Source organism: Bactrocera oleae, chromosome 2, assembly GCF_042242935.1.
Source record: "Bactrocera oleae isolate idBacOlea1 chromosome 2, idBacOlea1, whole genome shotgun sequence".
In the NCBI taxonomy this organism is placed as follows: domain Eukaryota; kingdom Metazoa; phylum Arthropoda; class Insecta; order Diptera; family Tephritidae; genus Bactrocera; species Bactrocera oleae.
The window spans coordinates 14,638,116-14,710,204 of record NC_091536.1 but is presented as its reverse complement, the minus strand read 5'-3'; the positions used below and the strand labels follow the sequence as shown (position 1 = coordinate 14,710,204).

Below are 72,089 nucleotides of genomic sequence, written 5' to 3'. Positions count from 1 at the left end.
AAAATAAATTGTAAAAAAGCGCTAGCGAAAGCATCAGGGTACAAAGCATTTTTACTCGCTTGTTATGTTGGTTTTAAGGTGAAACTTTTTTGTTTTTGTTGTTTTGACTATTTTTACCGTTAACTCAGCACTTGCTGCAGAGTGAAAACTCTGCTGCGCGCGCATAAACAGCATGACCGGTAGCGGTGCAAAGTTTACAGAAAACTTTTTCAATTCTTTTCTGCCGTTCTTTTCTTATTTCCTACATGCGCCGAAGCTGCATGTAAAAAATGCTTTTGTTTCAGTTATTTTCAATCATAAAATATTCACTACCCATTTTAGGGAGACTTGTAAAAGTGCAAGCAGAATACAGCTTCGTAACGTTGCACGAATAATGTAAATATTCATGGAAGAGCGAAGTTGTAAGAATGCAGCAGTATACACTGCCAGCACAAAGTTGTGAGCACAACGTGAATTGACCTTAAATGCATTTACAGGTATACAAGAAGCAATGTAAAAGATTATAAAATGCAAATAAAGAGATAAATTGTAAAAAACAAACAAAAAAAATTATATATACATTTATGAAAAGTACTAAGTAACGATACATCACCAAAATTGTAATATGCTTTTAGGCGTTTCAACACGGAAAAGCAGAATCGAACAAGCACATAAGTAGGAAATCACTTTTTTATCTGATCTTTATAGAACAAAGAGATAATATTATGTATTTGAGTGTCGCTAACGATCCACTTGCCTGGTTCTTAACCATCGATTTGAGGAAAAATAACATAATTAATCAAACACCCAATTTGCGATACCAGATATCATTCGACGCTTACCTGTTACTTACAGCAATAAAATGTACCAACTACAAACCGATGCAGTTTCGGATCATAGTTCCCAGTTTGTATTCATGCTCTTCTTCGTATAACTAACAGTCAAATTTAAAAGTTTCTATAGATTGGAGCTTATTACCTGTAACGAACTGTATTTAATAATACAACTGAAATTTCTAGTTGACTAGACAAGTTTTAGAGTGGAAGGGCTTTCTTTCTGCTTTAACGACTTTGAAAAACAAAAATCATTGCTTTTATTACCTAATCAGATTTTTGGCCTTAGCGATAACTTTTTAATACATACTGTTAGTAACATTAGAAAACTGGTATGTGTTCCTCTTAATAATATCAACTATAAAATAATTTAAATATAATATCTTAAAATTTAAAAGAATATTACTTTTTGACAACTGCGCCGTCTGTAGTATGAATATTTAATGATTAAAATAGTTAAATAATTATAATATGTGGAAAATACTCGGCCAAAGTTTATATAAAGTTCTTTAAATCATTTTTTATTGTTTATAATATTACATTTTGTATGTCTAGTTTCATCTTAAGCATATATTATTTAGTATTCCAAATATTATCACTTTCTGGGACGACTACTTCGCCCCAACTTAGTTTCTTAGGTAAAACTTCATCCGGCGCATTCGGCAAGTCTATTGTCCAAAATTCGTAGTTAAAAAATTCGGAAAGATACATATCCTTTGGCGACATGTAATGAAAGGCCATAGGATATTTCGCAAGACATTCTCTGCACTAAACAAAAAACAAAAGTATAGCATTAAAATATTATAAAATCACACACAATAAAATGAGGTAAGTTGTCTTACCGATCGTGGATTATAGAAACTGTAATTGAAATACCAAAATGGTTCATTTAACAGCTCAGGCATAAGTATCATAAACGGCTCGAATAAATAAAAACGTGCTTCGCCATGTATATCGCGCGAATCGCCAGCAACCACATCTACCGCACGAAAACATTCACCTATAGCCACATCATCAGGATTATAACGATCATTAATATCACAACCACTTTTATTAACAATGGCCGATTCGACAAAAAGTCGCACTGCTTCCCGACTTGAAACAAAGCCACTACCACCAGACATATAAACCTAAAATTATATGATAAATTATTTAATTTAATAAATAAATAAAGTTAATAACGTATTCTACATAAAGGATGATTGACAAGCTTATCAATTTCATACATATCAGTCTTAGAAAACTAAAAGCTAAACAAATTTACCAAAATAGTCTATATGTGCTCTTCCACATTAGTAAATTATATCCAACTATTCTATCTATCAGTTATGTACTATCAATACGAAACCAAAACTAAAAATTTAATATACTCCTCTATCAGGCAGACTAAAGAGATTTTAACGCTTATATAAGAAAGCGAAAATGGTATTGAACACATAAGTTTTGGATTTTGCTGTTACTTTGAAAAATTAAATTGAAATCGATCACTTGCATTAATATGTCATATGTGGAATAGACTATGGATCCACACATTCATCCCGAAATCCAATCGACCATCATCCGAGTAAATCCAGATCTGGAATCCAATACCTTTTTTCTGGATAATGCTAACTGGAAAGGAATTCTACGGCAATATAGAGATAGTCGGTGAGGACTACTTTATGGTTTAGGTACGATGATACAAGTATATAATATGTAGATATCGTTTTATAGATGGGACTGTTGAAAGTAGATTAAGAGGTTCCCTTTACTTAAAATTAGCTTTTTAATATATTTGATAAATCGTTCAGCATAAATCAAATATTAATTTTAAAAGTTGTAATAAAAATAATATAAAGTAGCTGCTCAGCCTCTTTTCTCTTATCATTTGAACTACCCTAACATTACCTTGTCTTTTCGTCCGCCATATAATAAGTTATATCCAAAGTAAATCGGCATTTCCGGGCTATACGCATATAGAAAATAGCGCATATTTTCAATGTAAGCATAACTGTAGATAAGAGAATAATGAAAAGAGATGACTATAATGATATAGATGTGTAAACTAACGGTAAAAGTAAAGGCAAGATCACGATTCTAAAACAAATTTTGTGCAAAATCTAAAAACATTAGAAACTAGTAGACAACATTGAGACACTCCAAAATGACAATTTAAACATTTTAAGAACAGAATTTTTCTACACAAATTAAGCAGTGAACGAACGTTAATTATTCTTGTCTCACTCACTCACATATGTATGTTCGTTGCCGAAAAAAGAATTATTAATTACTCACGCATCATCATCAGCCTTAAAGAACCAATCTGTCTCATTAGCATACTTTACGTAAATTCGTTCAAATGCTATTCTCATTTTGGGCCATAAGACCTCGTATTTATCTTCCACTTCGTTTATGACTACAGTCTCCCCCAACTCTTCGTCATCCTCCGAGGTAACGAACAAAAGCCGATTGCAATGTTTTCCCCACGTACGTCGTATGTGTATTGCTTTGGTTTTGTGATTCTTCGGCGTGGTCATGACCCAGCAAAGGATACGTACTTCTTCATATAACAGCTCCGCTAAGTTGGTATTATTTTGTGTGGCATTTTCTGGCAATGTGTTTACTTTTTCATCGTGTAGCCAACGAAGTTGTTTTAGACATGTGCTACTATGTCTATAACTCAAAAATGCCGCTATTAATGCAATTTCTATACTCACAAAAGCGAGACGTCGGTAAAAACTTAGACATTTTTTTGGTTCAATTTTTTCTACGTTTGCTGTTTGCTCTGACATTTTTGCTTGGCGTTTCAAAATAAACTAAAATTGTTGCCGCGTGTTTTTGGTGCGATCATTGTCGAAGCCATTAACTAAATTGTTTGTTGGCACGGCTTGTTACTTTCAGCGCGATAAAAATATGTTATTGTTTTACATTAAAACTTTTGATAGTACATATGTACATATGTATATTTTTACTTTTGTACCTATTAATAATCAGCGTTCATTTGATGAAGTGCAAGTCTAAGTAAGTTCACATCTCGATCGCTATCTCCAACAAAGTTCTAAGTGTTAAACACCGGCTTATGTTAGAAATAATTTTATAGACTGGGTGTTATACTTAACCACAGAGATAGCATAAATTTTAGTGTAATAGCCGGTAATATATGATAATGTTTCGTCCCGAATTACGGTATCACAGTTATTTACGACTCCAAAGGAAATTTTGCAAAGTGTAAAGATCCCAAAACAGGGTAGCTGAACAGAACAGAACTATTTTACAATATACAACACATTGCCAGATTCTAGTAATGAAGGCTAAAAACTATAACAATTTTAAGTCATCATTTAGTATTAAAATATTAATTTTTCATACAGTTTCAGTAGCATTTCTAATCGGTAGTATCTCATTTTATTTTTAGATTCGTAACTAATGGCAAGACGAGTAACTTCATTTTTCATATCTTTAACATAAGAAATTTCCTGACCTTGTTAGAATCTTGCTTCATTCATACAATTTTACGGTATCCAAGATATAATATTCGAAGCATATATATCTGTAATTATAGTATTGGTGTCAGTTACCACTTTTGGTAATTTTAGATAACACTGAAACACAGCACGAAGCTTGCTCATAACGGCATGATAGAAATAATATATACGAACATTATAACGAATTTGTCTTGCTACATTTCTTTGTCTGTCTGTCACTTGAATGTATACACAAATACATATATTAATACAATATTTTTCATAAATAATAAATAGACTTATCTTCAGTTAACGACGCCTCTTTTTCAATATATTCATACTAATTAAATCTAAAAAAATATAAATTCAGTTTTAGTTTTTATTATACAAAAAATATTTTTGTTTAATTTTTTGAGTATAAATAAGTTAATCTTAACTTTGCATTCTATATAGCTTACCTAAAAAGACACCAACTGATATTTTGATTAAATCAATACATTAGCTTTCACATAGTTAAGTGAAAAGAGTAAAGTTGGCTGTGTTTCCACAGTTCACCATTTAGTATCGTTTAATAAAACAATACAAACACAGGCATTTTCAAGCATCGAATTACCAATTGAGTGAGTAGGAATGCAAAAATATTAGAATTTATTTTATAAAGAACCGCCCTAATGTACATTCGACGCATACGATATACTACAATATAAACATAGCACAACACTCGACTTTCAAATAAATTTGTTGCTTCACAGCATAACATACAAAAACACTAAACATAACAAAATTTCGAAAATACATAAACAGCATTCAATGTGCACGGAGTATAAAAAACTTTTGTACTGAAATGTACAGCCTTTTAATCACTTATCTTACCAATTGTTCAAACATTACTGCTCAGAAAAAGCGGGCATGCTTTAAGAAGGCATCAACGAAGCAAGAATTGAAAAAGTGGATCTTTGTAGTACTAGTAGAATTTTAGGAGTCTGCTTTCTTATATATTTCGTGGACTTAAATAATAGTGATCCAATATTTATAAATTCAAATTTTAAAACTATCAGAAGCAAAATAAATGGCTACATGTAAATGACAAGTGTTCTGTCATTACAATTCCACTGAGTCTTACAATTCATAGTTAATTACCCTCACTCTACCAACTGAAGCAAACAACTTTCAGAACTTGAGGATTTTATTCCATTCAAAAATTTTTAACTGGACACGCTATGATTTAACACACTGAAACATATCGGCATTAAATGCTTTCTTTTAAAAGTACTTTGTACGAATTCCCAATGAAAGCACGTAAAATATAGTGTTGGGAATGAGTATCGCACAACAGCTGGAAGCACATAAATTAAATCATCCATCCACTACTTTTTCACTTTTTGGGTCATATTAATGTGAGTTCGAATAATGTTCGGTTTCGCTTGAATGTAGAATTCCTTACTTGCCAAATATTGAAGCTTTCGAAGAAATCATATCTATAGGCACACGTCACTCTTTGTAACTTATCTAGCAAACAACGAAAATAATGAATATACAAAAGAATGCTATACAAAGATTAATACACCATCAGAAGATGATGCCCACAAAGTGCTATTTAGTTAAAAGTTGAAAATGTCAGTTCAACAGCGAATATTTCAGTATCGTCGCATATTTTTGATATTGGCGGTAGCCTCCATAGTTTTAATATATTTGGAATATTAAAGTAATGTATTAAATTCAGAAAAAATTACTTGGCAAAATATTAACGAATCCAATGGAGCAAAAAACAGCTTAGTTGACCGAATCGCAGATGAAGTGCGCATCCTCTGTTCGGTAATGATCAACCCCGTCCATTATAAAACTAAAGCCATACACGTGCTTTGCACCTGGGGCAGGCATTGTAATCGTTTAATATTCGTAACCTGCAATGAAACTGCAGAATTGGGTGAAACATTTGTTCTACAAAATTTCCCCGATACCCATAATGTATTATGGGTGAAAACAAGAATAGCCTTTAAGCATGTTTACGAAAAATATGCTAATGAGATGGATTGGTTTATGAATGCAGATGACGACACGTAAGTTTTTACTATACACGCATCGATTTAAATTGATTACCTTCCACTTGATTGTTTCGATAACTGCTTAAGAAATTGGAATCGTGCCTTTGGTTGCAAGTCAACACAAAGCCCATTCCAAATTGTTATTTTTGAAGCATGTAACACTTGTAACATCCAGCCGGTACCATAGTATTTACTTTCAAAGTAATGCAGTTTAAATTTCTATAGATTCAGACAGGAAGGCATAATCAGCGTCCCTAGATTTTAATTATTTGAACCAGAAGCATTTTAATTTTCATCGACTCATCTCATGGCCTTTGTTATTGGTTCCAAGATAGAAAAACTGCTAAGAGTTCGAAATGAGACTTGCTAACAGTAATATTAAGTGCTCAACAATTTATTACACAATGTTTCCCTTGGCTGACCAAGCTGCCTCTATGGTATATACAAAATTGCATTAAATTTATTAGGTGATTAAAATGATTTTCTCAAGCTAAAGCTTATAAATAGTTAGAAACACTCTTTGTGTTGCCTCCGAAGGCATATTACATTGCTGTCGGATAAATGCAAGCTGACTGTTAGTCTATTTCTCTCTCTGTATTAAATTCGTTTTTTCGAAGCATAATATAACCAGCACCGCCGGTCATGTAGGTGCGGGTTATGTCTTAAGTCGCGAAGCCCTGCATCGTTTTATTAATGCAGCAATGCCAAATAGTGATTTATGTCCACCGGAAGATGATGTTATAGCCGAAAACTGGGCGATCGGTATGTGTTTACGCTCTGTGGGTGTGTTGCCTGGAGATTCACGTGATGCACACAATGAGCTGCGTTTCATACCTTTTGAACCACATACTCTCTTAATTGGAAATTATATTGATGATATATTATGGTATTTCACATATGGAATCTTGTATGGAAAATTGCATCTTAATAATTTTTCTTCAGATAGTGTTTTCCTTAAATTATTTAAAACTCTAAATATACTTTTTTTTCAGTGTCAAAATTGTTTATCAAAACACGCCATCTCCTTTCACTATATGCCACCGAAGAGTATGTATTTATCTTAACTATTATATACACCGCAGGAAAAGAAAGAAGATGAAGTAAAAATACCTGCTCCATTTAATGCATGGGATATAACTGTGAATTAACAAATGGAGAAAACTTGATTACAACCTAAATCAACCTAAATCTTTATAATTTCCATTAATCAAAATCGTGTATGTTGATCAACGAAATATATTATGAACAAATGTTTGCAGTGAAATGACACATGGCAAGGAAAATGAAAGACTGTACAGGGTTAAGACATCATTATTATAGAATTATGGTAATATGATCACAACTCACAAGATATTCGCCTGTATTCACAATTTGTGTCTCATTTTGTTATTGTGACTGGTTGTGAAACCTTTTATAAAACGTCTCAGTCTTTTAGCAAAGCAGTGCAGAAGTCGTTCTCTTCCCAATCACATTTCAAATTCTCGTATATTGTTGCCTTTGCACCCATATCTACCACCAACATCACTAGTATACAATACGATCGCAATTGAACCTTTTTTATACTCTTACAACATGTTGCTACAGAGTTTAATAGTTTTGTTCACCTAATACTAATCGAGATAAATATGGAGTTATATTGTATATACCACATATAAATGATCAGGATGACGAGACGAGTTGAATTTCGATTCACTGTCTGCCTGTCCGATAACTTCAGTAAAACTTGTGATGTTTTGATGAACTTGGTATACATGTTCCCTGGCAACCGTATCAAAAGTGCGATAAGTCTACAATTAAATTCGTCAGACACATAAAACTTTACAAACGAATGGTACGAAAGGGCTTTATAGGAACCAGTGTCAAATTTGGGCGATGGGCGTGGCAACTCCCACATTTATGTGAAAACCTACTCAAGTCAGAGAACATTGTTAAAATAAAGTTTTCTCTACACCTGAAGAAATTTTCCTGGCTTTTTTCCTGGCAAGTTGCAAGAATATGAAATGTTCGGTTACACCCGAACTTAACGCTTCCCTACTAGTTCTGTCTTTGCGTGCTTACAAAATGAAGGAGATCAACATGATTGCTTTTATGTGCATACATACCATAAACATTTACCAGTTAACAATTCTAAAACTTATTAGCATAGACACACACCACCAAAAGCAAAAAGCTCGGTAAGGCATCAAACTAATAGTACTGATATTTAAAGCATGTGCATGATAAGCTCTCAAAAAAGTTTCCCTTTAAAAATTAAGTTAAATTTATATTTTTGAGTGCGATTTATATTTTTATTCACAGTTTAATTTCAGTTATGCTTTAACTTTATCTTTTCACGTTCTCCCGAAAGCATTCGCCTCACATTTCTATATATTAACCATACTGGGGTTAATAAAACTAACATCACGCCACCAACCAATACCAATAATGTATCCAAACTATGGTACTGTATAAAATTCAATTCTTGGGCGGCAACACGCATATGCGGCGCACCCCCATGACGTAACACGTACTCCGTCCAAAAGATTGCTTTGTCCAGCGGTTTCATTGGCTGATCATGATAATGCTGCGACATTTGTTGGATTTTTTGCGTATATTTTGGATTGTCCAGTACTTCAACGATGGCACTTCGCAACTCATCGTAAGTGAAAGATTTATAATTAACGGAAACGCCAATACCGGCACGTTTAATACGTTCCATATTGAGAAATTGATCGAAGAATACGGGCATGCAAACCAATGGCTTTGCATGATGAATCGCCTCCGTTGTGCTGAGCAAACCAGCGTGAGAAATAAATAATTTCACATTGGGCTGCGCCAGTATGTCGGACTGTGGAAACCATTTGTTAATATAGACATTTGGCGGTTTATTCGTTAACTCGGTAGCTTCGAATTTCCAAAGTATACTGTACGGTAGCGAGGCAAAAACGCGCATAAGTGTCTCAAGTTTCTCCTTTGACAAATTTTTACTCTTCACATTCGAGCCCAAAGAGAAGTAGATAGCGCCCTGTTTAGCATCTCTGATGAAGTTTTCTATAACGGTAGGTAGTTTATTGGCTCGCTGACTTATATGCATACCGGCAACTTCAATAGCATTCGGTACATAGGGGCGCGGAAAACTTATCGAAAAGTGCTGATTCAAGAGCACTAATGAGAAATTCTTGCGTACCGTATATATATCAGCGGTGGAATTGGGGAAATATTGCTTGTATATGGCAGCTTGGTTGGGCAAATAAAAGAGATGCATGTGCAATTGATGCAACAAATGGTGCCACACATTTTGTAAACGCTGCCAAAAAGTCATGCGATCGCTTAGTTGAGAGAGTGGTAATGGTACATACGATATGGGTGAAGTATTACCCACTAATTCGTCGATTGTCGGATCTGAACCGTATGTAGATATCCCAATAAGTGAGGCATTGTAATGATGCGCAAATGCATAGATAGCATCCATTTGCAATGCTTCTACAATTATAAGATCGAAATGCTCATTAGATTGTAATAATTCTTGAACCTTTGAACTTCTTAGCACCGACAAAGTGCCACCGGTGAAGAAATCATAATAGAGATTTAACTCTTGCCATTTATTGCGATCCTCTGTAATTACATCCACGATGGTTTCTGTAAGCGTTACATTAAAAAAATAATTTAGTGAATTAAAAAATACATAAGGTATATTATAACTCAAAATTTTATATAAAATGTACCTTCGTAGCCATGCAGTACTTCCTCTATCGATATATCGCGAAAATTGCGGAGCGGTTTTTTCTGTGGAAAAGCTGAGATAACAGTGACTTCATGCCCGCGTGCCGCTAAAGCTTTTAAATAAGCTTGCACGCAAATATACTGCGAAGGGCCAGGAAACGGAAATATCGCTAAAATATTGGCAGCATTTGTCTGCTGCAAAGCAATCAAGCTAAAATAAGCCGAAAGTAGCAAGCTGACGAAGAAGCGGGGCAGCATCTTTCACCAAAGTCTGTCGGCATAAAAAACTGTAATACAATTTTATATCTTAAGTTTTTTTTTTTTAAAACTGTTTTATATGCTATTGGTAAGAATGATTTAACCTCAAATTCAAATGTTTTCTTTATAAACTTAAAATAAAAGGAATTTCTTGTGATTGTATTAGTCTAGAATTTAGAAAAGGTTAGGTTAGATTAAAGTTCGATCCTAAGAAGGATTACACGTGGACAGCCTAAACGCCGGTACATAGTGGTACCTAAAGCTCCTATATGCTGGATCAAAAGACCCTTACATGTCGACAAAGCGCTTTGTGCCTATAAAAAACTTGTTGAGACGTCCAATATCTGTTTCGGTCAAGTCTTTTGTTCTTCTGGTCCGCCGAAAGTGAGATTGCCGAGATGTTTCAGTCTCATCCAGGATGTTTCCACCTCACCCTCCTCCATACAACTTTGACAACTAGCATCGGGTAGTATTCTAAGCCGTACCACACTCTGAGAACTCCTACCATAGCGGCGAGATGAACTTTGTTCAAGGCGAGAACTTCCCCCGACCTCCTGCGATCCACTCTGGGCCAGAAGAAACTCGCAGGCGCACAGGTGCCCCCCTGGCAAGCTCATCGGCTTTGCAGTTGCACACGATTCCGCTTTGACCATGGACCCAAATAAGCTTAATATTGAAGTAGCCTGATGCTGTTTCTGGTGAAGACATATCCTCCTTGACTATTTTTGATTGCACGGTTCGCGTACTCAGAGCTAGTATTGCCGCTCTACCACCATTGCCACCTTGATAGCAGCCATTTAGAATAGAATTTAGAATAGTGCCAGTGCTTTATACCTTCACTTGAGGTGAATCTTTTTATTGAGTGTTCGACGTAATTGTCGAATGCCTGACTACAAGTTTTAATACACACAGTGAATTAGCAAATTTTATAGCCAAATTGCCTTCGAAAAACCCTCAAATAAAAGCGCTGTTTGGAATAAAAAAAAAACTGCTATATCTCTTTTTATAGCACATCGCGTTATTTCGACTAAAACAATTGTACAATCAATAAGTTTACTGTCCAAATTTTTAGTTCTCAACATAAAATTGTAATTACTTTATAGACTTTATTCGTTTTACACTATAACCACATGTCCATTTTTTTTATTTTATTTTGTATAAAATTCAGGTTACAGGTAATCCGACCGCATTACGGTGACTAAACGAAATAGACCAACTGTGGAATATATATAAGCACATTTTTAACAGGAAATCAGATTCTGTATACAAACACATTTATTTATGAATTACTAGTATTTACCTCTTTATTGTAATTTTCAACTCAGAAAGCTGTTGGAAAAACAATTTCTAACACGCTATGATGGATCCTAACGCTGTTCGTCATAAATGCTTGCTTATTGTCTGGCAGACATATGTACATATGTATGTCATATTTTAACCTTAAGATGAGCCCATTAGATTTTTTAATTTAATAGCTTTATTTGTATGGTCTTTATTCAAATTCATTACAATATTTTCTATATATTTTTTAGATATTGAAACTTCATTGACTGTTAATTTTAGTAAAATTTATTTATTTTATAAACTTTAATGCAACAGTACAAGAAAAATTCGTTATATGTATATTAAACTAACTCCATTTAAAAATGCCTTCAGATATAAGCATTTTTTAGAGGAGTTGCAACTTGTTTTTATTTTTGCCAACGCTGTTCGTCTTGTTAAGCTAGAAGCTATTTCAGCAGAACGTGTGCTCGCACGGGTTCCGTTTTTAAGATTTTTATTACAATGTGCGTACCCTTATAATCCGTTGCATGTTTAGTATACTACTAGTACTGCTTATAATATATAATATTGGCTCAGTACTTGGCATTGCATGTGAAATTTCATAATCGGCTTTGCATGTAAGCTAATACAATTTGTGAAGATTTTAAAAATTTGATGAGGTCGCATGTGAGATAATTTCAAAGTAATTAACAGAAACTCAACAAAATAAGCTGTTAGTTATTACATATAATAATACTTGTAAGATATTCAAATAAAGTATGGTAAATAGTTGAACATTGGTATACAGTCAAAGTGAGAAGGAATATATACCTCTTACTCTCATATGTGGTTATTGAACCATATATACTCGAAGTAGCTAAAAAAAAATGAGGAAATTTTGAAAATACAAGAACTGCGAGAACACCAAACAGCGCTACACCTGTATCTAAGCTATGCAGCTGTACAAAATTTAGAACTTTCGGAGTGGACGCATCTTTATTTATATTTTTTACAGTGAAATGTTCACGCAATATTGAATGTATGCTGTCCTACTAATGCATACAGTTGTCTCAATCTCGCAATATGTCACATGATAAAGATGGAAATTGCAATTTTCGAAACAACAGATGATTTGGGATGATCTTCACGAAATTCGCCTTGCAGTGACTTACGACCTCAATTTAACTCAACATACCATCGATAAACACTGATCCTTGATGGAGCTACATCGCCAAAAATTGGATTAAGTTTATCGATGCACTATTGCTGAGTTAATCTACGTCGAAAGTGTTCGCGTTATTGAGAGACTAGCACACTTATATATGTATTGTATAAATATACTTTATGAAACAAAAAGTGCCGATTCATAATCACTATTGTCTATCAGATAATTCCTACTCACATACATGTATCCTTTCATCCAGCAACATTATTTAAGCAAAATAATCTAATATAATGTTTTAGCATTTGCAGTACGGCTTAATTGACATAATTTGTATTTACTTATATATTTTGCCATTAAATACAATCATAGCTAACCGAAAGCTTTACGGTAAAGCTGAATTAATTGCGAGATAGTTATGAATGTGTGTAATACAAAGCGCGTTCGAAACTTATTGTATACACATGACACTAAATATATATATTCACCTATACATATATAAAGAGTACTATTGTTTTGGGGAAATTAATTTGAGTAATTTGCTGTTGAGATTAACAATAATAGTTATACCCAGTGATAAAATTTTGTAGAGGAAGAATTGTCAAGTGGCTACATAACATAAGTTAAAAAAAGAAAACCAAGCAATACTCCGTCATCTGCAAATCGGAACGCCGGAACATGAATCAATGTTTATTTTTTTGTTTTTTGCTTTCATAATGCTATTGGCGCTGCAATACCAGTCAATAATGTGCATAGAGGCCTGGAAATTTAAAAGAGCGACAGTTTTCATGTCAATATTGTTCAAGCCGTATCCATATTTTGCTTAAGAAGTACAGTAATCATGTTATGAGCCTTTGAGACGAGCTATGAACTAACTCGGCGTTGAAATTTCACACCGTTTAAAGTATTTTTGTGGAGTGCAGTGAAATGCCAATGTTGTTCAAATTATTTTCAATTATCGATTAAGAACTATTTATAATATAAAAACCTAAAACAATCACGAAGGCAAACCTAATCATCGAAGCAGACATTAAAAATATAAATTCTGTTTTGTGGTGGTCGAGTATAACTATGAGCTGATCACCTCAGCATTTTATTGTCTTCCACTTATTTCGATATTTGTTACTCCTATACTATATTTCTTAAAAGTCGTAAGACGATGATACGATATGACCTAGATGATACGATATGACTTAGGGGAGGGCACAATAGACCATAGGTCGCGGTTCATACCTCAATATTAATCTAATCTAAGACGATCTATGAAGGCACTAAGAACTTTATAATTGAAATAAATATATCACATGCAATTTGTGTAATTTGTGACGAATTTTCTATAAATTTCAGATGCACGCGATCCTATGGTACAATGGTACTACGGTTTATGCTGCAATTTATTTTTGTCTTTATTTTATTATCGATATTTTATTTTATTTGCCGATTTTATTTGTTGATTTTTATTTTACTTCGTTCGCTGCCACATGATAACTGCTCACGTTTGTCACTCGAAATTGCGTCGATTTTCATTGTTGATCAGCTTTTGTAGAGACATAAAATACAATTTGTCTATAAAGCATAAAATTGATTATACCACGCTTGAACGACTAACAGTTATCATTCAGCAAGTGTATTGAGTATAGATGTGATAGAAAAAGCTGGTATTCAACAACGGCACAAACTTAATTAAAACTTAATTAATTTTCTATTTTGGGCCGCACACGCACACAAAGCTATAAACAGATATAGACTAATGGAATTCTATACTTATGCTATGTATTTGAAAGTGCTTGATTTGAACTTTTTGCTAGGCTGAAATTGATCAAATTGCTTGCTACGAATTCACCAAATAATGGTACGGGGTTAAAACACGTGATGTAAATCAATGTAGATGAAATATTCTCTTAATTCGCTATACTAATCGTATTATCAAAAGAACGTCATCGATTCTGAGCCTAAGTCTTTCAGAACTTGGATGTTACTAATACGTACAAATCAGTCTTTCGCAGAATTTTTCTCTGAATTACACCAAATTTTGTGACGACATTTTTTACTATCCGCATTCCATCAATATAATAACACATGTCTAATATACTTATAACAGGTAACATGAAACGATGTTGGTTGCGCTGAATAGCAGGTGTAACTTATAGTGGTCCTATGTCGAATTTTAAAAAGTATTTATTGCCGCGAAATATGATGAAAAATCATCCTACGAAGTGTATTCAAAATTGTTGTTCCCAGTTAGTACGCAGCTCAACACTGTGAACTATGGAATTGTTTTCAATTAGTTTATGCAATAATGTATTTAAGAACGTCTCTATAATCTGAGAATAAGGTATTTTTAATATCAAATATAAAGTCTTATGAGTTTTTAAAAACACAGAAACGGACTTTCACGGTCACGAACATATTATAGTTCCGTTAGGACGTGCATTTTCCTTTTAGATTTTCAAAATTAAAAACATTCGAAACACTCTAGTTCTAGGTTATATTATACTCATATACAAGTACTTACTGGTTATTAGATTAACGTGTGCCAGCTGTTACTTTCTTACTCTTAATATTTAATTAGTCATGCTTTACTTTTCTCTTTTGACCAATCAACTTCTCAGTTATAAGATTCAATAAACGGCAGCTTGTCCATAGCATAAATACCAATGCCAGTAGCGGCAAGCCGAACAGCACAGCGATGGCATCCAAGTTATGATATTCAATGAAATTCAAATCCTGTGCGGCCACACGCATATGCGATGCGCCCTTATGACGTAGCACATATTCCGTCCAATAGATGGCCTTCTCCAACGGCTTCAGCGGCTGATCGTGGTAACGGTGGGAAAGCTCGTGCGCGCGCTGTGAGTACTTGGGATTATTCAACACCTCCAGTATGGTATCCTTTAATACGTTAGTGTTTAAACTCTTTAAGTCCACACCTAAACCAAAACCTTTCGCTTCCGCTCGCGCCACATTTATATGTTGATCGTAGAATATCGGTATACCCACAATTGGCTTAGCGTAATGGATCGCTTCGATCGTACTCAATAGCCCACCATGTGTTATGAAGACTTTTACATTGGGATGCGATAAAATATCTGCTTGTGGAAACCATTTATTAATGTAAACATTTTTTGGTTTCCCCTGTAGTTCCGGTACTTCAAATTTCCAGAGTATATTATAGGGTAATGAGGCGAAGACGTTCAAAATAATAGCAAGTTTTTCTTTAGACAAATTTTTACTATGCAAATTTGAGCCCAAAGAAAAAAATATCGCACCATTTGGATTGGCGTTAATGAATGCTTCCATATCAGCTGGTAGGACGCTCGATTTGTGGTCTATATGCCAGCCAGCCACTTCGATGGCGTTGCTCACGTACGGACGTGGTATGCTCAGCGAAAAATGTTGATTCAATAGCAGCAATGAGAAATTGTTTCGTACTGCCATAAAATCAGCAGTAGGATTGCTCACATACTCTTTATATATTTCATATTGTAAGGGTATTATAACGAAATGATTATGTACCCACTCGACAACATGTGTATATAAACTATCAAGACGTTGAAAAAAGCTCATATGATCACTGTAGGTACTTAAAATTGACGGCACATAAGAGAGGGGTGAGGTATTGCCAACTAATTCGTCAATGCGCATATCAGTGCCAAAGCTCGATACACCGATGAGCGATGCATTAAAATGGTGTGACAACGCATACAGCGCATCTTGTTGCAACACCTCCACAATGAGTAGATCAAATTTGACGCCATTTTCCAGCCATTTCTGCACTTCCGGGTGTTCTAATACCTTTCGGGTGGGCATAGTTAAGAATTCTATGCCCCAGTTTAACTCTTCCCATTTACTGATTGTGGGCATAATACTATCCACGGCGAAGTCTATGAAAGAAATAAAATATATATTAATATGTATGCAAACAATTATTTCTTTCGAAATGAGGTAGGTAATCGAAATAGTCCTTTACCATAAATAGCGAGCGTTATAACATGATGTTGACCGGGTTTTTTTTCATGCAAAGTTTGGTGACTCGTTAATTTCGAAAAATGGCCGCGAAGATCATGCGAAGCTCGAGGAGCTCAAAGACAACATTTAGCGCACTATAATCGAAATTCTAGCCGAAATGTTGCGCCGGTTCATCGAAAATTGACGTAAAACGAAGCCATGGTGGCCATTTGGCCGACATTTTGTTCAAATCGTAAATGGCATTAAATTATCTGCATAACAAAGAGAACAGAACTTATCTAACATCGTTCTTGTTGGTAGAGCCTGTATATAAGTAATAGATAGCGTAGAAGGGATCGTACAACTTAATGTTCTTTCATATACAATAAGAAATTTTCGCTAGAATACCAAAAATTCCTTCAAGCTCAGAGCACAACTTCGCTCGATGAAAGAAAAACATTTCTTTGGAATGGAATTTAAACTCAAGAGCCAAAGAGTGATAATCACATATCTAGCCCGACTCTATTTTTGACACCAGCTGACTATGTTTATGAAGCGACAAATTGTTTCATTCTTTCAATTATTTCATTCATGTATTCTATTTATATATTTTCATTTTTTTCTAAGAAAAAGTAACCACATTTTCAAAAATTGTGCAAACAAACTCTGGAGTGAGTAAAAAATACAATTTAAATATTTTTAAAGCATAAAGCCGAGAGTATAAAAGAAACAATTCATATACATCTTATAATTAGATACAAAGGATAAAATATCAATTTTAATAACAAATGCTCGACAACAGTTCAGTTCATACAAGCTAGTATTCATCGCAAGATTCCGCCGCAAATTATCTCGAGCTCGACGAAACAGAAACTTTAAAACAACAGCTCATTTGTGTAACGTATTTCTTTCTATCAGGTTGCTTCATATCCAACTGTGTCGCTCTTGTGAAAATATGTACATATGTATAAAAGATTTACTCACCTTCAAAAAGTGTTTTTTCGTATATAATTGGCACGTCGCGGAAATTCTGCACTGGTTTCTTCTGTGGGAATGCCGAAATCGTAGTAACTTCATGACCTCTTGCAGCCAATGCTTTTAGATAATTTTCCACGCAAATATATTGTGAACGCCCACTATAGGGGAATATGGCTAAAATCTTTGCACCATGTAAACTTTCAAAGTAGCACAATTGTGTGCAGAGTAAAAATACTATTTTTAGTTGCGACAAACATTTCATTTTAGTGCGCTTCTGAAACATTTTAATAAATTGTATAATTTTAAGCAAATGTGCCACCGCTATTATTGCGAAACGACTAAATTTTGACATAAGCAAACAAGTTTACATATTAAATTTTTGCTCTATCTATCGCTCAAACTAGCTCTCATAACTAGTTTCTACTCATGTCCAATATGAATTGCAATTGCATTTTTTAATGGTAATAATGACATTAGAGCAATTTTTCGATTCAGCCGCTCTGAGTTTAGTAAATTTCGACGCTTTTACACGATTCACAAACAAAAATACCAAGTACTTTACACACAACTACTTGAAATGAGAGAGCGAATGTTTTGTTGACGAGTAATATATCATTAATTACGAATACATTAAGTAAAGATCACAGTCATCTATATTTAGCTCTAATATGCTATATATTTTTGTATGCTGTGTATTTAAATGTATATATGATATAAAGTAATCAAAAACAAGAAGACACGTTAACTTCCTTCACAACTACAAAGTTTTCTTACAAGAACTTGAATCCGATCAAATGAAAGAGTTTTCCATACAAGCACTTGATTCCGATCGTTCAGTTAATAAGGCAGCTATATGGTTTAGTGATCCCATCTAAACAATTTCTTCGGAAATTACATTGTTGCCTTAGGAAATAACTCATGCCAAATTTCGTGAAGATATTATGTCAAATAAAAAAGTTTCACATACAAGCACTTGAATCCGATAGTTCAGTTTGTATGGCAGCTAAATGCTATGGTGGTCCGATAACGCCTGTTCCGACAGATGAGCAACTTCTTATAATATATTATATTATATTTAGATATTTATATTATAGAGTATCAAACGTTTCCTACTGCGTGTTACATACATCATGCCAAAATTTATATACCCTGTTCGGTGCATAATAAGTAAAAAATCTTGAAATCAAAACTTTAGATTCTTTGTATGAACGCTCATTAAGTTTGTTTATTTACGGACTAGTGTTCATCATGCCAATTAAATACGAACAAACATGATAGCAAAAGCTTCGTCTGACTGAGAGCACTTAAATCTAAATTAAATAAATAATACTCAAATAAACTAACACTTAAGTGTTAAGTTATTATTTTCACAGAGCATTGTAGAAAGCTGAAAGAGATACACTTACATTATAGCTCAATCAATTACGCTCATCATGCTGATCATTATCGCATGCCCTATACATGAATATAAATATCTAGTAAACAATTGAATGAAATTAGATTAATTTTAAAATAAAGTAAAAGTCATGACGATCTCTCATAAGGTGATGTTCTCCAAGTCTGGAGATAACTTTAGCGCCGCGCATCTAACTAAGCAGCTTGAAAAGTTAATGATAACGGTTTTATTATCAAATGTAAACCCTTTTTAATTTTATATGTCTGATAATGAGTCTGTCTATAAAAACAGCTTTTGCTGTCTACAAATAAATTGTGAAGAATGTTTATTGCGTTTAATGTTTCTGATACAGTTATACTTTTGCCGTAAATACTTGCACCATTTTATTATTTGTTATATTTCTATAGGTATAATTTATTTATCGGAATTTTTTTTTAAATTTAAATTTAAATTAAATTTAAAATTACGTTCCTTTTCGATGTGACTTTCAAGGCAACTGCAAATTTGTCGTAAGCATTCTTTTTACTTGTACTATAATTATAACTTCTCAAAGTGCAAGCTATTCTTAAACCTGAATTATATAGTCATGCTTCCTCTTAAAAATAGGCTTTGAAATAACAGCACTTAACCTAAGTGTCTAGATACTTCTATAAAACAAATGATCAATCATGTTTTCGCTTCTTATTCGCATTACCGTTGCTACTAAATATTGTCGCCAGAACCTTAAAAACACCATGGATTATGAATATAGCCAACAACAATGGTATTCCGAACAACACAGCCATAGTATCTACACTATGGCGCTGTAAGAAATTCAAGTGACGAGCGGCTACACGCATTTGTGGCGCACCCTTGTGCCTCAACACATACTCAGTCCAATAGATTGCTGCATCGAGCGGTTTCATAGGTCGATCATGGAAACTAGCAGAGATCTCTCGCGCTTTTTCGGTATACGTGGGATTGTTCAACACCTCTAGAATGGCATTGCGTAACTCGGTGCTGGTGAAATTTCGAAAGTTTATAGCAACACCGAAACCTTTACTTACTGCTTTTTCAACATTCAAATGTTGATCGTAAAAGACTGGCGTACCCACAACCGGTTTAGCATGATGAACCGCTTCTATCAGACTGTGCATACCGCCATGTGTAACGAACAGTTTCACTTTAGGATGAGCAAGTATGTCCGATTGTGGAAACCATTTATTGATGAAGACATTCTTTGGTTTACCAGCTAGATCCGTCTTCTCAAATTTCCACAACACGTTCACTGGTAAGGAGGCAAATGCGTTCATTAGCTCTTGCAATTTATGTTTCGGCAAAAATGCGCTTTTTACGTTCGACCCTAATGAGAAGTAAATAGCCCCTCTAGACGAAGCATTGATAAAATCTTCCATATCCGTTGGTATTTTCTTCGGTTTGTGATCAATATGCATACCAGCTACTTCGATTGCATTCGGCACCAATGGACGCGGCCAACTGAATGAGTAATGTTGATTGAGCAGCAAAAGTGAAAAGTCTCTACGCACGTCTGTTAAGCGCAATGTCGCATTAGGAAAATACTTTTCATAGTACCGCTGTTGTTCCGGTATTAAAACTAAATGAGTATAGAGAAGCTCCATAGTGTTGGAATATAAATTATCTAAGCGTTCCCAGAAATTCATACGATCCAAGTTTATGCCGGTAGGCGTTGGTACATATGCTACCGGCGAAACATTGTCCACCAACTGGTCGATAATAATATCTGCGCCAAATGTGGAGACACCAATCATAGGCGCTTTGAAGTGTTGACCTAATGCGTAAAGTGCCTCCTGATAGAACACTTCGATAATGATGAGATCGAATTGTTCGTCAGAGCGCAATAATTGTTGGAACTCCTCAGTTTCCCATACCAACAAGGAAGTCATTGTTGTATAGTCCCTAACAGATTGCAGCAGGTCCAATTTGTCACCAGACATTTCCTCTATCGCGCTGATTACTGCCTCTAAAATTATTTGAATTGAAACTTTTGCTTTATTTATCGTCAAAGTTTACACTAACCATCATGGTGAGATTGCTCTATATGTATTGTTATATCACGAAAGTTTTTTAAAAGTGTTTTTTGCGGAAACGCCGAAACCGAAGTGATTTCATGTCCACGCACCGCCAGTGTCTGCAAATACGATTGCACACATATATATTGGGAGGGACCCGAGAAAGGAAATACAGCGAGTATTTTTGCGGATTCCACATAATTTGTGGCACACGCTAACATCCACAAAGCAACCACTATGGGTTTCAGTGCAAACATTTTCAAAATTATTTCACAAATGTGCATAGCTATGCACTACAATGCTTTAAATTCAACTAAACTAACAATTTGTGAGAAGCTTGACTTTTATACCTACTTATTAAGAGAGCAGAAAGCTCTCTCTCTCTCTAGTAGTCTGAACAAGCCTATGAGCCACACTAACATGAAAGTACAAGTATATTAATAAATCTCTATAACCGCCACTATAATTCTTATACAAAACTAAGCTTTTGAAGGAGCCTTCGGAGATTTTTTAATTTATTTTCCTAGTTTATATGTATACACCTAATATCTATTGTACTTGGTGTTTAAAAATCGAGCGGTGAGTCAAACAGGTGCATATAACAGAAGTGCGAATTTTAATCGTGAATGAGACACCATCCACTTTATATAGCTACCTCTAAGTAAATAGCAGTTTTTTTTACAATAAAGAAGTGCTACTATCATACAGATTTTGAGGAATTACAAGGAGCGTTCCAAAGTAAAAAGGACTTAAAAAAAAAATAATGGTTTTATTAGCAAAATCAATTAATTTTATTCAAAATAGTCTCCTTCTGCTTTATACACAATACAGCTTTTTGCATGGTCCAAAAGCATGTCGAACGAGTGCCCGGTATAGCCGCCAGTATGCCGGTGCAAGCCTTTTGAATGGCATCCACGTCTGCATAACGTTTTCCTTTCATCGGCAAATGCATTTTTCCGAAAAGGTATATATCGCACGGTGCCCTATCAGGTGAATACGGGGAGTGGTTAATTGTTAAAATGTGATTTTTGGTCAAATATTCGGCCCCAAGCGTCGATCGATGAGATGGCGCATTATCGTGCAACAAACGCCAACTTCTGCATTAACGTTTTGGTCGGGTGGAACAAATTCTTTGTGGACAATACCCTTGGGATCATAAAAACAAATCAGCATTGTCTTCACTTTTGACTTCTCCAGGCGCGATTTTTGGCACACATGTTCATCGTCATTTATGTCCTCACGAACACTTTGAAAACGTTGAAACCACTCGTGCACTCTGCTACGGGATAGACAGTCATCGCCATAAACTTGTTTCATCAATTGAAACGTTTTGGTAAAATTTTTACCAATTTTAAAACAAAATTTAATGTTGGCTCTTTGTTCGAAGCTCATTTTCGCACCGATGACAAAAACATACTGACACTTAAAACGCAATAACTTCACTTCCAATAGATGAAACGTCATGAAATTTTTACTGGAAGTCGATAAAGGATAGCAGATTTTAACGCACTTTTTCATTGTTTACTTTGGAACGCACCTTGTACAACGTATGACTATGGAAATAATACCACAGCTATGAAAATTACAAAAATATATACATAGGTATATCTTAAAATTACTACATTTTGCGCGACTTAGTTAGATTAGACTATTATACGATTATATATTTACTTATCTGTCTTATACATAATTAACAGCTGTGTAGATATTGTCTCTAATGCTTTTATACGATTTAAATGTTATCAGCACTCAGGTTATCATAATTTTAACATTTTTGCAAGATTTTGCAGCATATTTCATAGTCAACAAGAACATAATAATGTGATAGTGTAAGGCTTAGAAACTATTTCGGTATTTCGCCGACACTCTAATAAGAGCTGTTTCCAAGCGACTTATTCAGAAATTAATTTACGATGCCGAGCCTGATTAAAATATAGCCATTTAGATTGCAGGTCTCTGCTATTATAGCTTTAAACGGGTTATTAAGTTTGCCACGAAGAACCCCCTAAGAAATGTATATATTATATAAATGATCAGCGTGACGTGCTGAGTCGATTTACCCATGTTCGTCTGTCTATATACACTTTTCTGCCCAAGAAGCTGCTCATTTGTCGAAATCGCCGTTATCGATTCACTAAACATATAGCTACCATACTTAACGATCGAAATCAAGTGCTTGTATGGAAAGTTTTTTTATTTGTCGAGATATCTTCGAGAAATTTACATTTGCTATTGCCCAAGGCAGTCGTTTCGTTTGGATGAGATGTGCTCAACAAATTTGTAAAGCATAATTGAAGCCTTAAAATTTAATGTATAGAAGCCCAGACATTGTTAGTAATCGATGAAACGACTCTTTGGAGATTCGAGAGATAAAATTTCCATATTAACATCTAGCGACTGTCGTAAAAAGAGTAATGGACAGCAAAATGAAAGCAATCTTCAATTCATTTTTCAAACAATCTCATTCAAGACGCCTCGGCGATTAGGCAGCAGTCAAATTAAGATTTGAGTGAGTGAAACGAGTGAGGGACTACTCTTTTTAATATAAGTAATGCAATTTTTATACCGTCGAAGTGGTCGTAATATAGAATGTATAATTAATCAAAACCACAGCACTTTAAGTATATTAATTATAATTATTTATTTATTTATGTACATGGTATTGAAAGTGTATTTCAAAATGTATAGTATATTACTGAACATTATCTATGTATATATGTACATTAACTAAATTTGCTCTATGAATGCTACCAGCAATTCATAGTTATTAGCCCTTATCTGTTATTAAAATACAAGAAAAACTATTCTAAAACGATTGCTCAACACCATATAATGCAACTCAGCTGTTTACTCGTTCTTTCGTTTAATGTTCACATGATCTTTACTTAGGAATATTACCAATAAAAATTTATATATACGATGAGTTATGAATATAGCCAACAACAATGGTATTCCGAACAACACAGCCATAGTATCTACACTATGGTGCTGTAAGAAATTCAAGTGACGAGCGGCTACATGCATTTGTGGCGCACCCTTGTGCCTCAACACATACTCAGTCCAATAGATTGCTGCATCGAGCGGTTCCATAGGTCGATCATGGAAACTAGCAGAGATCTCTCGCGCTTTTTCGGTATACGTGGGATTGTTCAACACCTCTAGAATGGCATTGCGTAACTCGGTGCTGGTGAAATTTCGAAAGTTTATAGCAACACCGAAACCTTTACTTACTGCTTTTTCAACATTCAAATGTTGATCGTAAAAGACTGGCGTACCCACAACCGGTTTAGCATGATGAACCGCTTCTATCAGACTGTGCATACCGCCATGTGTAACGAACAGTTTCACTTTAGGATGAGCAAGTATGTCCGATTGTGGAAACCATTTATTGATGAAGACATTCTTTGGTTTACCAGCTAGATCCGTCTTCTCAAATTTCCACAACACGTTCACTGGTAAGGAGGCAAATGCGTTCATTAGCTCCTGCAATTTATGTTTCGGTAAATTAACGCACTTTATATTCGAGCCGAGTGAGAAGTAGATAGCCCCTCTAGACGAAGCATTGATAAAAGCTTCCATATCCGTTGGTATTTTCTTCGGTTTGTGATCAATATGCATACCAGCTACTTCGATTGCATTCGGTACCAATGGACGCGGCCAACTGAATGAGTAATGTTGATTGAGCAGCAAAAGTGAAAAGTCTCTACGCACGTCTGTTAAGCGCAATGTCGCATTAGGAAAATACTTTTCATAGTCCCGCTGTTGTTCTGGTATTATTACTAAATGAGTATATAGAAGCTCCATTGTGTTTTCATATAAATTATCTAAGCGTTGCCAGAAATTCATACGATCCAAATTCATGCCAATAGGCGTTGGTACATATGCTATCGGCGAAACATTATCCACCAACTGATCGTTCACAATATCTGCGCTTATTGTGGAGATACCAATCATAGGCGCATTGAAATGTCGACCTAATGCGTAAAGTGAGTTCAGAGAGAAAGCTTCGATAATGATGAGATCGAAATGTTCATCAGAGCGCAATAAATGTTGGAATTCTTCGTTCTGCAGCACTGGCAAGGAACCCATAATTGAGTACTCCAACAAGGCACGTAATTGGTTCAATTTAGTTTCACACATATCTTCAATTGCAGCGATAATGAATTCTAAAGATAAATTTTATTATATAAAATAAGTAATTTTTTTTTAATATTTTTGAAAAGCAACGCACTTACCATCATGATCTTTGTATTCATGACTTAAGGTTATATCACGAAAATTTTTTAAAGGCGTTTTTTGCGGGAATACCGAGATCGAAGTGACTTCATGTCCGCGCGCCGCCAATGTCTTCAAATATGGCTGCACACACATATACTGCGAAGGACCTGTAAAAGGAAATATTGCGAGTATTTTCGCAGATTCCGTAAAAATTGGTGCGAAACCAACAACCGTCAATGTCAATGCTATGTATGTGCCTGGTCCCATTTTGGCAAACTTAATACATAAACAGCAGCAACACTAGTTTGTAATCGACTGAGGTTTTACTTATAGAAAAGATTTCTTTTTATGCGTTTAAGAAGAGATAGCGGGTTTTAATAACAAATAATATTTAAAGTTAACTCCTTCGAACTATGTGCAATCAGTGCGTGACTAATATGCGATGGGCAATTAGTTCGGAAAAAGCAAAATTAAACAATCTTATCAATCTTAATCTTAAACAGCCGTCCACCAAAAAGTAAACCGCAGTTGGTACGAAACTAATGAGCTTCTAAAAAATGATCAAGCGATCGTCGAAGCTCTGAACAAACAACATATTTCATAAGATATTTAACTTGACCGTATGCCACACTTACAAACTTAAACTACGTATAAGTTCTATTCCAACCGCCTTATATGTTATGACAGATCTCTTATCATAAGACCAACATTTGAAACATTATCTGTAGAAAGCTTTAATTAAGAATGTATCCAATATATACCAGTTTCATTGCAAAATCCCGAAATTGCTGAGAACCTCTTTTAAACTTACAAGTGCTTGTGTATTACAATAGAAATGCGAATTCAGTACTTCTCGGCCTAAATTCGCCTTTGTTATATTATATCTCCCACACTATGCTCACTAACTTTCATACTATATGCGCTATCATTTTACTCTATCAGATCTATGTATACCTATACATACATAGTATTCGCTGGCGGAGAAGAGCAATTCGCGACGTTTGTATTGTAGTTTAGTTTGTGTCTAACATACCATATACTGAGTATGCAAAGCTATATTTTTTATAGATACAGCACTAATAATAATAATACTGCATGAAGTATAAACTGCATGTTTCATTATCACATATATTTATATATAGTACTTATACATATGAATGTATTGAGTTCAAGGTGACTTATCAAGTCTGCTTGCGTTACTTAATATGGTAATTAAATAGTTCACAGAAGAACTAAAATTTAACAAGTAATTAATTTAAGAAAAGTTTTTATAAAAGGTTTAAAATATAGCCTGAAATGAATTTATGTAAATATTAATGTTTAATTAATTTAATTCATTTAAAAGACGAGTGATTTTCAATGAGGCAATACTTCTTTCAGAGTTGGTCTGTTTGACAGCCGCAACTAGATTTATATTCAGTTTTAATTTGCCATTTCATAGAACAGAATTACTCCGGAACAATATTTGCAAATCTATCAAATTTATTACCAAAGTAGAAGACTCGAATCTGCGCGCAACAATTGGAGCTGTGCCCATCCACTTTATTTAAGATTTTGCAAAAGGATCTTGGTTTGCGGACTTACAAAATCCAACTTGTGCAAGAATTGAAGCCGTAATAAAGTTCGGTAAATGGGCCCAAATGAGATGTTGATGTTAACAACTTTTGGCTACTACAAGGTGACGCCAAAAAGCCAATGAAACAATCAATTTATTGAAGGACAATTAACGCCCGTATTGCCCTTATTGCTTATGTTTATAATAAAATTAAATTATATGCGTTTTATTTCTTCTTGAAAACCACATATTTAAAACAGAAACACCCTCTATTTTAAGTCCACAAAATTGTAAATGCGTGTTATGTGGAAAGCCGGCGATATTTTGGTCCGATAATAGATATCTTCAAACTATACTAAGAAGTCAACATGGAATAAGGTATCACGCATTTAATTTAAATCATTCATATGCAACTTTAATTAAAGGATCGTTTATTACTTACCTTTACAGATTTATTCCACTTTTAGTCATTTTTAAGCATTATATGCGAATCTTGTCCATTTTTTCAGAGTATATGGGAATAATCGATGTAATATGCGGCGTATAACCAGTGAAGACAGGCTTAGAAAGATTGTCTTTGCACTTTGTTTTTTAAAATTATATAAGTAATGTTACGCTTTGTCAGCAAAGTTAATAAATGAGATTTTCTTCATTGGAAAGTTATGTCTCATTTTGTTTATTAAAGTTAAAGCAATTATTTGATCGATAGTTCAATTTTTTCTGGTAAATGGCTTAAAATAACTGAAAATTATTGAAAGTAACTTATTTGTATTTTAAATTAGGCTCTTCTATTTTGATTGGTAGTAAAATTAGTGCAGAAATATAACAACAAATTACCAGAGTGAATATAATAATCAAAGCAAGAAGTAATTTAGAAGAAACCAATGGTTTATACATATACACTATCAATTATTATGTGTACTCTTTTAATGAAGCAGCTTACAAAAGCAATAATCCAGTTTGCTGCGGTTTCGATTTTCCTATGTTCTTTGTTCTATTTCTTAGTTGTAGCCATTTGGCTTTCACTTTGATCCGCTGCATTTCGATAACTCCTTGCTTTGTAGCTTTGTGGCATTATTTGGTTTGCAATAATGACCCAAAATAGCAGAGCAACGCTAAGTAGCAATTAATGGTTAATTACTTTTGTTATTCAATTTGAGAAAAATATATTTATAATTAAATTATATCATTGTCAGAATATTTTTTATACATATTTATAAGAAGGAAAATCCAAGCATATTTTTGAATAATAACTATTATTGTAACTCTAGATCCTTTCTCTATATTTGCAAAAACTTAATACATATAAATATTTGCAGTAGTCTTTTAGTTCATTTTTCGAAAATTTTCCCCAAAAAAATTATTATTTTTATTTATGGAGCTTATTTATTTTGAGCTTGGAGAAATTCGTAATACCTTGAACATACGAGTAGCTTGTTCGAAACTGATATTAAGGCTCTGGATCATTAATAACATATTTAAATAAATTCAAACCCATACTATAAAGCTACAGCAAAGTCTAGGTTGCTAATTGAAATTACCTAGAAGAAAACCAAAAACTAACAACATTATTTCCTTGTCTTTCCTGCAAAACGAGTACTTCAAAGAAAGCGGATCTAATGGTTAATCGACTGAAAAAATCATCTAACTAAAATATATCTTTTTCGGTTTTTCGCTTATTAGATACCAGAGTTTCACCTTAAAGAGCAGCCAATAGGAAGATTGCTCGTTAGAAGCGATGATTTCCAGACCAAAAACTATCCAAAATAACTCAGATTACACAATTGTGTAGGTAGACGCAAAGCTAACACAATGGATTTAGTCATACGTTACCCTATATTTGAAATTTTATAAAACCGCCCAAGCATTTGTTCAATAAACCGGCGAATTATTAAACTAATACTCGTAGTGCGTGAAAATTTTGTTTTCCATATATGTATATACTTACGAAATGGCATGCATCTAATATATTTTTTTGATTGAGTAGAAGCAATCACCTCAAAATCACTTTAAGCTTTCATATTTACCGAAATTATCTAAGCCTTGATTTATGTGCGAATATTCAGAGACTTAGAAAGATTAATTTTTATTCGATGTTAAGCTATTTTTTCTGGCTAGTCACATTTGCTTTACCAGCAATATCTGCTGTAGCTGTAGTGAACGCTTTCATTTAAATAATGCTCTTAATCCGTGTATTTCAGAATAAATGATCTGAAGCTCCCTGCATTTTCTGTCATTCAGGCATGACCCCAACATTCTATACATCTTGAAAAAATAGAAAAGTCCAGCTGGGAGCCCAGGCTCAGAAAAGAACTATATTCGTACCAAACAATCTGAATATATCTCTTAAGTTCGAAAGTATAGCATATAGCAGACTGCAAGCGGTCATTATTAGGTACATTGTACACGAAGTAGTTAATGGCGTAACTAGTTAATTTCACTGTTGAGCATATACCTATGCATCTATACTAATATATATTATAAATACATCAGCAGGATTGTAGTCTATAGTTTATTTTACAAAAACAATAATGCTCACAAAAATATCTAATTTAATACCAAATTTTTCTGATAGTCAATGAAACACATTCCCCAAATTTTATTGGCTATCCCGTTAGTTATAATAAGATTTTGAGGGCGTTCATAAATAATTTCTTCGCAAATATCCCTAAACTTTATTAGTTTTTATTTTACGACTCCGTTGCCAACAACCGTAACCACAACTGGGCAGTTGGGCTGTGCATTCTTTAGCCGCTGACAATAAGTAAGCCTTCTTGCCACGCTGCATTCCAATTCCAAAAGCGGCCAACTAATTTAGAACCCCAAATTTTTGGGCTTCACTTTCAATATGCCGTTGCGTAAAATTTCAAACGTGATTAATTTTCGTCCCCACAGCCAGGAGAGCCACAAAGTTTTACGGCCACATGTGAGATTTCGTTTGCTTTTATTGTTTACTTTCATGCAGAATCCTTGTAGCCCACCGTTTTGGGATATGAAATAGCAAAGTTTCGTTAAGCTTTTAATTAGTTGGTCCCCAAAACACATAGACATACATATTTTGCTTGTCCGTGGGCGTGTGTGCATATTGCCATCGGCAGGTTATTTAACGATCCGAACGCTTTATTTGTGCACATGAAAAAAAAGGAGACGCAACATCAAAATGAACGCTTAGTAAATTGCCTCTGTTGCGAAAGGACTGCGACGATTAGCCAATATAAATACATGTTTAGTCAGCTCCAAAGTGCCTATTGCGTGCGTCATTGAATCTGTGTTACATCATTTTTATATTCATCAAGGGAGAATTATCTTTTATATGACCGACATTTTTGGACATTTGCTGAAATTTTTACCATGGAAGCATCGTAAAAATGGCAGCCGTTTGTTTTCAATTAATTGTAGCGCATGGCATGAACGAGTCTCTGGCAGTAGATAGTCCTATATACTAGCAGGCATATTCAGTTTTTATAACAGATATTATTAGGTTCGGCAATCTGTCTTTAAAAGAGATTTCATGTAAGGATTTCTTTTCTGAATTGTTGTTTTATTTTACTTGAGAAATCCTGAAACTACAATGCTTCGACCCTGTAACGACGAGGAAACAGGGTGTTTTAAGTTTTCCACGATGTTTGTAACACCCAAATGGAAACGTCAAAGACCCTATAAAGTATATATATTATATATGTAAATCAGCGTGACGAGCTGAATCAATTTAGCCATATCCATCTGTCTGGGCATATGTGACCTTATCAGTTTTTTAGATAACTATCTGAAATTTAGTAACCGTACTTTTCTCACCAAGAAGCTGCTTATTTGTTGGAATGGTGGATATCGGATCACTATAGCATATAGTTGCCATACAAAGTGAACGATCTGAGTCTAGTTCTTGTATGGAAAATTGTTCCATTTGACGACATATATTCACTAACTGAGGCATGGGTTATTGCCTAAGGTAATGCTACAATATCCGAAGAAATTATTCAGAACGAGTCACTATGCATATATGTGGCTGCCATGCATACTGACCGATCGCCGTACTTGTAAAGAATCTTTGTATTTTTAAGGGGTATTATAACTTAGGTTGCACCGTTTTTATTGTTCATTTACGATTTGTGTTTTGTTCGTAATAGTTCGCTGCCACCAATTCGGCATTCCTTTTCATTTTGCAATTATTTTCATGGTTGCAATAGTGCTCGGTTTCAAATGATGTTTGGAAATTCGAGTTTTATTATTTTATTAAATATATTATGGGCGACAAAAAGAGTCCTTGTCTGAACGCAGTCTTAGTGTAACTTTAGCTCTATCGCTACTACTACTAAACAACTGTTTCTCTCTCACACTCAAATTGTCTCCCAGCTCGAACATCATCCCCGCAGAAGCTTGGAAACAAAGCCGGTAGTGAGTTATTTTTGATTATTAATGCCTAAGCATATCTTTACAAATGCTTTTTGTTTCTAAAATTAAGACTTTTATATCTGTGTCCAAATGAATCCCTCCAGTCGGTGTTTCTGGGCAGAAAATATATAATCGGAAAAGATAGAGCTAATAAAACGACTGATCACGGAAACTGCGGAGCCGTCAATTAAAAATTAAAACACTTAGAGGGACGAAGTGTTCTCCAGTTCTTTTAATTCTTCTAAAATACTACTGATTCTCTCTCTTCCCGAAATAGGTCGAATCTTTTCGATTTTGGATGATTCTTTCTAACGATAAGATCCAGCCAGCCCAACGGTTAGAGTGCTACATTATAGAATTATTATTACCTGAAACTGAGCACGCGCTGATAACCGGAACGCCTTAAGAATCCTTAAGAATTTAATCCATCCATTTAGTTTATCATAAAGCTTACAAATCTTTACCATTACTTCATTTTGCTCTAAGCTTTTATTCATCGAGACAGAATTTTACTGTCGAGCAATATAAACATGATTATTAAAACTCGTTATACCAGTAATTTCGTTAACATGTTATGCCCTTTTCATAGCTCAAAACGGATTTATTTTCGAGCTCAAAACGTGCAAAACTTAAAATATTTGTAACAAAAAAATACAGTGAATTTATGAGTTAGCTCATGAAATTTGGCAAATTCACAAAATTATGATGAACTCTTTTCTGCGGCGAATCATGACATTTATGTGTTTCCGGCACACAGCTGCTGCTGCTACTGCTGTTGACGGGGGTGTGGCAAGCACATAACTCCCGTTACACAAATATGGATATACACGTATATGTTTTTGGCTTTTGGCATTTGCCATGACATGTCATCTAATAAAATCTAATAAAAATATGTGTAATAAAAATGCGACGAAATTGGCAACAGTCATTTTATAGCTCGCACAAGCATTACATATATACACAAAAGCACACATACCCCGTATATATATTTTTATATATACACACACAGACGCAGTGGTAAAATCATTTTAAATCAAAGGCGGAAATGTAAGCGCGTGTGCCATTTCTGCTACACACCGAGCATCATCAGCAATCCAGCATGTGTATGTGTGTTCAAAGTCATCAACAAATGTTGCGTTGCATGCAACACTGCGCGCGTTGAGCGTGTATGATGAATTTCGCAGGAGAGCTTCGGTTGAAGCTTGAAGGCATTACAGTCAAGCGCAATTTTTATGTTTTACTTTGAAAATTATGCATCCTTTTGTGGTGGCTCAGTTCCATTTGCAATAGTAGCATGTTTACTCTCCTTTATTTCCTTTATTGCAATTTATGTTTCGTGTTATTTACATTTTACTCATTGCCATTTATTCAATTTCATATTTCATTTGACATTTTATTATGCGTTTTCTCTCATATCTTTGTGCTTGTGCCACGGCGGGTATACCACTCATATAAACATGATGAAGAGTACGTATATTAAACGTATTAAATTTATGTGTAGACATGATACTAAAATGCTCCTAATTTCGCTGTGTTCTTCCTGCACTTACACTTCCACACACAATAGCAGATTTTTATTGCATTTTCTTGTTGTATGCAATTTTTACACACATACCTGTGTGTGCTCATCGTTTCTATCAGTCAACTGATAATTTGATGGAGTTAAGTGCGCTTAACGGTATTTTTACGCCAAAGATTTGCTTATTGGCTTTTAAAGATTTTCTCACAAAATTGTGGATTTGTGGACTGCTGCATATTTCAAAAGAGTTTATGTCTTAATTATGTTCTTGAACTAAGCTAAGGTTTAAACAAAATTGATAAAGATGGCAAAATATCAGCTTATAAGCTTTGCAAAGTAATATTTTCAGATATTACAAACAAATAGGTATTCTTAACGAGGAAACAGCCAAAATTTCTCAGTCACATTGGCAACATAAATATTAAGCTTGTTCAAAGCTTTTATGACAACCGACACAATGGCCCGCTGGACTGATACCTGATTGAAGAAGGTAACGAAAACAAAAGCTACATGAATTATATATGGATACCGGAAAGGAATAGTGTCAGTATCAGTAATTCAGTTGATTTACGGTTATTTTAACAGCTTGTACAACTTCTTTTAAGGGACCGAAGATGTTATCTTGGAATCTTATGGTAGAATACATGATAAGATTTTGCGTTTAATATGAAAACAGTTTGTATACAAAAAAACGACAAACCTACAATTAAATTTCCGAACCCAGTCTGGTTAAAAAACTTGAAGTAATCTTGTATGCTAGAAATTATATCCTGAATATTAGTTAAGCATCCCAAGGTCTTCGAATTGGAAACATTTACAGAAGTGCCAGAAGTTAGGCATAAATGTTATGGCTTATACCAGAATACGGTCCATTAGTTTAAAGAATTGGGAATTTTACGTCACGCTTGAAAATAACGTACACAAAAGCCTTGGAAGTAATTTTTGATATTCGAAATTCAATTCACATCCAAGCCAACAACGTTAACGTCACACCTAGTATCTCAAAAACAGCTGGAACCAAACCAAGAAGCACTATGAATATAGTTCATTTTTAATGTAATTAAAGAGCTCGCACTAGACTGAAAATGTCACTGAATAATGAGACCCCCTGTAAAACAGATTCGATCGCAACTTTTCAATATAAGAAGAATCTCCCAGTTGGAGCCGTTGATAATAGTCAAATCAACACTGACTGTCACAGCCCCTTCAATTATGCAGCTCAAGTTAGTGGCCTATGAAGAGTTAAACCAGATCTTTTTATGGAAAATTGGTTGGCAAATAGTGGAAAAATTAAGGAAATACGAAGAAATGGCACTGGTCACACAAACGATGCAAACTCAGAAAGAAATATTTTCTAATTTCTATCGTCCACGACAGGACAAAATTGCAAACTTTTATTCAGCTTTTAGAAGTTGTTTTATATGACAGCTTACATCACAAATTGGCAAAAGTTCGACATAACTAACATACTTTATAATATACTGCCATAATATTATTTATCTAAATTAAAATATACAATAACATACATTTGTCATTCGTTATGCATTCAAATGAATTACACTTCACAAGCTCTTCTGCACCCCAATCACTTCTACCTGTCTTAATATACTTCAGTTAACAATTCACACTTTATGACTCCAGAAATATACCTAAAAGCTTAATATGACTTAATATTAACCTTCACTTAACTAAATTCGCATCTTCTTCAGCATTTCAAACTTCAACTTCCACACTTTTCGGGTTTCTGTGAAAAAACACCGAAATTTCTTAAGCAACACAATGCAAGGGATAGTAACTGTGCAGCGAACGTAAGTAAGACACTGAATTTTGAGAAATACCATCTTCAAAAATATGTAATTCCCTTGTTTGGGAATGTAAAAGAAAACATAATCATAATAAACCGGAATTACCCGACAGCATAAAATCCGCCATAAATTTTTTAAATAGTCGTCCTTTTTATGGGGGTGGGTTGTAGGCCGGTGGGAGCTAAATGTAGTAGCGCATAGTAGTCGCAAAAGAAAAAAACACAGCAAACAAGAAAATGGCAAGATGGAGTAATGAGAGAGAGCAAGCAATGCAAAAGTACGCATACTGGAGTGGCGAAGCACAGTGCAACAAGCATGAGCAAAAACCGAACGAAACGGTGTGAACGTAAAGGGTCCACTAACAAGAGCGACGTGATGTTAAAATAAAAAAAAAACACTCAACTTCCGTCTAAATGTTTTTTTTTTTTTTTGTATTATGCAGATAATTTTATGACATTTATGGTTTGAACAAAATGTTGGCCAAATGACCACCACGGCTCCGTTTGCGTAAACCTTTAATTTAACATACTCCCGGAGAAAATAATCTAGAGGCGTTAAATCGCTTGGCGGCGATTTGACTGACCATGTTTAGACGTGAAACGTGAGTCAACGCATCGTTCGAAATAGAGACCAACGGCGTCGATTTCATCAAATTTGAGGAAAAAAAGTCGCTAACATCGTATTATAACGCTCGCTTTTGATGGAAACTGCATTTCCTACCTCATTTCAAAAAAAATAAGAGCCGAAGCCACAATCTGCACCAAACGGTCAATTTGGGGAATGCAATTTCGTTTCCTGAACCACGCGAGGATTTGACTCACCCCAATAGCGACAATTATGTTTGTTGACGAAGCCGCGAAATGAACCATGGCGACCGACTTTTGCGCAAAGAGGTCTTACACTAGCCATTGGAGAACTTGCGTAATAATCTTGGACAATTTCCAAGCGTTGTACCAAAATGAATGAATGCCAAGCCTTACTGAACACACTGACAAAATTGTATACAAAGTTTAGTTAAATTAACACATGAAATTTTATATATATAATAAATAAAAAATATAAAAAATAGAGTTGTACCATGTTGACACCAAATTGGTAAACGTGTTAATAATTAATTACAAAAGGTGATTTTAAAATTCAGCATTTTCTTCCTTTAGTCCGCATATTACCCTGAATAGCCTTTTAAAATTAAGAGTTGTTAGTTACTTTCAGCAAAAAAAATAGTAGAGCAGTCTAAGAATTGAAATATGTATCTACTAAACATCAAGTCCAAAGCAAAATAATACAACATCTAATTTAATATTTTTGCCAATAGAATTTTGGTTTTCTTTATGATACTTTTCTCTTGGTATCCTTCTTAGCCTTTACTGAGTTTTCTGCTAATTAACGTCATCTTTGGGAAACTTAAGTAAATTAACAATATACTCTACCCCACTAGCCAATAGGGTTCAGAGATGTATCAGTATTCGTCTGTTAATTTATGAAAATCTTACACTGTACGCGCACATTCCTATGTACCAATCTTTGTTATTGTAAGGAGTTCCTTTTGATATCCTGCAGCTATTGCAGCACTAGCTTTATATATTTTTATTGACTTTAAATGGAGCCGCAAAAAAACTGTGAAATGAAGAGTGACTACCGCAATAAATATTAATATTTGCATTAGAAAAAAATATATATAATATATCCTTTAAATACCCATACATACGGGTTTTCCGATGCCTAAAATCGGGAGAGGATAGCATGGTTAACTATATGAAAATTGATTATTTTTACTACACAACAAATTCGTACATAAAATTACTTCTAGAAGGATATTGTTTCATCGAATCATACCATTCATCATTTTGAACTCCAACGCCGATCCTTCGATCATGTTGACCCATTTTTCTCATAAACTCTTAAAATCAACTATTTTACTTTCAAAATTAATACCCTTACGCTTTCAAACTTAAGGATTACTGCAGATCTTATAAAAATATCGAAAGCAACTTTATTGATTCAAATGAACCGAGAGTAATTGTGATCCCACTAAGAATAAACTTAAACTACAATGACTCAACGAGATTTACACGCTCAACTACAAACGAGTACTTATAGATCATGCTAAAGCTTCTAGAGCAATGGGAAAGCTTGTAGGCAAATAACTGTGTCTATATATATGTGAAAGCATTAGAAAACGAAATAAAATTTGAATGTCAACGTTAACAGAAAATCTAGCAACACCAATTACTTCTATATTCGAAATGAAAATATAAAAGGAAATTGTAAATTTTAACAACACCTCTGAGCGCGAAAAAAACGTAGGCAACCGAAGCAACAGCTATAAAAAGTTCTCGCAAAAAAGTGTGACAATAATATTTACGAGTAGCAGCGGCGAAACCAGCAAAGCGCATGAATTAACACAAAGCGAATACGGGCAAATGCGGTGTGGGTCGAACTTTAAAGTATGAACACGAGCAAAGCACTCCACTCTCCCTGCACGCAATTGCCGCGAGCGGCACATTAACGCGACTTCAAGTATGTTAAATTTTAATTTTTTTTTTTCAAAATCGTACTCGAATAATAAGTCAGCGAAACTTGTCTCCGATGGCCACACTTACAATGCTATGTAAATATATTTGCCTTTGTAAGAAGAGAATTTATAAACGTGGAAAAAGGACGCAAGCGAAAAAAAGACACAACAAGAACCGTTCTTATTTAACATTTCACTTTTATTTAACATTTCAACGGCTGAAAGCAACAAGATTATTTATGTGTTTCCAAGGCGTGTTGTTGTCAGACACAAGTGGTGACATGATGTTGCACAGTAAAGTGGCGTGAAGTGTAGCAGGTTGCTACAAGTGGGTCACGACGCGTCGGTGTGCCCATAACACTTATGTTGTTGCAACCGTCGCCAATTTAAAATATGGCAATTTATATAAGCAAATGGAAATGCCGGGAATGGGCAGTGAAAATAAATACCTATTCGATTTCAGAGCAGCACAACTGGAGCAATGAATGAAAGCATTCGTATTATGTGTGTGACTGACTAAGCATTTCATGAGGTACGTTTTTGAATTATTTGTATAAAAATGTATGTGGGTGTAACATTTTAAGTGCTTGTCATATCTTCTGGTTATAGAATTGTAGATCTTATATATAGATTCCTATTTTGCCGACTTAAATATATAATTAAGACTTAACATATTATATATCATATACATATATTACTAGCAAAACTCTCCATTTACCATCTCAATTGGGGGCAGAAGACCTCATATATTATAGATGAGCTGTGAACATCGAGCTTTTGATATTATTTATGGAATGTCCGATTCGAATAATTCAGATAGTTATATGAAGGCATTGAATCAGTCTTGAATATGAAGTTATTAATTTTGATAAGGATTAATACTGAGATACAAATAATTTTTTTTTTAATAAAAGAATAAAGAAAAAGGTTTTTTTTTACACCTTGGATTACATTATTGGCGTTTTAGTAAGGATCCCAAACATTTTTGAATATATAATATATCCTATGTTCACCAAACATAGTTTAGCTTTACAATGGTGAAAAAATTTTTCAAATTCGTCAAATAGTTTCGGTGTATATTTAATACAAACAAACAAACAATAAAATCTCTACTCTTTATAATAATAAATATTATTATATTATTATTAGTATTAATATTAGTATTAGTATAGATATGTATTTTAGTTTTGTTTAAAGACCATTTTGAGTATTAGTATCCAATATCTTAAGTTCATACCATAACTTCGAAAAAAAAATACAGAAATGTTATAACACCATAAAATGATCCGCAAACCGATTTGAAAAACACTGCTGCGATCAGTGGCTTAGTATAAAATAGGATCAGTTTTGAATCACAAATCTACCTTAGGAATTCTGCAGAAAAGGCATTTTGAATATTTATACAAGCTACAGTTTTATTTTCTGACAATTTCGGGTTAGAAATGGTTCCAAATGTAATATTGAATTATGAAACTACATTCGATATCAATGGTAAAAAAATTTAAATATCTACCTAAAATCTTTATGATAAGCAGACAACCGGCATGGTACACTTTCACCGTTAAAAAAATCCAGACTACATAATTGAACTTATTTTCGATACTCCTGACAAACAGAGTTTATATATTTAATAAATAAATAAGTTAAACAGAATTTGTTTAATTATATAGACATATATAATGATCCTAAGAGCCATTGAAAATACAATTTTCATGATTGGAAGTTTAGTAAGAGATTAACCCTTAAAAACATTGTTTTGACCTATATTTATTTACTATACGAGTCATTCGAAATTGTGTGTATGTGGCAATTTTTATTATTGTTCAGGGTATAAAAATTAAAATTAGTGACTGCCAATTACTTTTTTTTGTTTTTTTGGAGAAATATTTTAAGTAGCTTTTTGCACACTGAATTTTAGATAGTCACTAGTCCTTCAATAAATATTATTTATACACTATTTCATAATAATTTACACAATATATTTATGAACTGATGTTAAACCACCTACTCCTTAAATTTTTTGCAGAGTAAGTGGAAACATATATCATGCACTGCGCTTTTTAAATAACCGTTGAAAATTTGTATTGTAATAGAGATGTGAAAGTTGTGCTAATTACAAAATTGTTTGATGCTAAGACAAAATAACGCTATTTTTCGCTTATATTTAGAAATGTACTGAAATTGTACCTATATATGTATATACATATGGTTGTATGTTCCTATGTACATATATGGGTATTTAGTAGTAGTTGATAAAAGCACGTTCCAGCAATTCGCTGATGAAAGCAACAAATGTGGCAAGAACGGGACGACAAAGAATCACAGAATGTTGACGATGTACACAGGGTGTATTGCTTGATTTCGGCTTCATTATGCTTACACAAAATAAGCAGTTCACATCAAAAGGGATCTGCGATATTTTACTTGTCTACCAGAACTTCTCTATTAAACCATGTCCATAATTAGGAATTAGTACCGAAAAGCTTTTTCTCTAAAATATTATTAGTAGAGGTTCATTTTATTACAAATAGTTTTGGTCACAGCCAACAACATTTCATTTGGAAAATTTCTTTTTTTTCTTTCGAAGAAAAAAACTTGTTTAAATTATTTTTAAAAAATTTATGTACTAAAATTACTCTGCCAAGCCCCGTTTTATATTGGACCCAACTCATATACTTGTACATATTTATGTACAAATATGTTATAATAATTATGTTTAAAAAAATTATATGACGAGAATTTATTGACTGTATTTGTCAAGGCTAATGAGACAACGTGAACTGCGACACAAAAATACACAAAATCTTGAGATATCGTATAGACTACTTCTTCGGCATCTACTACATGAGCAGAAAAGTTGGTCTAAGCGAAATATCGCGACATAAGCAAAAAACCTCTACTTTTGTTTTAAAGTTCAACTTTAGCCACAATGCTGTTAAGGTTTCAGTACATTTTATCGAATAATAAAGGAGAATAAACATTTCATACAAAAAACGTTCTTTATTTGTTAGGCCACAGCCTTTTCAGCCCATGTTGTAGCTTCAATCGGCAATGTAACGATGCAATCAGCCATGTAAATAGTAAACTCATTTCATTGAAGATAAGGGGCCCTGTTCCGCCGAGACAAACAACTTCATTGGGCAGCGCACACTACCAACCAATAGTCAAACTGCTCTAAATCTTCGATTGCTGAGACTAAAATGGAGTTCAGGTGTTATAAATGTTCCAAAAATAAATTTTTATTGCTTTAGTTTCGAAAAGTGATTATCTGTTAGCTTGAATTTGTGAACTCCACCTCTCCATAGCTCTTTTTGTGTGACTTTTGGAAATCAGAGAGTATTTCTCAAGAATACAAGATGTTATTTCCATTAATTGGACTTCTTTAGTCATGAACTCTAAAAGCATTAGTCTGTACTAATATTTAAATTACACAGTCTGTATTACTCTGCTGACGAGGTGTATCTTTTCTTTCACCTTAGTGTTTTTTCTTAGAAATTTATTCAATTAAATTGGAATTCCTATCGAACACCCTATACAAATGCAACTCTGCATATTTATATGGCTGAAAAGGAAATTCATTTAGGATATATGAAACATTTTTATGAGCTGCCAACTTGTGCACCAGACGAATAACAACAACAATAAAACCAAAACCAAATAGAGCAAACGGTAGCAGTTAACGCAAATGGAAAATTGTCCGCAAGTCACACTTTGGGAATCATTGCACTAAACGAATAGCTGTTGCTGAAAATGAAAGCGAGATGTGCTACATCAACAAATGTTCTTGAAAAAAATATTCAAAAAACAAAAACCAAGCGAAAGGAGCATGTGTGGGTGTGTATGTGCGTCTGCGTTTTCAGCACATTTGCACACGTTTGCGTGTGTAGCATTATATGTGTGTATGTGTGTATATATACTCGTATATGTAGTCGGGGGCATTTTGTCAGATAGGTTAGGCAATAAAAAACATCATCGCAACAATTTGTCACAAGTTACCAAAGCAACAGAGCAGCGCAGGAACAGGAGGACCACGTGGCATGTACATATATACCGCTAAGTAAAATGAGAGCGTGGAGAGAGAACGCGGCACAGCTATTTCACATTCATTACCAGCATAACGCAATAAAAATCACACCAGTGCTCTTGTTACCACACATACAAACAAACAAGCGCGGTTGGACGTTTGCATTTTTATGGTAAGAGGTCACTAAAATTGCCAAAGCAAAAGCACTAAAATTTCGTGTTACTGAATATGAAAGTGGTTCGCTGGGCTGGAGGAAGATTGGAAAGCTTGTTGATTACCATAAACAAGCTCCACCGAATAAGCTATCAAAGTGAAATGTCACGGACTCAAAAATTTAGCTTCTTAAAAGAAACTTAAAGTGTGGTTTTTTTCTTATTTTTTGGGCTCTACTATAGATTAAAACTTTTAGGCGAAGAGTACTTACTCCGTTTATCTTCAGTCGATTGAGGCCGACAGCTTAGGAGAGGTTTTGCGTGAAGAGTGGAGAACATCAGCAAACGATAGGAAAACAATACTAGTCTTCCAAGATACTTGGGCTGTAGCTCTAGAGTTATGATAAAAGACAATTGGCTATTTTTATACGCTGAACAAGATATATTAAGTCGGTGACCCTATAAAGAATATATATAAATGATCAGTATCGTTTGTCTAGTTTTTGAGATATCGATTTATTCTCGCAAAAACTAAGCATTTATCGGACCACTATAATATTTAGTGGTCAATCAAACTGATAGATCGAAATCAAGTTCTTGTATGGTAAACTTTTTTATTTGACCAAATATCTTCATGAAATTTTTGAGATCCTCTAGTAGCAGTAGACATATGTTGTATTTCAAATTTTGTTTAAGGAAGAGAACTATTTTCAGCTCAGTTTGCATATGTATAAATGAAGCGAGCATTTGAACAAAAACAAAAAAAGAACTAGAATTTATGCTCTCTGCCGTAATAATATATCTTTGCATGTATTCCTGCCTTGAAAGATTTGTCAGAAAATTCATCAATTATTGTATCAATCAGAAAAGTATTCGAAGCACTTCGGACTCTCCATATATAACATAGTGTTATCAGATGTGCAACACAAATAGTGACGAGAAGTTTGACCAACCGCTTAGCAAAGGCGTGGGAGCCATAAAATACTTGAGACAGAATAATATACATATATCGAATTTTGAATTCTAGTATTCAGTAATTTACTCAATCATAAGTAATTGGAAGTTCATAAAATTTTTTAACATATTGTACATACATACGTACATTTTTATTTAAGTGTCCACTTCAATGCATTACTTCACATAGATATAAGTACAAAAGTAATCATTTGTAACAGCTATTTACTTCTTATGCGAAACCCTGTAAAACTCAAAATTCGACAGAGTGTAGAGTAAGAGTGTAATAGACTCTTCTTCTAAACACAATAATATATTATATATGTACATACATATATATATACAATATTCAAGTTAATGTATGCATACATTTTTATGCAAATAATTCATAAATATTTTATGACTTTATTTCAAATTTTCATTTTTACGATTTAAGCACAACGCCCACTGCAGTAAAGAAAATCAAAGCCGTCTTATTAAAAATTTACGGGTGTTTACAGCCCTGTAGGAAATAGTGTTAGCTTTAAATTACATATATTTAAAATACTTGTATACCGCACATAAATCTCTCTCTATTCTTTCTTCTGAATTATAATATAAGAAGATGAGAAAGCCCATCTTCTTTCTACCACATGTTAGTAAAACATTATCATTATATTGGTCAAGTAAAAAGTATGTTCGGTTTTATATTGATTTTTCAAAAGATGATAACTTTGTGTACATTTGTCCGATTTAAGTCAAATATGCGCCGTTTTGTTTGTAAACTTGTTGCCAACGAGATGCCAACTTCATTATTCCCCTCTCGTAGAAGGTTGCGTCCCTATTGGCAAAAAACTGGGAGAGCCAATTTTCACAGGCCTCTCTTAAGGCCAACTTCTCACCATTAAGCGCGTTCGCCATGGACAGGAAAATATGGTAATCACTTGGCGACAGGTCCGAACTATAAGGTGGGTGCATTAGAACCTCCCATCCGAGCTCCAGGAGCTTCTGGCGAGCCACTAAAGACGTGTGTGGCCTGGCGTTGTCCTGATGGAACACAATTCGGCCTCTGTTGATCAAAGATGGCCTCTTCTGTATGAGTGCTGCCTTCAAGCGGTCCAGTTGTTGGCAGTAGAGGGCCGAATTGAGCGTTTGGCCATAGGGGAGCAGCTCGCAGTAGATGATTCCTTGCCCATCCCACCAAACACACAGCAAAACCTTCCTGACCGTCAATCAGGTCTTGGCCACCATCTGGGCCGCTTCCCCGAGCTTTGACCACGACCGTTTGCGCTCGATGTTGTCGTAAGTGACCTATTTTTCATCGCCAGTCACAATCCGTTTCAGAACGGGTCGATTTTGTCGCGATTCAGCAGCGATTCGCAGATGGAAATTCAGTCCATCATGTTTTTTGCGTTAGTTCGTGTGGCACCCAAACATCGAGCTTCTTTTTGAATCCAAGGTTATGCAAATGGTTTCAAACGGTTATCTGGCTTATCTTTAGTTCCTCAGCAATTAAATAAGTGCTCATGTGACTGTCTGTTTCCACTATTTCCATGATTTGATCGCAATTTTAGACGACAGGCCTCCCGACGCGTGGTGCATCTTTGACATCGAAATTACCGGAACGGAACCTAACAAACCACTTTTGTGCTACACGTTCGTTTACAGTATCGGGCCCATAAGCTAAATTAATGTTTTCAGCCGCTTTGGCTGCTTTTTCGCTTTGATCGAAGAATAATTGTACAATATAGCGCATTTTCTCTTTGTTGGTGTCCATCTTTGACGAGCGCTCAAAGACAAACTTTTATCGCGAATAAACACGTTTTCAGCGCCGTATAGTATGACATGATGCGACACGTAACACTAGTACTATGGACAATAACGCCATCTCTTAGATAAAAACCGAACGAACTTTTAATTGACCTAATATTTGCAGTCAGCGTATCCTAAAAGCATTTTGTTGGCAGCAAATTATTCTTAAAGTTACAATGACAATGGAATTCTTTTATTGAATACATTTTTTGCCAACTTTAAAAAAAAACTCTCTAGTTCTCTCTGTATCGCACTTTCTCTCTACCTATCTTTTTAGTCTTCACCTCATATTATTAGGCCCTTAGTTCTTTTTTCAAAGTACAAACATTTTGTTAAATTATGACATTTCTTAAGTCCATCTGAGCATGTCTCCACTTTTTTGCAACGCTTTTCCTCATTATTAGAAGATGTATTTGTACCTTAGGAGAGACATATTAAGCATCCAACTACCAATTTGCGCGTACGTATGTATTTCAACAACTTTTACTAGTCACCCAACTCTGATTGATTCATATAGCATGGTATGGGTTAAGCGCCTATGCGTATGCAAAATACAAAAAGTTCTACCAAAGATGGCATGCAAAATGTAGGGGAGCATAAAATCCGAATTCATATACCTTGATATATAATATGTACAAGTTGGTTGAAAAGTTTCTGCGCTCGAAATTAAATAATACTGTTTTTGGTACGAAATATATTTTTTTATTCAATATAATCTCCCTTAACTTCAATACACTTATTTCAATGATACTTAAATAATTTTATGCCATCCCTATAATGACTTTCCGGAAGCTCTGCAAAATACCCGTCGACGAAAAACGCTTTCCACGAAGGAATTGTTTCAGGTTTCTGAATAGAAAGTAGTCGCTGAGAGCCAAATCCGGCGAATACTTATTCATAGTTATAAAACGATACAAGAAATCGATCCAGTTTCTGCTGTATTGTTAACGTGTGCGGCAATTTCACGCTTAGTCAAACTTGGATCCTCACTAACAATATTATGACCTTGCTCAATGATTTCTGGTGTGATTGCGAGTTTTGGTCGTGCTTGGTATAGATCGTCTTCAAGCCTAGTACGACCATGGTTAAATTCACCAGCCCAAAATTCAACGATGCGTTTTGAAGGTGAGGACTCCTTCTAACAATTGTTTACAAATTTCCTTTACATTAAAACCGTTCAAAACAAAGAATATAATCACTGCGCGATATTGAAGGTTTTTCATATTAAAAAAATACTTTGACACGTCAACTTCAAATGGCTTGTAAACAAAGAATTAATTGATTTTAATTAATTTGCATGTGTTCTCACGACATTTGCACCAACTTGAGAACAAAAAATTTAGAGCTTGTAGTGCTATTGCTTGGTGAGTGCACAAACTTGGCAACCAACCTGTACATACATACATACAGACATGAGTACTTGTCTGAAAACATTCCCGAAATTATAACCGACAAATGTGATGTGATTGCATATGGCTTCTGGCAGTGGAGAGGTTAATGAAAATGTTTGTACACATCCCTTACATTTTATCGTTTGCCTTTGATAAAAACTTGATATGCAAATCATGCTGAATAATATCTTTTGATTTGATGTAATGCGATTCGTCAGACTATCATTTATCCCTGCATATGTAATATTTGCTTAAGCCATGCTTAGATAGAAACCTTAATTTAATGTTACCGTAATCCTATGGAAATTTCGAAAAATTACGAATAAAATGCGAGCGTGATTTACTTGCTTGTTGCTTTATAGAAAAAGAAGAGACAAGTATGTATAATTAATTATATAATTAAAAATGTTTAGTAATATAATATAATATATATATCTTAAGAGATCAAAATTAGCCGAATTTAAATACACTTTAAATGAAAGTTGTGATTGCTAAAATATTAAAGCTCGGCATTATAACTTTAAAAATGTGAAAGCTTTAACTTTATGGATAACACTATAATTTAAAAACATATATGAAATTAATTAAGTCTCACTAAAACTTTTCGACACTTCCGAAAGGTCATCTACATCTGGTCAAGCAGCCACGACGAAGAACGGTGGAGAGCAACAAGTAGGTTTCTACATAATATTGATAACTTATCGATTCTATTTATTAGGACTTAGGTGTCAAGTTCTGCCAAAGTTGAAGAGTTAACCAATGACGAACCGACCGACACAGAAATTCCAAAGAGCCTAAACAAAACTCACTTAAAAAAAGTTTCGTTTTATGTATATTGTCTTTTCGTACGAGTACAATTCTTGGTAAGCCTTAATATAATGTGCCTAACTGTAGGCAATAATTTTATTTGAAGTAAGTTATGTTCCTCGATATATTACGTAAGTCTGCCGAAATGTAGGCCAAAATATCATTTTACAGGTAATTATGTTAAAAATTTAATTTGAAGACAAAACAAATATAAGTTTTAAAACTCTAAAAAAGAACAATTAACAACAAACCGGTACATACTTACGCAAATACTTCTATATTTATTACATTAAATATATCCTCTACTATGAAACTTATCTGCAATACGCATTTAATTTATAACTAAAAGTTTAATATGAAACATTGCAATGTGTACAAAGGATTCCCCCTTCAGGAGGTAGGCAAAATCCACCGTTAAATATTGGGAGGATAACAATTACAATAGTCAAATAAATACTTTGGCAAAGGCACACGGAGAGAATGCCAAGAAGTGCATAGCACAAAAAGCAACTCGCACACACACGGGTACATAGTACATTTTCACAGTATATCCGCAATGCGCCTGCAGATGTACTACACCCATCTACCTGTCTGCGGCCCGAGGGCAGTCAGGCATAAAAGCCATTATTATTGGCGAAAAAGTATTTGTAAAGTAATAAAAACCTCAAAATTTCATTGATACGAGTACGGTGAAGCTGATGCCGGAGCCGGTGCCGAAGCATGAGGCATGAGTGTAGATGAAAACCGTAAAAAACACAAGGGAAACATCAATTTGGAGTGCAGGCAAACGCTAAGTGCTGCTACGGCAGAGAAAAATACAAAGTTTCAGCCAGCGCACAAGTAAGCGAGGCAGTCAAGTGCACATGCCAAAACAAATAAGAAATCCGAAGTGAAGACAAACCAATTGCCCTGAAGTGAATATATACGCACATACATACTCGTACATACGTAAAAGTGGATAAGTAACTTGATGACCGGAAGTGTGCAGCGTGTCAAACTTGAAACAAATATGGCGTAGCCGGCGTCCGAGGTAAATGGAACAAAAATAAATATCAAGAATAGCCAAAGGAAGGCCATCAATGGAAGCACGTTAGAAAAAAGCAAAAATAAAATAAAATATTTTCTTATTTTTAAATTACTTTTTCTGTACATATTTTTCTTGCCGCAGCTCAGAATGAAACAAAGGTAAGCATGAGCACGGTCCAGCAGAGTAAAAAACCAAACAAAACTCACACAAAGATGTGACAAGTAAAGCATTCGATCTATTAAAATGAATAGCACAAAGCTGTGAGAAAATCGTTGACCAGTCAAGTGCAATGCTTTACAGAGGAACATTTTCGAGCGAAGGCCTTACATTTTTATTTATTTTGTGTTTAAGAATATCGATTGAAAAATTGTCAATTGTACCATAGACCTTTTTACTTGTAAGTCAAAATTATTTTGCAAGAGTAAAATACTATTCACTTCACTTTCATATTGCCTAACTATAAAAATGTTTTTTAGAGTCAGCAGCAACATCGAACTTATGGGAAGATTTCTGGCATGAACGAAAATTTATATAACCTAACTATATCATCGTCAAAATAATGTTTAATGGATGAGGCTTAACTCAAGACTCAAGTTTAGAGCTCACTTTAAAATTTGTTGAGTTTTAAAACGTCTTCATGCCTCAAATTTGCCCGTTTATATCTAACTTACCCGCTACCGTCGTTTGAGAATTAGATTATTGCACACTACTCCCATTCAAGATTTATCGATTTCAGTTTTTAACTAACTTCAAATTTTCTTATTGCGGTAGTCCCTTGCCAAGTAAAGCCAGAAAGGTTCATGCACCATATGTGTCACATAAAATGGAAATCTTCTATGAACTTTTCTATATTTCTAAATGGAACCGAACAATTCATACTCTCGCAACTTGTAAGGATCAAAGCCGGAGTCGTTGACAAAACTTTATAATAAAAATGTTACCAAAGAATTCAACATTCATTATTCGAACTAAATATTGATTAATAATTGTTATTTAAATGTATTTATAATTTATGTGAATTCGAATTGCTGACGAAACTTCGCGTCTGCTAAAATTATATATATTAAAATCACCTTGAAATCAAATATACACATTTGATATAAACTCAACCCCGGGATCCTCATATTCCGTAGCTGATGGTTTGAACAGCTATGGTTCGAGTTTGGCTTTTTTAGACTTCAAATGGCATACCTTAAATGCAGTATTTGTGCAAAATGTTATCCCGATATATTCCTTTGATGCTTGATTTGTATACCGCAAAATGAAAAAATGCGATAGAACTTAAAGTTGTGTTATATGGGAAGTAGGCGTCGTTGTAGTCCGATCTTATAATCAATGTCAGAATAAAATTATCTACCGATTTGTTAAAACTAGTCCAGTAGGTCCGGAGATATGTAGGTGATTTCATCTAAACAAAACCGTTACATGAGGAGTGGAACGATTTAACCGTTTTTCACGCTGTCGTAAGAGGTGTTTAAACGATGCTGCTAAACTCGATTCGTTGTACAAAATTATAGTTTTGTATCTTTATTTTCGACTTAGGTATGTCAATTTGTAAGTTTTAGATTATTGACGTTTTGTGGGCGTGACAGCGGTGCGATTACGCCCCTTTACAGTACCGACCATCTTATGGAGTCAGAAAATATTACACATATCTTACATATATTTTCTGACACCAAGTTTCATTAAGATTGCACGGACGGTTGAACAAACAGGCAGTTAACCGGATTTCAACTTATCTCGTCATCCTTTATCATTTTTATGTATGTATATATAGCTCTATATCTATCTCCATTAGTTTTTGGCGTTACATGCAACCATTAGGTGAACAAAACTATTATACTTTGTAGCAACATATTGCAAGAGTATAAAAATTGCAATTCACACCCATACACTTTGGAAATTACACACTGTACTTTAAACTCGTATCAAATAGCCACAAAAATCTGGCTTTGCTACAATGAAAGTCAAATAAGGCAATAAGAAAGTTTTAACCAAGAAGTTTACGACGAAGAAGATTCCTTTGAAAACTAACAAATGTATGGGAAAGAATTCAAGTATAAAGCACAAAAATCGTTAGGGACTAGTTCAACGGCCACAAAATGCAATGTAATGAAAGGCAGGGGAAAAAAGAAAGGAAATAGAACAGATGAAGGAATTCGTTAAAAAATGTTCGAAGTTCAAAAAGAAGACATAAATACCCATAAGCGGTAAGCACTGAAAAGATATGATTTAGAAGCATCTTTTATGGAACAAGAGACGAAAAAAATTATAATTGAAAATTTATAAATTAAAATGTATTAATTGCTTTACCATTGAAAGTTTTCTATCCCTTTTCGATAGCGATTTTGGATTTGTCTGTGACCAAGCAAGTAGTCAAAGATCATAATGCCTTCAACTCCTGGGCTGTTTCAAGAGAAAGGACTCAATACGCATTTCATACATTTTTCTTCACTGGGTAGCGCTCTTTGTATATAATTAAACGATATAATTGCACAACGCCTCGAAAGCTGGTGTTTGTAATAATCATTAGGGAGCCTCGTTAGTAACTTAAATTTAAATTATTGAATAGAAAAATATTTATTTATTTTGATCTAAAAATGCAGATACCAAAATAATTGTGTTATGATTTTTTTTTAGTTGAGAAATTTCTTTTTCGCGTTAAAATACGTTGCCGTAACCCTTCATATTTGTTTTCTAAAAATTACTATAATTGATTGACCTCAAGGGCCATCCCTGCAACTTCCCGCTAATTTCATACGTTAACGTTCAAATTTCGCATTTTCAAATTTTAACACTATTTCCCAAATTTCTCAAAGACTAATCAATTTTGGTGATTTCTTTCGTTAACGATATCACGCGAGTAAATCAACCCGGTTTTCGGCAAACGATGTGTTTTTTCAAGGTTTAGAACTGATTAGTTTTTGGTGTCAAGTCGTTTGGAAGAAATTTGAAAAAAAAACGATTTTTCAAAACTTTTATATTTGAGATTTCTCGAAATCTACTGGTCCGATTGGGTCCAACCTTACACGAAATTCAAGTGCAATGAAACCCTATGGAATGCCGTTCAAATCGGTTGAGCCGTTTAAAAGTTATAAGAGGTTTACATACATCCACACACACACATATACATACAGACATACGGACATCATCGTAGAAATGTTCGGGGAAGCTTCCTTGACCCTCAGAACGTCGAGATCTGTTGAGAACTCGATTTTTGAAAAATGGGGTGAAACCAACAACTTCCCAGTTTTTGAAAAATTTTCAATTTTCTTAGCGGGAAGTTAAAAAAAAATTGTAATTTTCATTTGTCAATTGAACCATTCACAATAGTAAAACCGATCTAAAATATGCAAAACTAAACGTAGTAGCACTGAAGATAGCGGCTATACCACTTTAATGAGGCATCCGCACACTTTTTGGCAAGAGACCAGAAGCGAGCAGAGAAATGGCGAAGCGAAGACAGCTAATTTCTTCAAATATTTACCAAAATTTTTCATATACACATATGGGCGAACCTCGTTCATGGGCTTTCGCTAATTTCATTTTATGACCCCTATGACTCAGGATCCCTCCTTTGCTAAATAGATCCTTTACTAAACCGAGCGTAAACAAAGACTTTGATCTAGTCTCTGCAGGCAACCGTCTTATGACCTTCAAATATGGAATAAATACTTCTGTTGGGAATAAAGGGGCTGTCGACTTAATGTGTTAAGTCGATCTTCTGAAAGAAATACATCTAAAAATGCTTCAGCGCAAATTTAACCTCAAATCTTTAGTTTATTTAAAGTAATTGCATCGTATTTCTAGAAAAATATCTACTCAAATCATTTTTAAATACAACAAAACTTGTAAACTTATTTGTAGGACCACACTAATGTGCATACACCCTCAAAGTGCATACACAATAAAATTATTATGGACACATGCTGCCGAACGTTGGCAATTAAAAACTTAATAACATTAGACACATTTTTCTTTTATTACAATCATAATTATGGTTTTAATTGCAAGGAAGAACGCAGCCAACCACGCACACATGGACATGGACAGCAGTAGACTAGAGATAGACAAAGTGCCTTTGCCACAACGAGAACTATTTTCTAGTTGATGGTGTGCCAAGCGACCGAAATAGCAAAGTAAGGCTGACAATTTTATTATGACCGTTAGTTAGCTTCAAATTGTGTTGGCATTCGGACATAGTGGTTGCATTTATGTACATCTTTGTATGCATGTGCAGTGATGTTTTATTCGCCCAATGTTGATTGTGATAACGATAATTGCAGTTGTTGTCAGTGCTGCTGCTTTGCTAGCGATGTGCTCACTTCTCTCCAAGAAAATCAAAAGTTTTGTAATTAAAATTGCAAAATTTCAAGATAATGCAATTCCCACATTATGGAATGCTATACTAGTCTACCTACAATACATATGTATATATGTATGTATCTTCGCGCATACATTAGCAAAAATTGCAGTATGAGCTACTATTGATGCTCTCAGCTGCAAGAGTAATACCTAATATACCATATATGTGTGTATGTATGAATAGTGCATATATATTTATATTTTTGTATATATGCCAGTGTTCTCCTTTTTGTATGCATACCGTGATCCCCCTTTATTGCCGCGTAATTAGAAATTTCAATGACCAGGCCGTCAGCTGGTAATCAGCCGTTTGTCTATCTCACCGTTTCTTCATCCTCTCAAAGAGGCTTCATTTATGCTTCGTCTTCATTCGTGCTTAATACCATTCAACCATGCAAGCAGTCATTTATTAATACAGCTAATACAAAAAAGTAACGAAGAATTTCAATGAATATTGCAGTCGGAATTTGAGTTCAGCAATCAAGCAAAGCTGGCAATTGCAGCAGCAAAATCTCCAATAATAATGAATTAACCACGACCATTGTTGCTACACATTGCTGTGCGCTGCATGTGGAATGTTGATGCCTTGATGCTTTCCATTTACTCTTGACTGGCTTTGCCCGACGTAGAATATGATAATTTGCGCAAATAAATGACGGAGGAAAAAAAAATTGGAAAAATCTTTTAATGGATGTTCTTATGTGATTATTATTGTGCAATGCACCATCGTTACTATAATTGGCGAATTTCTCTAGCAGAAAGTGTGAATTAAATAGCATGAAATTTATTAATCTACCATTTTTATTTAATTGATGAGAAAATTGTAAAAGACAAAGCACAACTCACAAGCTTATAGTTTGGAATACAAAAATCTCTAATGACCCACCTTAAAGGCCACCACTTTTATGGTTTTATAGAGTTGCAACCTCTTTTTCCAACCAACTTTTCCCAACCGATTGAAAGAATTCCGCACTGACCTACTCAAAGCTTCCTAAGCACTGCCTTGAGATACAGAACCTTAAACTCAAGTTTATTATCTAAACATGTCATCATTGCGGAAATTAGTAGCTATAAGTTTTAGGATCATCGGATATTATTGAAAATTGACATCATTTAGTCTGACAGCCTAAAAAACTTCGATTTTTGGGAATGTAAAATAAAAACTACTGTATCTATCATTTTCAAATTTTCAGGGTATATTTATACATGTTTCAAAAATACACAGTGAAATTTAAAAAAAAAAATATTTTTTGAGTTATACGAGATCTCCGACGCCACTAACAAAAAGGTCCTCCACTGCTGCAGTGATTCTGGCTTTCTCCGTGGTTGGAACCTAAAAAGAAAACATTCTCGTTACACTAGAAGATATTATAACTACAATGACCTACGTTTAAAAAAATTCACAAAATGATCAGATCAAAAAACCGATAGGTCATTGTATGTGAGTTATACAGAACAAGCAGAAAAAAATTTCATATTTATCGGAACATTTGTCTTCGAGTTATCACAGCAAATTCGAAAAAATGCTGTTTCGAGAAAAACGCGTTTAAAAATAAACTGATGAAACTGTTTGAACTGGGCGGCTACCCTTTGAATGGCTGTAACACGAAAACTATTTAGATATTGATATACAATTTTAGTAAGTTATTTTAAAGGTATGAACTATCGAAATCATAAAAAAAAAATTTCATAATTTCACACCCCTTAATTTGCAGAACAGTCACATCTAAGGATCGTACAGTCGGTATATAATCTCCCACAAGCCGATTTCTTTCTCAGAAAGCAACAGCGGAAGCTCGTTAATTATGCTATCAGTGTTATTAGCAATAAGAATGTGTCAGACTTTATTGTTATTATGCACCGCAAAAACAGAGTGCAATTTATACTTTGAATTTGTGAAATAAACGTTTTTTTTAGCGGTGATTGAGAATGTTGCCCTCAAAGTAGATTTCTGTCAGTAAAGAAATAAAAGAACATTCACAATATAATATAACTGAATAGTAGCAAAAATTAAATAATATATAATATTATAAATAAATATATTTTTTCAAGCTCAATCGAAGTACAATATTAGCCATATTATAGTACACATTTTTATCGATTTTTAAAACGAGTTCAAAAACCTTTCCCTGTCTCATAATTTTTTCTTAAGCTTTTCATCAATATTTCCAATTAAAATGTTTAAATACCTATAACCGACAGGTATTAAAACATTCGCTTTACATTAACATCATTTCTCATATATGCTTTATTACCCTATTTTTTATGTCAATTTTTTTGTTGTGTTGTGTTTTTGTAAGAAATAACACCCACAGTAACCATAAAATGTATGAAACTAGACACTTGCGCGCAAATGACAGCAACGGCAACCATCAAAAGCAATTAAAAGAAAATATTTCAAAAGTTCATTCACAGCGTGCTGGCGGCTCGCTTCAATGGATTTTATGCCATCAACAATGTAAGGGATGTAAGCACTATTGCAAATGTAGTTGTGACTGAGTGTGTGTGCATGAGTTTGGAAAAATAGTTTTAATAGCAAAAGAAAAAAAAAATTAAGTGACACTAAGAACATGAAACTTCAAATATATACATAAACATATACACACACTGTTGACCGATCGGTCAGTACTAAGGTTCCATGTCTGACAGGTTACGTATACGCCATGTCGTAGTTACACTGTCCTAACATATAATATATGTATTGTTTGTAGATGAATCCAAGTAAATGCAATGAAGCGCTGCTGTTTGGCATTATAAAAAAGAGAGAGAAGCAACAACTATATAGACTGAAATGTGCTGATGCCAGAATGCCATCAAAGAGGCAGCGAACACGAAGTAATGATTGGAATTTAAGCCTTCATAAAAACTATTTTTAATTTTGCTGCCTTTGCCGACACACATCACAGTGGTTAAAGTTTGCACGTATTCTGCGCTTTTCCTGTCTTTTTTCCCATTTTTTTCCGAATAACCAAGATGTACGTGTATCGGCGCAGAGATGAGGTGGAAAGCGAGGTTCAACAAAAACGCTGCATTGGCTAGCTTATGCTGGCAAAAACTATGGAAATTGTAGAGGTAAAGTACTCATTTACTTCATAAATTCTATGGGCGAAAGACACTGATGGTTATCATGTACGCGGCAGGCAAAGCGACATAAATGTCAGCAACGCGGCAACGCAGTGCAATTTGCTGGTCATTACTCATTTAGATGAGCAATATTTTCGTTGATTTTATTTTCTTTGCACTTCGTAGTTTTCCCCGCACCTTTGCAGCTGCGCTTTTCTTTTATTTTGCATTCGAATGTGCTATGAGCGCAGTTTTGTGGCTTAAGACAAATGACGTGGTAAACAATTTGCTTCCTGTTAAATACATAAAGCATGTACAAATTTAAAGATATCAGAATGAGGTAAAAGAACAATTGTGTTATACGGATATTTTGTTATAATATTACTGAATATTATTTTTGCTTCTTTTGAATGAATAAAACATCAAAACTGTAAGCGGTTTTCTTAAAATGTAAGTAACAGAATGGAGCTACAAATTTTTAGAAACACATCGATGCACTGTGTTTTACTGAGAAAACTTTATTTGCCTACCAAATGCAATATAACGGCTTATAGAGAGATAATAAATTTTAATACAAAAATTCTTGTAATTTCTTGATTTTGTTTCAGGCACATAACTCGTTCTTCTTTTAATAAGACGAATCGTTTGCAAATGCAGGGTTGCCTCTTTCTTTTAACATGTTCAATGCCAATCGATTAACGATGTTGCAAACAGGGTTGCAAATAATGCATTAAAAAATAATACCGGATTGAAAAACAAAATAATCCGGATTAAAAATTTAAAATATCTCATAGGATGAGCAACTTGTTCGCTTATTGACAGCCATGATAAGAAATATTTTATAGGGTGTTACAAACTGCATGGCAAACTTTATATACCTTGTTTTGGGTTATAATTAAAGACATTTTTGGACCAAAATTCGAGATTGCTATATATGTATGTTAGCGGTATTACTACTTTCCCTCTCTCATCGGAAAAACGAACGGTGCTTGTTATTAGATCGCAACGAATAGCAGTAATTACTTTGTCGCGCAATTTTATTTTAGCAACTTTCATTTATTTATTTAACAAGCTCTTCAATGACAGCACAATTAAACTGCTAAATTACGCTTTACTGTCAGTAAAAAATACATTAATCTCAGCGTTTTATTACTCGCAATAAGTATTAGCTTCTAGTTAGCTCATCCAATTCATTGAGATTAAAGCGTCTCAAATTGTATTATATTTTTGTTATTGGTAATTAACTTTGCTGTTCAATTTGCTTTAAAAACATTTTCTGCCACATAAACAAGTGATAAGTTGATAAAGAATGTTTGCAGACACAAAAATGATTGGTCAATTTAGTTACCTTTTGTTTTGAAAGCGGTGTAGAAATCGAAATCATAATTTGATATAATTATTTAGATATAGATTGATATTTTAGAAATTAAAATATAATTATTTTTTTTACTTTATTTGATCACAATCCCTCTTTCAGTTAATATCTAAAATTCAAGTACTATTTATATACTCAGACCCAAATCACTTTACAACATTTGCACCCTCAACCAAGTCAATGATTAAATGTATTCGTTTTATCTACATGTTCACCTACTTAATGTGAATTGGCATTAATTTCGAAATCAAAACCTACTTTATTGCATTGCACATTAACGCAATCATAAAATTTCCTATTTATGCGAGTATCGGAAATAAAATCTATAGAAAAACAAGTAAGGTAGAGTTCGGATGCAACCGAACATTTTATGCTTTCACAATGTACAAGAATCAAACCGCAGGGAAATACTTACACGTGTTGACAAAACTTTATATTAAAAATGCTTGCATACGAATTCATTCAATGTTCGACGAAACCAACGGATTACAATCATATTTGGTATCTTACTATTATTATAAGTCATGGACTTATTTAGTTGCACTACTATTTTTTGCTTGGCATCTGCTATATTTACAATAAAACCAGCCTATTTAACAAAAATTAGATATGCTATATGTATGTGAAATAAACTCAAGTAAATATTATATATAGGAGCTGGCGTAATTCATGGACCGACTTTCAATAGTAAACTAAAGTATATCTAATATTATTCATTCACTTAAGTTTACTAAGCTATCTTACATATTGACTGATATACGAGGTGTGTTCAAAGCAAAAGGTGAATTACCCCCGGATATAATACATTTGTGCCAACGCTTTTCCAATCCTCAAAGCATTTTTGAAATGCGCTCTTTCTTCGATTCTAACTTGATTTCATCAGTTGTGGCAAAACGATTTCCTTTCATTGGTTTCTTTAATTTTGGGAAACAGAAAAAGTCGCAGAGAGCCAAATCTGATGAATACGGTGATTTAGGCATGATTACGGTTTTATTTTTGGCCAAAAAATCAACTCCTGAGCGATGCTTATGGGGCATTGCATTTACTTAAAATTTAGCAATTTCGGAACAAACTTTGATGCCACACGTCTCACGTTTCTCGGCCTTCTGTAAAGCGTTTGTACCCATTATAAAAACTTTCTTAAGACAAAGTGGACTCACCAAATGCCACAGTCAACATTTCGTATACGATATAAAGCTAATCGAAAATTTGCAATTCTTACATATATTAGGTGTGTACGGCAGTATGGATCCGATTTTACACATTTTTGCCATCAAAACATATTATTACTAGATAAATGTGCTCTTTGATTTTTATTAAGACAACTTACATACTGACCGATTTATACGTTATAACGGCAACCGGAAGTTGAAAAATCCTGATATTTGTTAAATGTGGGCTATAGGAAGTATTAACTTAATTATACGACACATTAGCAGGTAAAGACGCTATCAAAGTTTAATTTATATGTCTTAAAAATTTACCGATATATTCGGTAAAAAGTTAGTCATGGGCACTCAGGTCCACATAGTCGGCTGTGCTTGATAATGTGTGATCTGATTTTGACCATTTTTCGAAATGAGAAATGTCATATTTTAAGATCATTATTTTTGCAAAATTATATACCGATATTTGCATTAGTACTTTATTTGATACTTTAAAGTGAAGAAATTTTAAATTGTGTTATATGAAAAGTAGGTGCAGTTGTAGTTCAATTTTGCCTGTTTTCACATTGTAATATTGTATAATGATATCAAGATAATATTATGTACCGAATATGGTTAAATTTGATCGAGTCGTTCCTCAGATATAGAATTTCACCCAAAACTGCCCGGTTAAATGCTTCCGACATAGTTATTTAGTAATTTATGGTTATATAGGGAGTGGACGTGGTTATTATCCAATTTCACCCATTTTCAAAGTGTCTATGACAGTATCGAAAGGATTCCTTCTCAGCAAATTTCATTTATAAACTGTAATAGGAGAGCCACGCCCACTGGTTAAAAATTTTCAGCGCACTAGTGCATCTTGTTATTACAACCTCGTACACTAAATTACAGTTTTGTATCTTAATTTAGAACTTTATAGATTTTCGCTTAATAGCATTTTTAGAGCGTAGCAATAGTCTGATTGTAACCATCTGCAATACCAACCTCTCCATAGTGCACGGAGTACGAGTGCAAAGTTTCATCATGCAATTTCAATTTTTACTCAAGTTATCGCTTGCGTAGAAAGAGGGGCGGACAGACGTTCGACCGGAATAAAACTCGCCTCGTCATCTTAATCTTTTATATATTTACATATATATATATATATATATATATATTTAATACATCTATCTCGATTGGTTATTGGTGAACAATACCATTATACTCTGTAGTAACATTTTGCGAGAGTATAAACCTGTAAAAGACTTAAAATGCCGGTATCGGTAAACGAAAACAGTTTTGTATAAAACGACTGCCGTGGAGAACGCTTTGGAAAGAGACTACAAAAACAAAAGCTAAAAAACGCAATAAACACAAAATAAACATTAAAATGGTCAAATACTGTTGAAATAAGCAAAACAAACAGAAACGAAACTTTAAATAAAAAGAAAAGTAATTTATGTATAAATAAAATTGCACAGACATACAAATAAACAAAGGTTAAAAGTAACAGTGGTGTCGAATAAAGAGGGTTCAATTAACAACATATGATATTTTTAGTGCCAAAGAAAAACTACTCGGCCAATAGTTACATAAAAACTAAAGTAGTATACAATTAAACTAAATCTTACAAACCAATCGAAAAACCTCTCACTTACTTTTAGCACGTAAAAGATTATTCTTCTCCATTCAGTTGTAATATGTTAACGACATTCTTTCAACAAATTGACACCAAATTAAAAACACAAAGAATATTCTACTTTTTTATGCCTCTATTACCACTTGCCCCTACTGCTCCGAAATTCCTTAAAATATGTACTTTAAATTTTCACTTGAAAACTTGCAACAAATTTTTGCACAAAATTCAATTTTGTGCCGATCTGAGGTAAGCTCCCGTGTTGAGCTTTTGACTTACAAGGAAACCACGGATATCCTATAAAATATATATATATAAATAATCAGCGTTATGAGATATCGAAATGTTGCACATGTCCTTCTCCCTTCAAGCAGCTGCTTATTTGTCGGAGCCGACGATATCGGACCACTATAGCATAATGCTGCCATACAAACTGAACTATCTAATCACTTTCTTGTATGAAAAACTTTTTTATTTGTGAAAATATCTGCACGAAATTTAGCACAGACAATTTTTAAGGCAACACAACAATCTGTGAAGAAGTTTTTCATATCAAATCCCTATAGCATATAGCTGGCATACAAACTGGCCGATCAAAATCAAGTTCTTGTATGGAAACTAGACTTTAATCTAGCTGCAGTGCAATTAAAGTTAACTTTGTTTTTCTTGTTTAACTGAACGAGTGGTATCATCTTCTAATAGTTTCTCCTCTTTTTGAGGTGACCACCGGAATTAAACGTTTGCTATATACTTTGAACAATCCCCTCTTTCCTCCTTTTTAACTGTACGACTTTGAATATTGTATGCCAGAAAGTTAGAAATGAAATGAGTTAGCGGCGAATAAACAAAATACCCATAAAATTAACGCACAATAGCATCACAACAAAAGCTACAACAATAATAAAGCATTGCAAGCCGAATAACATGCCATTTCAGTAACATCGCAATTTATGTTAAGCTTAAGTTAAGTTTATGACAACAATTTGGCTAGTATTTAACATTAGCACAACATCCACAACACCTCCACCAACTAATGTCGGCATGTGCGGCTGTTAGCGTAACTCGCTGCAATGAAATGAGTTATTTTAAGCCACCCAAAACTTACCCGAGGTCTTGTACACTGTTCGAAGTCAGCTCCTGTAGGTGTGTTTGTAAATGTGCACGTTGCCACCGCTTTCACCTCATAAATATTGTAACAACTAACATAAACGCAATACACGCAACCGAAACAACTACAACGACAGCGGCTATAATAATAAGCAACAAAATAAGCAATAATGGTAGAGGAGCGGTGGTGGAACGCAGCTTATAGGTTGAAGGAACGGCTAAAAGCCACCAACAACAATGGCAAATATCAACACATAATGGCACACAAAATTAAGCAACACAAACACACTGAAGGCAACTCATCAAATATGCAATTAAATCAGTTTCCGTTTAATTAAGTCGATGACAAGAAGCAATGAGCTGGTGGAGGAGAACAGTGCGTGCATTGACTGTACGGTAAACGCGACAAACGGTAAGTTTGCAAGGAGGACGGACAGTCCAAAGAAGAGTCAGGCAAGCTGTTTAAGATAACTGCTACAGATTTTCAAACCTCAACAAAGTATATGCATGTATGAGCGTGTGTGGAAATTTAAGATACATATGTCCCAATGCATACAGGTACTTGTAGATAATCTGGAGTAAATATTTCACTGTCCGGGCATTCAGATTATTTGCAGCAAATGCATTATTAGCTAAGTATATATGTATATGTTGTGTTCGTACGTTTAATATCTGCATATGTGTTTATAAAGAACAGAATAAAAATATCTTCAAATTTTTCATTTTTAAAACTCACAGCTGAACGAGGGAGAAAGTTAGTAGAGCTCAATATGGTGATTTAAGCTTCCGTAGAGACTTTTTTTATTAGCTACCTAGAAAATTCTTCAACCAACGTGTTAAGCACTGCGATCTGAGCATATGCACCTCAAATGCCCTTTTGTTTTGGCTGGTTGATATCACCAGAACGCAGTTAAGGAAAAAAGATCTTTTACGAAAATCTTCAACTTGATTTTAATCGATCAGTTTTCCTGGCAACCAAATGCTGCATAGTCCCATCTAAATATTTGTTTGGAGATTGTAGCGTTGCCTTGGATAATAATCTATACCGCATTTCATGAAGACATCACGTCCAATGAAAAGGTTACAAGCACTTAATTTCGATCGGTCTGTTTATATCACAACACGGACCACCACCCGATATGGGCAAATCCGACAATTCTTGGGCAGAAGAGGATCTATATCTCAAAACATAGGGAACTAGTTCGCATATTTACATACAAACGGACAGACAGTGCCAACTTAATATACCCTGTTCAAGGTACATTAAAACCGATTGTATGGCAATTGATGTTGCTATAGTATGGTGTAGTATTAAACATTGCCTTCTTGCTGCTTCTGAGTTTGCTTGATATAAATCCGATTATGTTACAGTTATGACAACAGTCTGGCGGAATCCAAAACATGATCGTTTGCATCACCGAGTTCCGGTAAAAGAACAACCAACTTTGTGCCCTACTTGGGAATCAAAAACTCTGCAATAGAATAAAGCTTTCATGCAGTGTTTTTTATGAAATTACCTAACTTTTCGTCAGACATAGAGAATTGCATCCTCGCTCCACCACAAAAGTAACTATTGGATTTTGAAATTGATTGGATAGTAGAAAGAACAAGTAAGGAAGGGCTAAGTTCGGATGTAACCGAACATTTTATACTCTCGCAAAGTCAAATGGTATACTCGTTTGAGATTTCTTTGTGGATTGGCTGATATTTTCGGTAGAAGGTCAACTATAGGCACTGGGGTCCACATATTTAGTACTTAGGGGCTTGAACAGTTTTGGTTCGATTTAGACAATTTTTGGTCACAAGGTGGCATACTTTAAACGTATTATTCACGAAAAAGTTTTACCCCGATATAATCATTGTTGCTTGATATGCAAAGTGGAAAGTGAAAGAATCAGATGGAATTTAAAATGGTGTTATATGGGAAATAGGCGTGGTTGTAGTCATATTTTGCCCATTTTCGCACTATAACATAGAAATATAAAAATAACGTTATGTACCGAATTTTGTTGAAATTTATTAAGCAGATCTCGAGATATGGGTTTTCACCTAAAAGTGGGCTGCGCCACGCCCACTATCTAATTTTGAACGCGGTTCCTATAAAGTCATCTCATACCATCCCAGAGATAAAACTTAATGACTCTGGCGTGTTTAGTGCTTGATTTATCGCGCTTTTGGTAGTTTTTAACAGTACCGTTATATGGGGAGTGGGTGGAGTTGCCACCCGATTCCAACTATTTTCACACTGTCAATAGAAGTGCAAAAAACATTTACTTCCAGTGAATTTTGTTATTATAGCATTAGCGGTTTAGGAGATATGCACATTAAACCTATTAGAGGCGGGACCACGCCCACTTTTTAAAAAAAAATTAACTGCAGATGCCCCTTCCTAATGTGATCCTGTGTACCAAATAACAGTCTTGTATCTTATTGCGGAGCTTTGTTTTGGCAATTTATTTGTTTTTGATTAATGGCGTTTTGTGGGCGTGGCAGTGGTCCGATTACGCCCATCTGCAATACCAACCATCTCACGATACCAAGAAACATATCTACCAAGTTTCATAAAGATATCTCACTTTTACTCAAGTTGGAGCTTGCACGGACGGACAGACGGACAGACAGTCACCCGGATTTCAACTCGTCTCTTCATCCTGATCATTTATATATATAATATATAACCCTATATCTAACTCGATTAGTTTTAGGTGATACAAACAACCGTTAGGTGAACAAAACTATTATACTCTGTAGCAACAGGTTGCGAGAGTATAAAAACAATGTCATCATCATAAGTTTGAAAATTTTAAGAGCGGAGAATAGAGAGTAAATTTTGAGAGTGGATTTTATTTTAATAGATTTTGATCAAGAATTATAAATTACTAAAATCACTATTTCTATATAAATACATACAGAGCCCTAGATAGCATGCTCGTACATATCTCGTACATATCTCACTAGGTTTGGTTCACAATCTCTTTTACAATATTTACAATAGCCGACTAATCAACGTTTGATTTCGCAAATTCCCTCCTAATACTCGTATAAAATATTAAATTATTTTTATAAAGTATATAAAATAAATCAGGTGCGTAATGATTTTTTTATACTTTTTCTATAGCTAACCAGAGTGTATTAGATCATCTCGGAGATACCCGCACATTTCAACCACTAATCACCATTGGCGATTGACACGAATGTAACATGAACTGACATTTGTTGGCATGGTACCAACACGCATACATGGAAACACACGCAAACCGATTGCACTAATTGCAAACTATTCACCCACATGGCTAGTTCCGGAGCTAAGCACATACAATTATGGAATACTAATTAACGCTAAATATGAATACGGATGGCATCACATTATTCACAAATGCACACACAGATGCTTGTGCGCATAGCGTTGTACAAAGCATAGCGGAATTACGGGGTAAATGCGCCCTAATTTATGCAACTGGCTTAGGCAAAGATATATACAACCATATGCCCACTCTTACAAACGAATTTGTATTTATATTGGCATCACTTAAACATAAGCAAATTGGGCAACTAAGTCATGCATAATTATACCATAAGTTAAGGGAATTCGAAGGGACAATCAGCTTAAATGGCAAGCAAACACATACTATGCTGAACATTTAAATGACAAACCACAAACAAAAAAATTGAGTTTAATAACTATATAAAAGAGCAAGTGATATTAAAATATATTCTGCGGGAAACTTATCAAGTTGGTTATCTGGAGAAGGATACGGAAACTGTAGTCTTGAAAATGCAAAGCATATGAAATACGATGATTGCCTTTTATTTTTCGGGATTAGAGAACAAAAACAAATATTAATCATCGAAAATCACTTTATTGTTTTTCAAAATATTCTCCATTAAGATCTATACACGTTTGCATGCATTTGAACCAATTTTCGAAGCACTTTTGTCACTCTGCTTGAGGTATCACCAAAGCATGCCATCTGAACGCATCAACCGCCTCCTCAGGTGTGAAAAAGTTGACCTCTTAGTTTATTTTTTACGTACAGTAATAAAAAGTCATGCGGTGCCAAGTCAGGACCATACGGTGGATGACTTATTAAATCGATGTTCTGAGTGCTCAAAAGTACAGTTGTTTCAGTCGCTGTGGGAGAGCTCGCATTGTCTTGGTGAAGAGTGATGCGTCTTAGTTTTCTTGATTTCTTTAAAGAAAACTGACAAACAAATGGTTGTCCAGTTTATTCAAAGAAACAGTCAACCAGTTGCTTAGAAGTGCTTCGTGCGCGAAAAACTTTTGTTGGATTCGGCTCATCTGGAAACACCCATACAGCCAACTCCTGTTTACTTTCGGACGCATACGCATATATCCACGATTCATCATCTGTCATGATGTCATAGACCTGTGTTGAAGCACGATAGCTATTTGTTTAACATTTTTCTTGACCAATCGACACTAGCCTATTTTCAGTGATTGACAAATTATATACATATATTGACAAATGTTCATACATATATTGAGTGTATACTGGTACGATAGGTCACATGACTAATTTGAAATATCAGTTTGCGCACAGCAGCAATAGTTTCCAGAACAACAACTGATTTCGGACGACCTTCACGAAATTCACCATACCAACGATAAACACTGGCCCAGCGTTATCGCCAAAAATTGAATAAAGCCCGTCGATGTTGTAGAATTAATCCATGTCGAAGTTTGTAAAAAAAAAATCGCGTGAAAATGTTCGTGATTTAATTCTATTTTTTGACGGACTGAAGATCCTACATTACCGTAAACAGCACACATAACGCTCGTATGTCAAAACGTTCTAAGTATATAAAAGATCAAAAATGTTCTGTGCGGAATACGAAATGAAGCGCACTTCTGGTTGAATCGCTATGTCAACAAACAAAACTGCCGCATTTGGAGTGAAGCTAATCCTCAAGTGTATGTCGAAACACCGTTACATCCAGAAAAACTGTCTCTTTGGTGCGCTTAATGGGCTGGTGGAATCATTGATCCGTACTTCCTCAAAAACGATGATGGCCAGAATGTTACAGTCAATGGTGATCGGTATAGAGCCATGATTAGTAACTTTTTCATTCCTAAATTGAACAACTATGATGTCACACAGCTCGTGCCACAATCGATTCATTGAAAAACACGTTTGGTGACTGTCTAATTTCACGTTTTAGACCTGTGAATTGGCCTCCAAGATCTTGTGATTTAACACTGCTAGACTACTTTCTGTGGGGTTATGTAAAGTCATTGGTCTATGCGCATAAGCCACAAACGCTTTACCATTTGGAAGACAACATTCGCTATGTTGTTGCCGATATACGGCCACAAATGTTGGAAAAAGTCATCGAAAATTGGTCGTCCAAATTGGACTGCATCCGAGCCAGCCGTGGCAGTGATATGCCAGAAATCATATTTGAAATGTAATGCCAGAAAATTACCTTTTGGATAAATAAAATTCATGTCAATTTAAAGTTCTATACCTCTAAAAACAAAACACCCTTTATATATGTATAACTATAGTGGCAGTACAGTACAGCATTTCCTAAAGAGATGGCTATCAAATTAGCTATCACCTGTGTTTGACATTGAGCTGAGTATGATATTTCAGCTTACCACGCAGTATACTTTTTCGTACTGGCTTGAAAAGCTTGTGAAGTAAACTGACAGAGCATTGCGCAAATATCCGTAATGATACATTTCTGGTTTAACAGGTGCATACACATTCAAAATTGTCATTGTTCTGCTGTGAAGAATGAAGAAAATTTCTAGACTCAAAATTACCCCGCAGATCTATCATCGAGACTATATTTTTGTGGTGCGTGCAGTAAGTGATCTAAGAAGGAAACATTTGTCAACAAGCCTTGTATCATAAATAGTCTACAATTTGCACTTTTTTTTCCTTCGTTCGATACCAAGTTCATGGTCTTCGACAGCTGACAGTTTAAGTTTAGTAATAATGGAGCGTTACACGATAGAACAATATTATTGAACAATATTTCAAAAATAATAAATAATGACGGAGCCACATGTCATAACTACAGATCGTGAAACACTTTAATTACTGTATGAGACATTTCCAGGTCGTGTACTCTCAAACGTGTAAATCGCAAAATAAGTTATTAAATAAAATTCCTTTAATTTTATTTTTTAGAGTTATTTAAGATCACAGGTCTATTGCAACAAGCCTAAAACCACGCGTGCTTTAAAAGAGGAAATTCAACGTTGCATCAATGAAATTTAGCCACATTTATGCAGAATAGTCATGGAAAATGTCGACAACTTTATGATTAAATAAAAAAGACTAAAAACTGTCTTTTTTGGGACACCCTTTATATCTTTAGAATAATAAAAAGTTTGAATAAAATATTTCATTTCTTATATGAGGAAAAAAATATTGAAACAAGGCCGTTGTTTGCTCGAAGAAACCCATGTAACCCGTTAAAATGGTGTTGACCGACAGTATGATCTGCAAACGATGTGATCGCGGTGGCTATATGCTGAAAATATACATGCCTGAAACTCTCTTAAAATAATACTTTGTAGTGAATTGGCTGTCCCAGTTTCTCAGACGACTTTCATCTGAAGTGTTCTTGATCGACGCAACATACTGCATAAAGAAACACATATAAAGAGTGATCCATTTCGCGGTTTCCTACTTTTTTAAAGAAAAAACACAGAAGATTCAAATTTAATGGGCAATGTTTATTATTATTTGAAAGAACATTCTTTGGCATTTACTTTTTGAAAATTATCTCTTTCAAATGTTGGCCGTGGCTACATCTCAGATGGTCCCCCCGTTGAGTCCAATTTTCGATGACTAATTCGATCATTTTGACTGATAACTGGCGAATGACACTCGCGATGTTTTTCTTTAAGGCCCAAATCGAAGCGGGATTATCCGCATAGACTTTAGACTTTACGTATCCCTACGGGAAAAAATCTAACGGTGTGATATCACACGACTTTGGTGGCCAATCGACCGGCCCAAAACGTAAAATTATCTGCTCACCGAAGTGTTCTCTCAATAAATTCATTGATTGATGCTATGTATGGGAAATGGCACCGTCTTGTTTAAACCAAATGTCGTCGAGATCACGAGCTTCAATTTCAGGCATCAAATAGTCGGTTCTCATGGCGCGATAATGATCGCCATTGGCGGTTACGTTCTCACCGACATCATTTTTAAAGAAATATGGACCGATGATTCTACCGGCTCACAAACCACACCAAACCCTTGTTTTTACTGAAAGAAATGTCAGCTTTTGGGTCTCATCAGGTTGCTATTCGTGCCAACTGCGGCAATTTTGCTTGTTTTCATATCCATTGAGCCGGAAATGGGCCTCATTGCTGAACAAAATTTGGGGCGTAAGCACGCGAAATACTTGTACATTATTTACAGAACGTGAATTTTCGTAGTAAAGTTTAACGATTTCTAAACATTGTTTAGACGTCAGTCTTTCCAAACAATACTGAGCAAAAGCAAAATGACAGCTTGCCACGACTCACAAATGATCTGTCAAAAAAAGGCTATTAAAAAAAATTACCTCTACTTGGATCAACTGTTATTATTCTGTCAGCCCAATATTTAGAAATTAAGCGACTAAATTGAAAAACTTGTATAGGCGTAGACGTGGGCAGTATCTAATTACCGACTGCAGCAGCAATATCGCTAAATATATCAGTTAAACGGCTATTTATCGCCAAAATACCGGTAATGAAAGTTAATATTATATTTAATCTTCATCAAATTTAATAGATAAGCTCGATTCATTACATACATTGAATATCGATATCTTTACCATTCATTACAATTATTTTTTCCACATTCAGACAGACGAGCACATAGAACTGCTAGTTAATCTTATGCACCACCGCACAACGCACACGCAGACAGAAGACCTACCAACCAGTCAGGTGGTTAATGTGTCGATAACAGCACCCAAAGAAGCGTAAAATTTTGATTAAATGCATCGACCGCGGAGTTGTCGCGCTGAGTTGCATGTTTGCTGGCTGTCGGCTGGCTAGGTTTCTGTGTGAAATCTTTATGTATATGATAATTGCTTGCGTTCACAGACGTTGCCAAGGTGGCAAATTGCACTGATGTCGAAAAAATTACGTAACGTTGCGGAAAACTCGAAGGCTTCTGAAATGCGTTTTTGTGTGATTTTCATGAATTTAAAAACATAAAAACGAGTGCTGATAATTTAATAAACTTATCCAAATCCAAAGTTTTCTTCCTACGCGTATTGATTACATTCTAAAGCTTTACTTCACTTTCCGAATATATTTACAACCGCAAACGGATTTGAAGCTAGGCTCAGAACCTATAAGACAATGGAGTGAAACCATTTCAAAAATAACAATGCCGGACTAAATTTTTGAGAAAAGTTATTTATTGCAGCAAAAATAAAAGAAATGCGCGACCAGTATTTTATCCTAACACTATTTCCACAAATCCATGTGTGCTCTAATCGAATATTTATGCAAAAATACTTCCGCGATGTGCATACAATAGCCGTCACTTGATGAAAACAAGGCAAAACTGAAGGGGAAATTGGCAAAAACCCTTATCCGACCGTATTTGGATGTTGTTAAGTTTAATATTTAATTTTAATGTGGTAACGAGAAAGACTATATTTTTCAGTACTTTCCATGTTAGTGGACTCTGCGGGCAATAGTTTATTGGTAGTTTATGGCTTCAGTGGGATGTGATTGTTGATGGCATGTCCGAGACATGGCCACCGTTGGCACCTGCATATACCTGCTACATGTCTTTGGGTACAAAAATATAAAAATAACATACCTGAAGGAACAAAATAAAAAAACAGCGAACCACGTTTAAGGTGTGAATACGAAGCACAAGTAATACTAAACACATACAAATATCTACTATCGACCAATGGTTGCATATTGCATGACGTTGCAGCCATTAAATGTGTGACGGGAGCATAAAATAAAAAATAATGCCTCTTAACAACTTCGTTAATACAATTTCTACAATAATTTATACATATTACTGAACAAAGTAAGTGGATAATATCTAGGTTGTATCAGTTTGCTCATATTAAAATAGTTATTATAATATGCTATAAAAGATATTTGGTTTTAAAAACGTTATAAATTTAAACCATCTTTAATATTATCAGAGATTTTTGTTTTATATTTAGTAGCGATCAGGTCATTCACTTACTTAATATCCGACAAATGTAAGGTCCTTCTAGCTTAATGCTAATATATAAATCTGAGGAGTTACATATTATTATATATTGTTTAAACTTTTGAAAAAAGATATAGAGCAATATAAGTAGGCCAGTGAAATTAAGAAGCGCTTGGATGCTGTACATCGTGTATTCTTCTCGTATTGCTACACGACATTGCACAGTAGAGACCAAAAAACTATTCAAACAGTTAACTTAACTTAGTGAACTGACTCTATACAGCACGAAAACTGTCCTATCGGCGAGAAAGACCAGTAATTCACAACCTACATCGACTCTAAGGACTTAAATCTCTGCTTTGCAGAGTTATTGAGCTGATTAAAATCTGAGTCGCAGAAAAAACGATTCCCTTTATCGTATAATTAAGTGCTGCTCCATTATGACAACACACCGGCTAAAACCTCTGCCGTTGCTGCGACCAAATAGGTCGAATCAATCACTTACTATCCTAAGAGAGTATTGAATCCACAGTGTGTTAATTTTGAGCTCAGATCACAGTATTTATTTTAAAATTCCTAACGAATTCAGTCATTTCTTACCTATTTGCTTAAGTTTGAAGTACTTGTATTATACCGATTTTTCTCATTTCCTTCTAATAGGAACATTCCAACCAGACTAAATTAGGTAAACAAAATAAAATAAGAAAGCCATTAACGAAAAGAATATTTCAAATTTAAAAAAAGGGAAACCCACAGAATCTAATATAGGGCAAAAAACATGTTAAAGCATTAGTGGTTAGCGAAACAAAAGGAAAAAACATAAATACTGTTGTTAAGACAAATTAGCGAAGATTCACATGGAGGTATGGCTATATAAGCATTTAATGGAGCGCTTGCCCACTTGCCCCAGACGCAGAAAAAAATTTCCGCTTCATTTGTTATTAATTTCCCAACTCCACACATACACATCAATGACATTGGCTTTACTGCTTTTGTCAGAAGCCCACCACCATACATGCATACCGACTAATATATTAAGGCTCCTGCACACCAAATATACCACTCAGAATGCCTCTATTCCTTTGGCTCACAGACTGCAAACGTTCGGCTAACGGTACGTAGTGGCTGATGATCCGCTTGTAAAGTAACTTCTATCTAACAATTTTATGATTTGCACATAATTATAATTGAAATTGCCGTTGTAGAAATTATGGGCTACTGCCATAAGCAACAATAGCTCAAGAGAAAGCGTAGACGTACATACAAAGCCTCATACATAGCTACACACGTTGAAATGTCTAGATGAAAGTGTACGCGTGCTTCGGCAATAAATAATAGAATCAAGTCATAAACTGTCAAGAAGGATAGCAGCAGCAGCCAGCAGACAATGCCAAGTTCTGGTAATAAATGAAGTTAATCATTTAGGATAATTGAAATTTTTACGACGCTTCATTGCTAAACAGAAGAGAAAAAGCGCACTTAGAGGTGGCTGTGTATGTCTTTAATATCAGCCAAGATTTGGCATAACTACGTACATTGTAAAGCAACCACCTCATCAGCTTTTAAGTACAGTGCAAAGCAGCAAATCCGGTACTTATCAAATAAAACATATTTATCGTCGCTTTAAAAAAATACAGTCATTTAAAAATACATATATTTTGGTTTAGATCTTATAATCTTTAATATTTTCTCATCTTCATGTTATCGACTTAATGAATATGTATTTACATAACCTCATCATTTTTACTTATAGGTACTAAACATAGGCAAGAATATGTGGTTGGCATATTTATGGCTCTTAGTTTAATAGCGTATATTACCTATATCCCCTGCAATTTTGATTTCCTTTCTCCTTTCGAATCCCTGGTATCCAAGATAAAAAGCTCCAAAATTAAAAGTAATTTATTTTTATTTATACATGCGACTGAGCTACTTTACGGAACATTTACACAAAAAAAATAAAATAAGCAAGTAAGTTCGCACGGAACTATAATGAGTGCAAAATACGAAGACAATCCGATGAATACTTTGCATTACCGCCCAATAGCGCTACTCAAAACATTACTCTTCGTGTAGTATATTGTCATTGACTGCTACGGCCAAAAATTTCAGCCGAATCTGATTCAAAACTTTGTTTTGACCGCGTGTGGGAACGGGCTTGTCCGCAAATAAAGATTCTACTTTTATTTTTGGAGATCGTTTGGATGCTGTACACGATGATTATTCTCCTTCGATAGCGACCAACTGATTAAAAACTGGTTTAACCTGGTCACAAGTGGGTTTTTGATAAGACATGCCCAGGTGCCTCGAGGCAAATCCACGTTCCCTCAAATAGAAGTAGCCTTAGACATCAGAAACGCATTTATGCAAGCACTCCGAGAGAAAAAAGTGCCAGAATAGCTGTGTAAAATGGTGGCCAGCTACTTCACAGATAGGGTCCTAAAATACGACACGAAGAATGGTCCAAAAGAGTACGATATTACCGGAGGTGTACCCCAGGGGTCAGTACTTGGGACCACTTCTATGGAATATCATGTACGATGGCCTACTAAGACTGAAACTGACAAAAAGCCTCAAACTCGTAGCATATGCGGACAATGTAGCCGTAGTGATCGTCGCGAAACACCTTGACGAGATTCGCCATATGTTTAGCATCATCTATCCATCTGGGCAGACGCGCTGGACACCCAAGATTCATGGCAAAAAGCTGGACCAGTATATCGTCTATGTGCCTTAAGAGTAGCCAGCGCCTTCCGCACATTATGTGAGGAGGTAATATGCGTTATTTCCGGAACTCTGGCACTTAGGGTTCTAGCTGAGGAAAGACTTTACCTTTACCATCGAAAAATGTCAACCACACTGAGCGCTGATGAACTCGGGACAAGAGAAAGGCAAAAGAGCATCGCACGTTGGCAACTACAGTGGGAAGCCGCAGGGAAGGGTAGATGGACATACCACCTGATACCACGGATTGATGTTTGGCTGAACCGGAGTCATGGCGAGGTCAACTATTATCTGACACAGATGCTTTCAGGACACGGTTG

General features: G+C 34.6%; 5 protein-coding genes and 1 pseudogene across 5 annotated transcripts; 1 reads left to right on the top strand and 5 right to left on the bottom strand.

Annotated features, from left to right (window-relative positions):
* Positions 1-1,317: 1,317 nt before the first annotated feature.
* Positions 1,318-3,646, bottom strand: LOC106620136 (glycoprotein-N-acetylgalactosamine 3-beta-galactosyltransferase 1). The gene is made up of 4 exons (XM_014238536.3): positions 3,087-3,646; positions 2,700-2,802; positions 1,655-1,942; positions 1,318-1,580 (listed from the first exon to the last, which is right to left on the bottom strand). Exons 1-4 carry the CDS (start codon positions 3,581-3,583, stop codon positions 1,386-1,388), a joined length of 1,083 nt encoding a protein of 360 aa, XP_014094011.2. The 5' UTR covers positions 3,584-3,646; the 3' UTR covers positions 1,318-1,385.
* Positions 3,647-5,738: 2,092 nt separating this feature from the next.
* Positions 5,739-7,891, top strand: LOC106620125 (glycoprotein-N-acetylgalactosamine 3-beta-galactosyltransferase 1). The gene is given in 3 exon segments (XM_070113048.1): positions 5,739-6,326; positions 6,832-7,207; positions 7,885-7,891. Coding segments are annotated over 3 exon segments (636 nt in total). The 5' UTR covers positions 5,739-6,073.
* A 669-nt stretch (positions 7,892-8,560) lies between these two features.
* On the bottom strand, positions 8,561-18,211 carry LOC106620126 (uncharacterized). The gene is made up of 4 exons (XM_070113047.1): positions 17,618-18,211; positions 15,263-16,569; positions 10,005-10,260; positions 8,561-9,918 (listed from the first exon to the last, which is right to left on the bottom strand). The coding sequence occupies exons 1-4, from the start codon at positions 17,961-17,963 to the stop codon at positions 8,606-8,608; spliced, it is 3,222 nt and encodes a 1,073-aa protein (XP_069969148.1). The 5' UTR covers positions 17,964-18,211; the 3' UTR covers positions 8,561-8,605.
* A 1,088-nt stretch (positions 18,212-19,299) lies between these two features.
* On the bottom strand, positions 19,300-21,366 carry LOC106625911 (UDP-glucosyltransferase 2). The gene is made up of 2 exons (XM_014245733.3): positions 21,045-21,366; positions 19,300-20,988 (listed from the first exon to the last, which is right to left on the bottom strand). The coding sequence occupies exons 1-2, from the start codon at positions 21,319-21,321 to the stop codon at positions 19,670-19,672; spliced, it is 1,596 nt and encodes a 531-aa protein (XP_014101208.3). The 5' UTR covers positions 21,322-21,366; the 3' UTR covers positions 19,300-19,669.
* A 2,287-nt stretch (positions 21,367-23,653) lies between these two features.
* LOC106620128 (UDP-glucosyltransferase 2) lies at positions 23,654-25,706 on the bottom strand. The gene is made up of 2 exons (XM_014238527.3): positions 25,273-25,706; positions 23,654-25,203 (listed from the first exon to the last, which is right to left on the bottom strand). The coding sequence occupies exons 1-2, from the start codon at positions 25,520-25,522 to the stop codon at positions 23,885-23,887; spliced, it is 1,569 nt and encodes a 522-aa protein (XP_014094002.3). The 5' UTR covers positions 25,523-25,706; the 3' UTR covers positions 23,654-23,884.
* Positions 25,707-66,622: 40,916 nt separating this feature from the next.
* LOC138858973 (uncharacterized) lies at positions 66,623-67,233 on the bottom strand (annotated as a pseudogene).
* Between the last annotated feature and the right edge of the window lie 4,856 nt (positions 67,234-72,089).

Excerpts from the sequence above, each read along its gene's own strand:
- LOC106620126 (XM_070113047.1), bottom strand. The coding sequence starts at position 17,963 with ATGTCAAAATTTAGTCGTTTCGCAATAATAGCGGTGGCACATTTGCTT. Across the intron at positions 16,570-17,617 it reads CGAAAAAACACTTTTTGAAG|ACTTCGCCGTGGATAGTATT; the intron begins GTGAGTAAATCT and ends TTTCTTTCATAG. Across the intron at positions 10,261-15,262 it reads GTCAAAAGAGAAAAGTAAAG|ATGCTGCCCCGCTTCTTCGT; the intron begins CATGACTAATTA and ends CTTTGGTGAAAG.
- LOC106620128 (XM_014238527.3), bottom strand. The coding sequence starts at position 25,522 with ATGGGACCAGGCACATACATAGCATTGACATTGACGGTTGTTGGTTTC. Across the intron at positions 25,204-25,272 it reads TGAATACAAAGATCATGATG|AATTCATTATCGCTGCAATT; the intron begins GTAAGTGCGTTG and ends ATTTATCTTTAG.
- LOC106620136 (XM_014238536.3), bottom strand. The coding sequence starts at position 3,583 with ATGTCAGAGCAAACAGCAAACGTAGAAAAAATTGAACCAAAAAAATGT. Across the intron at positions 2,803-3,086 it reads TTTAAGGCTGATGATGATGC|TTATGCTTACATTGAAAATA; the intron begins GTGAGTAATTAA and ends TCTTATCTACAG. Across the intron at positions 1,943-2,699 it reads ATGGCGGACGAAAAGACAAG|GTTTATATGTCTGGTGGTAG; the intron begins GTAATGTTAGGG and ends ATATAATTTTAG.
- LOC106625911 (XM_014245733.3), bottom strand. The coding sequence starts at position 21,321 with ATGCACATTTGTGAAATAATTTTGAAAATGTTTGCACTGAAACCCATA. Across the intron at positions 20,989-21,044 it reads AGAGCAATCTCACCATGATG|AGGCAGTAATCAGCGCGATA; the intron begins GTTAGTGTAAAC and ends AAATAATTTTAG.